Source organism: Theobroma umbraticum, unplaced genomic scaffold (genome assembly GCF_002168275.2).
Source record: "Theobroma umbraticum cultivar Fairchild unplaced genomic scaffold, ASM216827v3 scaffold_130.0, whole genome shotgun sequence".
In the NCBI taxonomy this organism is placed as follows: Eukaryota; Viridiplantae; Streptophyta; class Magnoliopsida; order Malvales; family Malvaceae; genus Theobroma; species Theobroma umbraticum.
Genome location: NW_018397264.1, coordinates 4,603,352 through 4,663,925, shown reverse-complemented (window position 1 = coordinate 4,663,925; position 60,574 = coordinate 4,603,352). Strand labels below are relative to the sequence as shown.

The 60,574-nt window shown below is 34.7% G+C and overlaps 8 protein-coding genes and 2 pseudogenes across 10 annotated transcripts; 7 read left to right on the top strand and 3 right to left on the bottom strand.

Annotated features, from left to right (window-relative positions):
- The first annotated feature begins 6,697 nt into the window (after window positions 1-6,697).
- LOC110422210 (Survival protein SurE-like phosphatase/nucleotidase) lies at window positions 6,698-10,700 on the top strand. Its single transcript, XM_021436035.2, has 10 exons — window positions 6,698-6,926; window positions 7,171-7,265; window positions 7,487-7,551; window positions 7,835-7,878; window positions 8,059-8,136; window positions 8,258-8,411; window positions 9,516-9,692; window positions 10,055-10,114; window positions 10,199-10,328; window positions 10,465-10,700. Exons 1-9 carry the CDS (start codon window positions 6,781-6,783, stop codon window positions 10,307-10,309), a joined length of 930 nt encoding a protein of 309 aa, XP_021291710.1. The 5' UTR covers window positions 6,698-6,780; the 3' UTR covers window positions 10,310-10,328; window positions 10,465-10,700.
- Window positions 10,701-11,264: 564 nt separating this feature from the next.
- On the top strand, window positions 11,265-15,255 carry LOC110421810 (uncharacterized). The gene is made up of 10 exons (XM_021435485.1): window positions 11,265-11,529; window positions 11,673-11,767; window positions 11,890-11,954; window positions 12,099-12,142; window positions 12,337-12,414; window positions 13,066-13,107; window positions 13,500-13,653; window positions 14,351-14,500; window positions 14,688-14,747; window positions 14,831-15,255. The coding sequence occupies exons 1-10, from the start codon at window positions 11,378-11,380 to the stop codon at window positions 14,939-14,941; spliced, it is 951 nt and encodes a 316-aa protein (XP_021291160.1). The 5' UTR covers window positions 11,265-11,377; the 3' UTR covers window positions 14,942-15,255.
- A 12,143-nt stretch (window positions 15,256-27,398) lies between these two features.
- LOC110421883 (Sec14p-like phosphatidylinositol transfer family protein) lies at window positions 27,399-31,224 on the top strand. The gene is made up of 7 exons (XM_021435595.1): window positions 27,399-27,674; window positions 27,915-28,032; window positions 28,338-28,426; window positions 28,531-28,577; window positions 28,681-28,769; window positions 29,364-29,497; window positions 30,056-31,224. Exons 1-7 carry the CDS (start codon window positions 27,579-27,581, stop codon window positions 30,719-30,721), a joined length of 1,239 nt encoding a protein of 412 aa, XP_021291270.1. The 5' UTR covers window positions 27,399-27,578; the 3' UTR covers window positions 30,722-31,224.
- Window positions 31,225-32,975: 1,751 nt separating this feature from the next.
- On the bottom strand, window positions 32,976-34,095 carry LOC110421472 (glucan endo-1,3-beta-glucosidase-like; annotated as a pseudogene).
- Window positions 34,096-35,219: 1,124 nt separating this feature from the next.
- On the bottom strand, window positions 35,220-38,548 carry HSP70T-2 (heat-shock protein 70T-2). Of its 3 annotated transcripts, none has more exons than XM_021435163.1 (2): window positions 38,311-38,548; window positions 35,220-37,136 (listed from the first exon to the last, which is right to left on the bottom strand). In XM_021435163.1, exon 2 carries the CDS (start codon window positions 37,128-37,130, stop codon window positions 35,415-35,417), a length of 1,716 nt encoding a protein of 571 aa, XP_021290838.1. In that variant the 5' UTR covers window positions 37,131-37,136; window positions 38,311-38,548; the 3' UTR covers window positions 35,220-35,414. The 3 variants fall into 3 exon arrangements, with proteins under 3 accessions (XP_021290838.1, XP_021290840.1, XP_021290842.1); XM_021435165.1 differs by having other exon boundaries at window positions 35,220-37,132; XM_021435167.1 differs by having other exon boundaries at window positions 35,220-37,095.
- Window positions 38,549-39,302: 754 nt separating this feature from the next.
- Window positions 39,303-42,457, top strand: LOC110421693 (homospermidine oxidase-like). Its single transcript, XM_021435340.2, has 5 exons — window positions 39,303-40,206; window positions 40,549-40,933; window positions 41,035-41,148; window positions 41,312-41,850; window positions 41,949-42,457. Exons 1-5 carry the CDS (start codon window positions 39,431-39,433, stop codon window positions 42,166-42,168), a joined length of 2,034 nt encoding a protein of 677 aa, XP_021291015.1. The 5' UTR covers window positions 39,303-39,430; the 3' UTR covers window positions 42,169-42,457.
- A 1,438-nt stretch (window positions 42,458-43,895) lies between these two features.
- Window positions 43,896-46,776, top strand: LOC110421910 (primary amine oxidase 1-like). The gene is made up of 4 exons (XM_021435640.2): window positions 43,896-45,119; window positions 45,224-45,337; window positions 45,616-46,157; window positions 46,329-46,776. Exons 1-4 carry the CDS (start codon window positions 43,995-43,997, stop codon window positions 46,480-46,482), a joined length of 1,935 nt encoding a protein of 644 aa, XP_021291315.1. The 5' UTR covers window positions 43,896-43,994; the 3' UTR covers window positions 46,483-46,776.
- A 3,363-nt stretch (window positions 46,777-50,139) lies between these two features.
- Window positions 50,140-52,541, top strand: LOC110421471 (G-type lectin S-receptor-like serine/threonine-protein kinase LECRK4; annotated as a pseudogene).
- Window positions 50,226-50,762, top strand: LOC149526867 (G-type lectin S-receptor-like serine/threonine-protein kinase LECRK3). The gene has a single exon (XM_089784421.1). It carries the CDS (start codon window positions 50,226-50,228, stop codon window positions 50,760-50,762), a length of 537 nt encoding a protein of 178 aa, XP_089640547.1.
- Window positions 52,542-54,629: 2,088 nt separating the features above from the next.
- Window positions 54,630-59,796, bottom strand: LOC110422138 (amine oxidase [copper-containing] alpha 2, peroxisomal-like). The gene is made up of 5 exons (XM_021435926.1): window positions 58,997-59,796; window positions 57,012-57,396; window positions 56,808-56,921; window positions 55,077-55,615; window positions 54,630-54,984 (listed from the first exon to the last, which is right to left on the bottom strand). The coding sequence occupies exons 1-5, from the start codon at window positions 59,770-59,772 to the stop codon at window positions 54,786-54,788; spliced, it is 2,013 nt and encodes a 670-aa protein (XP_021291601.1). The 5' UTR covers window positions 59,773-59,796; the 3' UTR covers window positions 54,630-54,785.
- Between the last annotated feature and the right edge of the window lie 778 nt (window positions 59,797-60,574).

Sequence of the window (60,574 nt, the reverse complement as noted above, 5' to 3'; positions counted from 1 at the left end):
ACATTGCAGTGTTTGTTTTGTAACAAATCACTACAATGTAAGATTGCAATGTAATCCACATTGCAGCTAATGGATGTAATGTGATTGCAGTCCAAAACCAATGCAATCACTTACATTGCACTCTGCAATGTTCTTAAAGACAATTTACCCTTCAACTTTATATCTTATTAAAATATTTTATAATATTATAATTAAAATAAATAATAATATAAGAATAAAAATTAAATAAATAAAATATAAAAAATTAATATTTATATATATTAGATAAACAAATTAAAATAAAATATATAATATAAAAAATATATTAAAGAAATGAAAAAAATATAAAATTATAAATAAATAAAAAATAAATATATGACATTAAAAATATATTTTAAAATATGATATATATAAAAAATTAATAATATAAATATAAATATATTAAAAATAAATATAAAATATTATAATAATAAATAAAATAAATATATGACATTAAAATATATTTAAGAAATGATATTATATAAAAATTAATAATATAAATATAATATATTAAAATAAAATATAAAATATTATAATAAAAATAAAAATAAAATATATGATATTAAAAATATATTAAGAAATGATATTATATAAAAATTAATAAAAAATATAATATATTAAAAATAAATATAAATATTATAATAATAATAAAAAATAAAATATATGATATTAAAAATATATTTAAGAAATGATATTATATAAAAATTATAAAAAAATATAAATATATTAAAATAAAATATAAAATATTTAATAATAAATAAAAATAAAATATATGATATTAAAAATATATTTAAAAATGATATTATATAAAAATTAATAATAAAAAATATAAATATATTAAACTTATATTTTAATAATTAGGGGTAATTTTGACAATTAGCATTACATTTCCACTAAAGTACTTGTAAACCAAACACTGCAATGTTATCTTCCCTGCATTTTAATCATTATTTTACTTACATACCAAACACTGTAATGTTATTTTCCCTGTAATCACATTGCTTGCAATCACATTACTTGTAATCACATTACCTGTAATCACATTGCATTGTAATGTACCAAACGCCACCTTAAGGTTTAAGAAAATTTACCAAAGAGAAAAAATAACCGAATTTTAAACTTCAAATTCCCTTAAAAATATAAATAATTTGTTAAATTAAATCTAAATTGTTCTATATAAATTCATTAATTCTAGAGAATAACAATAAAAAAACGTAAATTTTAGACTTAGCAACTCTTGCACTCTCCTTATTAAGAAAAAGTTAGGAAAGGCAAACATACTTTAGCCATTTTTCTCATTGAAAATTTAGAACGTTTGTACCTTGTTAACCAAAAAAAGAAGCAAAGGGGGGTTTTATTATTAATAATTGCTTTGATTTATTCGTTGCTTGTAGCTTCAATGGTACTCTTCAAATACTTTGTGGTCGGTGGATATATCTATATATGTACTTTTCTTTCATTGAACAGATTTTTGATACGGATGGAATACGGAAAAAATAATTGTGGTTTAGGTTTAATAATGAAAAATGGGCCAAAAAATCAGAAGGCTATTGATTTTGGGAAATCAAAAAGAATTTATAAGTTTTGTATGATAAAGCAACTTTATTGTTTTGGTTTTTAATAAATTCTCTGTCCCCTTCCAAATCATATATGTAGCTTTTCATTTGGTATACCAAACTTACAATCTAAGCTAACGTTCCCACTATAAGGCCTTTTAGGTAGTACATGTTGTGTTTCATTTGACAATTGGTCATCCTATAATACTATTAGACACGAGAGGGTGTTGCATCTCATTGGTTGAAGAAATATGAACCATGTAATATGTACATAATTTAAGAAATTATTAACATTTAATTCATATTTTGTACCCACTAATTCAGCAGTGTAAATAGAAATTCACGAGCTTTGTATTTAATTACTTTTAGTTTTCAAAAAAAAAAAGAATTTAATTACTATTTTAGGTATAGTAAAATTTTTACTCTTATCGGTAATCATTCTAAAGTCTTAGTTCTTTCCAACAAAATTAAAACTTAATGTACATGAGTTTAAACAAAGTAAACGAGGGACATCCAATCCTTTGAGATGGTTAGGAGGTTATTGACTTAGCATTACGCAAGAGTAAAGAGGAAAATAAAAGAGGATGGTATACAAAAATAGAGGCAGGAGCATTTCACTCTACGATGCATTTGTATACAGGTACAGCATTCCTCATATAGTCCCTTGGGGGGCATCCATTGAACGATATACAGAGAAAATTAATTTGTTACTTGATTTGTCGTGATTTATAATTAAAGTTTAGGTATGATATATATATGCATATAAATTTGAAATCATTAAAACTAAATTAAATTATGCAATTTCTTATGAATTACTTAAACCTTTCGAATGATGGATTAACTAGTTAATAGTAGCACTTTCATAAAGAGATATCAATGAAACTCCATGGGCCAATACAGGTCAAGCTTTACGTACGCCATTGATTTCTCCAACTAGCTGCTGCCTTGTATTTTTGAGTGGTGGTTGGGCAGTTAAGATATATTTCAAGTCTTCTGCTTGTACTTTTTGGCATACAAATACATGTAGGGACAAACCCAAGGGGATAGCATGAGGTGGCAACAGCCACCGTTCAATTTTTAATTTCTTTTATTATCATAGATATTAATTCTTATACATATTATTATTGTTATTTATTCAAAATTCTGAATTCGCCACTAAATACATGAATCTCAAAGAAATTTCTAAACAATTGAGTTCATATAATTATAGTCCAATTTCATGTCTGCTAATGGAACCAAGTCACGCGAAAAACGATCGAGTTTGATGCGAATGGCTTGCCCTAAATTGAGATAGAGCAATTATACTTCGTAATGGACATGTGGCATTAGCCAGCTTGGGAAAGGGGGAAAGAATAATTATGAATGATTTATGAAGGCCTGAGAGATGCAGCCCTTTTCTTATGTGTTTGCATGTTGTGTTGTTCATTCCTAACCTTCCTTAATTTGCGTCACATTTCTTCACAATGACATAGTTAAAAGCACGCATGCAGCATCATGCGTCATATCTCGTACACCAGCACAGCATTCAAGATTAGTACCTAGGAAAAATATAAAATAAAATTAATTCGAGCTCAGCAAAGCCATTGATACAGTCAAGATGGACGACTTACCATTTAAGTAAAGTTCCTGGGGGCATTAGGTGTGTAGCCTTGGTAAGAGATGCCCACAAATGAGGGTATCCATCTCCTTATGAAATTTGGTCTTATCAAAGACTCTACCTTCAAAGTCATTTATTAAAATGTTTTCTTTATATACTACTTAGCTAAAGTGTTAGGTAATTGAAGATGTAAATAAACCTATTAATTTTTTATAATTTTGTAGAGAGTGGGATTAAAGACTTCAAATCATATTAAATTTATATAACTTATGTATTAACATTTAAATACTATAAAGAAAGATATAATTTTTTTTAATAATTTAAAATTTTATTAAAAAAATCAAAACTTAAATTACTCTTCTTTTAAAAAAATTTAAATGTGACTCTTAAAACTTATAGTAACGCTTCCTCTCTTCAATCCTTTGCGTCTTTTCACCATCTTAAAACAATTCACTTAAATTTCAATTGTAAATAATTTTTAATCAAAATTAAGTTTTTAAACACTTCGTGTTTAAATATTTTTTAATTAATTTGATAGTTTGGAATTCAAACAAAATCTAGCCAATAGAAAAATAGTATTTTATGTCAAATGATATTTTGAAATTATGAGTTTTTTTATTTATTTTGTAGATAGATTGTTTGATCATTTGATTTTTGTATTTAATTTTATATGATTTATGGATGCTTATATTTGATTTTGATCAATGAATAAAAATTTATCAAATTATTAGTTGTTGAATCCGATAATTTGTTATACAAAATGATATTTTATTTAATTTTAATATTTTAATTTATGTTAATAAAAGGTGAGGAGTAATTTTTAATAGGTTTTTTGATAAATAAGTTATGAAATGATATTTTAAAATATAAAAAATTGTTTCACAAGATTCAGGTTTTGGACAATAATAACACAATCCTACTAATGATGATACTTAATAATTTTTTAAGTAAAATTGTGTTAAATTTAATCTAAATACCTTTACAGCAAATCTTAAATAAAAATTTTTAAAAAATTATTATTATTATTTTAATTATAACATCATTAAAAAAAAACTTTGAATTCATCTTTGTTTACAATCATTTTGTTACGTCTCGCCTGGCTTTTAATGCATCTGCCTGCAAGATTGGATCCAAAAATGATATGATTTTAAAGTATATGTGGTGTACATGGTCTGGAAAGATAAGAACAGAGGAACGAACTCCGACACTGCACATGAAAAGAAAATCAATGTATTCCTCACGTGCTTTGGAAGAACATGGGGGCGCTCATGGCTTTGGCCTAATTTTTTGGTCTCTAGCTACCCTCTCTCTAGACACACTCACTCTATACACAGTGGGAAAACATTTAAAATTAAATTTTTTTCTTTGTCTTGAAAGAAAAACATGATTATTTCGGAATTAAACTCTTATATAATCTTCCCTTCGTTCATTTATATAATTGTCTTGGTTTCTTCACCTTGGCTTTAGTTCAGAAGATACAACACCACTTTTGCCATGTCTTCTCCCTTTCTACGCCAGCTGAAGTCTTAGGAGGGAAATTGCGTGCAGAATTCTACTTTGAATCGATAGGGGCATATTATTCTTGAAAGGCAAGTAGCAAATATTCCGTTAACAATTTGCTCATCGAATGAGATTTTTTTTGTTCGATCCTGGAACAAGAAAAATATGCTTTTTATACCCTGAAAGTGATTGCACAAACACTTCAAATGTATTCTATTCTGGTCTAGCATGAATTCCCCATTGTTGAGTTCCACTCAAATGACGTTGCACAGTCTAATCCTAAACCATATTCTAACCAAGTTCCTTTAATTCTAGTCTTTCTCCTTCAAATTACTCCAAAACATATAATGATAATTTGATAAATATTTATGTAATATTTTTAATTTAAAACACATGAGACGTGTTTCATAATACATAAACACATGTATGAATATCTTTTTCTATGATTACAAGTTATTAGTATTTATAACTTCAAAAGTTTTTTTACTCTTCGTGTAAGGCCGTAATTACAATTAAAACTTAAGCAAGTGTTATTCTTTAAAAAAGTTGAAGTTTAAAGTTTAATTTTTCTCTTACTAATTTTATAAATAACATACTAATTTAAAAATAATTAAAATAAAAAAATTGTCTCGCAACAATGTTGCGACAGAATACTAATGTTTTTAATTAAATAAGAAAAATCTTTAATAAGAGGCTTGATTGATAGTTAATTAATTAATTAATTAATTAAGGATAAAGCTAATCAACTGACATTCTCACAGGCTAGCATCGTCTTCGAGCCTATTTCCAAACGTGAACCTCGGCAACCCTCCACAAGGAAAAACAAATTTTAATTAAAAAAAAAATTGATTTACTCAACCTAGACTCTAACCCAATAAATATTCATTAAACAGTTTGTTTAATTATATAATTAAAATACAAATCATTTCGTTTTCTTTGCTAAAACCACAATCCACACTGACACCCAGACAAACCATAGAGCAAATACAGTTACCACAATTTTCTACTGATGATTTAGACACTAATACAACTTTTGTTACTTTAATATATTATCAAATTTAACATTTGAACTTGTTAAATAGAACAGTGTATGAACTGGACCATTCACCAACCCATCTAACATACTGGACCATGGACTGGGCCTTTCAGATGAACCATCTCTGGCCCAATTGAAATCTCCAATCAAATTAATTTCAACCTAAAGATGTAAATAGGTAGAGTATTCCTTATTTTTTAAGTATCCCATATGAAACTGTTTAGCTATTAAGATATTCAAATTTTATTAAAATTAACAAAAAATTACAAAACACTATAAAAAATCAAATACTGATAGTAAAGGATCATCCATTAATTATCCAAATCATTTAAAATACTTGTTAAATTGAAAAAATTGGTAAAAACTTGAAGTGTTTTTCATTCTTTTTTGAGTTCCATGCTTATTAGTAATAAAATTTTACATATTTAAGTTTGCATCATAATCTAATTAATATAAATTAATATTTTATTTTTTAATTTATAAAAAGTAAATTGGTTTGAGATGATAAAAATTGTCTTACTCTAAAGAGTAGAAAAGTTTAAATCTCACAAAATTTAAAATTTTGTAAAATTGTGGATAATCGGGTTCTAGTTTAAAGTATCCTAAAAGTGATATTCGAAACCTCTCTAAATTTATATTTAAGTTTCTATTTCAACTCTTGATGGAGGTTTAAATTTTTAAAATTTAAAATTTAAATAAATACATAAATGGTCTTCCCAACTAAAAATAAAAAAAAATTAAAAACATAAAGAGTTTGGCATCATTTTCTCTTCAATGATCAAGGTACAAAAGATTTGTATTATTTAATTATTCTTTTTGTGTCCGTAAATACTTACTTTGAACACAAATATCTAATAAGCATATTCTTAATTTCGCACTTGTCCAAATTTTTTAATGGGGCATATCCTCCCTATCAATCTTACCTCGTGTCGCGTGCTCAAAGCGTGCGCTTTCTCTCTAAATGCCCGTCAGCTATAAATAAACAAGCATTTAGCTAACAATTTGGAACATCTTTACTTTAGTTGCCGTCTCTCACTCTGTCACTCGTTTTTTTCCCTTTTGGTACGACGGAAATGGAGAATAATACTAATAGCTACGATCAGAAGCCGACCGTGATGGTCACAAACGACGACGGAATCGACGCGCCAGGCCTCCGCTCTCTCGTCCGCGTCCTCGTCTCCTCCAATCGTTTTCGCGTCCTCGTTTGCGCTCCTGATTCGTACGTTACTACTACATTTCCTCAATATTTTCTATATGTACATAACTGTGTAAGTATGTACATGTATATACGTTATATTTGTACGTATATGCGTAGATACTTGGCTGATCGTACTTTTATTTTGAGTTCTGTTCTGTTTTTATTATCACAGTTCAAACTGTTCGATGAAAGTTAGTGGCAGTTTCTGTAAGTAGTGGGATCGTCGTGGTCATTGTTGTATAAAATTTTCCTTGTTTTTTTTCAGGGAGAAATCAGCTGTTAGTCATAGTATCACATGGCGTCACCCTGTTTCTGTAAAGCAAGTAGATATCGATGGAGCAACAGCTTATGCTGTTTCTGGTTTGCTTTTATTTATTTTATTATTGTTTTTCTTACCTTTTATTTCCTAGCAGATAATTGGCAATTTTAATTTCATAAATGTTTAGAAATTTGAGGATGATCATTCCTGAAGTGTAGAACAATGCATTACAATCTTCAGTTTCACCTTGATATTAGTACGTGATAATGAAAGATGTTAGTCAATTTTTAGACATAATTTCAATACTTTATGTTCTCTGCAGGAACTCCAGCAGATTGTACTTCTTTGGGCATCTCAGGAGCACTCTTCCCCTTAGTTCCTGATTTGGTAGTAATCTGGCTATATTGAGTTATACTGTTATAGAAATGTCGCATATTAAATTTATACTACTTTGGATCATGTTCTCCACGATATGCGTATTGACTACAATGTCAAACTCTATTTAGACCTTTCTTTTTTGAGACGATGGGGTTTAGTAACTGCTTTTTTTGAACAAAACCCTTGTATGACCATGTCACAGAAGATTGAGCCCTTTTTTTCCCCAAAAATTTGTTGTTCATCGTGTTTAGATTGTGTTGCTAGTTGTTAACTTTCCTTATTCTATACACAGGTAATCAGTGGCATAAACATGGGTAGCAACTGTGGTTATCACATGTTAGTGATCTTTTTTTTTTCTCTCTATACACCTTCTATATATTAGTTAGCTCATGATTTCATTGCCGTTAGCTGTGTCTTTGTGTCATAGTTGTAAATGCTGCGGCTTAGGTAGTGATTCTATATGGAAAGTCAGTTTTTGCTAATTGCATGACTGATTTAGCCTATTATTGGAATCAGTGTCTATTCTGGCACTGTTGCAGGTGCTCGGGAAGCCTTCTTCAATGATATACCTGCTGTCTCTGTATCATATGACTGGTATGTAGATATATGCCCATGACAATATGCTTGTATGAAAGTATCTTTAAAGTAGTGTGCAGTTTGTTCTCTAGTACCTACATGGTCTTCCTATGTGATTATTCTTGGTATGAAATTTCAGGGTTGGAGGTATCAGCAGTGTTAGTGACTATACCCTTGCTGCTGAGGCTTGCTTGCCAATCTTCAGTGTAATACTAGATGAGATTAGGAATAAAAATTATCCTCTTAGAGGCTTTCTGAATATAGATCTGCCTACAGATGTTGCCAACCACAAGGTAAATTTTATATTAGATTGCCAACATTTGCACAAAATTTCCTAAACTTTTTGTGCATCTAGTCCTGTCTATTACATACTTAACATCTAACCAATTGGCTATCAATTCTGATATGGTTAATCTGCTAGCTGTTTTATGTAGGGCTAGAGTGAAAAGCATTTGATTATTGTCAGCATTTGACAGAAATGCTGTTTGCTCAAAAAGAACTTTTGCTATTTATGCTCACTTTTATCAGTATCTGTCTTGAATTTTATACTTAAGCGTTTTTTTTAATCTCACCAGTCCAGCATTTTAGGCTGGAATTCTACATTATCTGACCATCTTTTCTCTAATGCTTCATGCTTCGTCCTTGCTCTTCACACATGGACATATATTCCTCAAATTTATTTTGCTGTGCTGTAGCTTTGTGAATTAAATTTAGGATTCTCTTTATTATGTCCGATCTCCAGGTGGTTGCAGCTTGAAAACTTGTCGGAATTGGTTAACAAAGTTGCATCTTAAATTTTCTTTTGAAAGGGCCTCACATTTAGCAGGCAAAGGCTGGCTTTGTCTTGTTTTCTTTATGGCTTTCCACTTTCTTGCTGCCACTTAGTTACTACCAAATCTGGTGTATTATCAATTTCTGACCTTGTTCATGGTTGCTGTTGTTGTTTGCTTACAGAATATATGCAAAATTTTCTCTTAGGTTTCTTTGAATTAAAATGACTTAACAAATTCTGTACCATGTACGATAGCAAATTCTTAGGTAAATGGAATCATTAAGGGTTTCATTTCCCGTTTCAATTAGGAAAGGAAGGGCACAGCTAACATATTTGCATGGCAGGCTGATTTTATATCTCAATTATTTTCCCCCTCAATCAACTGCTTGTGGCTTTGTCTGTCTAGATGTCTTAAATTTATCTGGCTCAAGTGATTTTATTTTGGTTTAATCCCCCTGTTCTGAATTTTAGTTTAGAAGATCTCTTAACAATTATTAATTTGCTTTTTGTGCAATACTGTTGTTACTAGCATCTTCTTCATCATATGAATATTAGTAATTCTACCATGCATTTATTCTGGATGTGTTTTAATGATTACTTCGGCTGTTTCTTCTCCCTCAAAAAGGGATATAAGCTGACTAGACAAGGTAAAAGTATATTCAAAATGGGGTGGAGGCAAGTTACTTCTGAAAGGCAAGGAGGAAAGATGTTATCCTCAATGGAAATGGAGACGGATTCGGCTGCAAGGACAGAAACTGATACATCAACAGAAGCAGGAGGACATCTCTTGTTTAAAAGAGAGGTGGTCTTTTATTCTCTTGGTGTATTTGTTTGTATGCATACTATTCTGCTAAGTTGGTTTTCCTCTGATTATGCAATGTTCATTGAACATTTTTGTTTTGCTCGGCTTTCTTCCACATGAAACAATGTAATAAGAAGATGGCTACCTTGAAGAAATTGTTAAAATCTTCTATTTGGATGGTCAGTATGTAGGTAAACGTTATCAAATAGGAAAGTCATTGAAAGCATGTAAATTGAAACCTGGTTCTTCATTACTTCTTGTGAATAAGTTGGGAGCGGAATGCCTCATCTGAGAGTCCGATTGGAAGGGCGTTTATCTCCCAAATCTTGCTTGATTTTGGAATTGCTTGTCAATCTTTGCAGGTAAGAGGAGCCCAAGTTGATGATGCTGATACAGATAAGCAATTTCTTCAGGAAGGATATGTGGGTATCTTTGCTCAACTTGATGCAAATTCTTTTAATTAATACAGCCTCGTAATTGATGTGATACTCAAAATTTCATTTCAGATTACTGTCACTCCTCTTGGAGCCCTCTCTCAGGCAGAGGCTGATTTCCAGTCCTACTTTAAAGAATGGCTACCAAGTGTAGTTCAACGGTTCTCTTCATCAGCGTTATAATGCAGTTGATATCCCTCTGGTGGGTGAAATAATACTGAACATGACTCATTGGTTCTATCTCTCTCGTTTTGCATGTTTGTTGCAAGAATTCCAGTAGTAGGCGATGTGTGCAATCATGCGTAATAACTTCCCTATTCGCTTTTTGGTTATTTCAGGAACTTGCTTAAGGGCCTGATTGGAGAAGGACTTTTGAACTCGACTACTCCTGAAGTGATCCTCCGGGTTCCTCTCCTCCCTTCCGTGCTCCGGATTTACATTGAAATCCTAAGAAGTTCTAATATGATTGAAATCCGAATATTGGATTTCGTTGTTGATGTATGTATCCTCCTGTTAATTGAAGAGCTGGTTTAAATCTGCTTTACCCTAAATAAAAGAAGTTCTAATTTCACCATCATTGGCTTCATTATTGTTCATATTACATCGCTGGCAGAGTCTTGCTTGTTCTCCATTTAAAAATCTATCTTAATTTGGTAATGGAAATAAATTTTAATTGGTGGAGTGCTCTCTAACCTAACTAATTAATTTCATTTAACCTAACTAACAAATGAAATCCCTAGTCCAAATGCACTTTAAGGGTGCATTCCAATCCAAAATTGAACTTTTAGGTTTGAGGCAGTGTAGACTCTTGGCTCACTCTAAAATTCTTCAGGCGGCCTTAACCATAAAACTGTAGCACTGAGACGGATCACGGATCTCACAAATTATCTAAATTTTTATGTAATAGCTGAAATTCTTTTATTTACAGTTAAATTAAGATTTATAAATATTTTAAAAAGAAAATGAAAACTCTAGAATAGGATGGTGATATTCATTCAAATTCCTTTAATGCTGCCAAACAATTTAAGAGGATTAAATATCAGAAAATTCTAAAGTTAGATTACGAACTACCAGTAGCAAAAAGAATGAAAAAAAATAACTGTGGGCGTTCACTCCAAGAAAACTTTATATAACTCATATGATCAGCATGTCTTAAACAAAGCCAACTTTGCCTATAAATTCTGTAAGAATTTAGAGGTGAAGCAGAGACAGTGAAATAACATATGAAATATTTGTCTTGCCCGTGTACTGATGGAAAAGGTTGATTCTTCTAACAGCTTTGAGCAGAGGCCAACTATCTTGATCACCAATGACGATGGAATTGAGGCACCTGGCTTGAAAGCCTTGGTTAGCGTCCTCGTTTCCACCCATCAATTCAACCTTCTTGTCTGCGCCCCTCAACGGTACGTAACGCATGCATGCTAATTTTCTTGGAAAATATTGTCAAATTTATTTATATTTTACAATCAAAATAATTTTGAGAGTAGTACAATTGTGGTGGTGCAGTAATAATTCTCTGTTAATGATGTTATTGCAACAATTGCAGGGAAATGTCAGCTGTTGGTCATAGTATTACATGGCGCCGACCTCTTTCTGTCAAGCAAGTGGATATGGATGGAGCAACAGCTTTTGTGGTTTCTGGTTTGATGCATGATCCCCATGAAATCTACTTCATGGATAAATTTATGTTTCTCTTTTGGAGTTTGAACTAACAGAGGGGACCCACGGTGTTAACACGTGAGGTGTTTGCTTGCATTCTTCAGGAACTCCAGCTGATTGTGCATCTTTGGGTGTCTCCTCAGTGCTCTTTTCTTCAGTTCCTGATTTGGTACTTCCCTGGATTTCGTATGCAGTTATGAAAGACAACGATACTTGCTAGCGTTATCAAAAACACAAATTTACTAAAACTTCATTAAAGTTAGTTCAGTAATCTTGCAAGCTGTTGTAATGCATGTCTAATTTTGCTGGGCAGGTTATCAGCGGCATTAATCAGGGCAGCAACTGTGGTTACCACATGTAAGTAATATGTTCTTTTATTGAATTTTCATGTGGTTATCTGTTATAGTTTATTGAACTAACTTTTCCCTAGTAGTAGCTGTTAAAACAGCTGTGTTCCAGATTTTGTTCTGTCAAATATGATGTTGATTTAGTTGTCTGGCAGGCTTTTCTTCATGACTATACTTACCAAGACTCAATCACTCAAATTGCAGTGTTTATTCTGGTACGGCTGCTGCTGCTCGAGAGGCCTTCCTAAATGGTGTACCAGCCGTCTCGATATCATATGATTAGTATGCAGGCATATCTTGCTTCTATATTACCAGATTAGAAAGAATATTCTGTGCAAAGTTAAAATTTAGTTCAGTGTACCAGCAGAGGCCAAGCAATGGTTGCCAATTCTCAGGATGCATTATCAATCCTGATGCAAAGACCTATTCCACTGGTTCTCTTCACAGTTGGTTTATTTATGAGTGTTAACGATTTAACATATATGGTCTTGGTTCAACCTCCATGTGATACCTTCACAATTATGCTGCCAAATTAAAGCCCAAGACTGGAAATCCTTTCCAACATGTCCTCCTATACATTCTAAGATCTAAATCATTTGCTAGTGATTATTTAAGTTCCTTGTGTCCTTTCCTATTGTAGTTATGGTGGTAAAGGCGGAGGAGAAGCAGCCAAGGTTCTGCTAGTTTCCTTTTATGTATAACCTTCTTACCTGGAATTTGGGATGAGATGAGAGATAAGATTTTCATGGATCAAGTAATTGAAAGAGGAATCATGATCGAACCCGGGGCAATGCAACTCAACCTGCTTCGGAATTATGTCACCAAATTAATCTTTACTAGTTTTCTTTTTTCATCTTTATTTTTCTACTATACACTATAATTTAATCCTTATCAGTGATGTAATCAAGATCCTTGTGTCCTTTTCTGTTGTAGTTACGGTGGGCTTAATTCAGAGCAAATGGAGAAGATGCTAAGGTTGGACTAACTTCTTTCCTTCTCTGTTAATTCTATTTACTTTTTTGAATTGAATGAGATACGAGAAATCTGATTTTTCGTGGACCAAATACTGGCCAGAGAAATCATGACCAAACTTTTGCCCCCCAAGATTAGTGATGACAAAACTGATAGGGTCGCTTGGTTCTGGTAAAAGTCTTGCCTTCTCAAACAGCCAAAGCTTCTCATAAATGTTGGTTACAGCTAACAGAGTTTAGACCACTCTACATTTTACCTAAAATTTTTTCATTAGCATTCTAACTCCCAGTCTCTTTCTATCTCAATATTACAATGAGCTAAATATGGCTATTTCCGGTAGAATTTCGTTAACTATTTCTTTTCTTCCACTAAATATTGTATTTTGGGCACTCAAGGCTTGATGCTAAAGCCAAGACTCAAGACTATGCATCTGCTGCTAAGACTTGCTTGCCAATAATCAGCGCAATACTAGTTGAGATCAAGAATCAGACTTATCCTCAAGGATTCTTTTTGAATATAGACCTGCCAAGAGATCTTGCTAATCATAAGGTAAATTTCTTATTAGTGACTGGTTTATTTCATGCCAGTATTCTTATCAAGTAGAGGTAATGTTCTCAGTATTTCAGCCCATTTGGCAACATCCTTCATCGAATTGTTTTCTGCCACGTCTTATAATCCTACATCACACTGCTTTCCTCTGAAATCCATCTTGCTTACAAGCTTGCCTTCATATATTCATCTTCTGGCCCTTCCTGGAAAGTTTCAGCAAGTTCTGAAGTTCTGTAATTTTCAGTACATGCATTTTATATATGGTTCTTTCCTTTATCAGCTTATATATGTGTGAATTGATTGGTTTTCTAAATCTCAAGCTTATGTTTTTTCCTCAAAGAATGTCTTCAGTTCTCTCCAAAGATAGTTTCAACCCATATAGGTAATAAAAATTTGTGAACTAGCCATGAGGTGAGTTAACGCTGCTGTGCCATCAGTTACCCTGCATTTCAAGTGGCTGCAGCCAGCAGGAAACTAGATGACATAGCTGGGAAGGTGATCCAATAACTTATAATTTTGATTATTGAAGTTTAATTTTCAAACCTTATCATCATAAAGGAGTTAAAAATCATGAATCTTGGATCTTTCTAATAACGAAATCAAATGATACATCTAGTTTTATTTTGAGGATGTTGCCATTCATCTTTCACAATGTCGTGATGATATTCCTTGACTTGTTTCATCTTGCCTCCAAAAGGGGTATAAACTGACTAAACAGGGTAAAAGTATGCTGAAGATAGGATGGAGGCAAATTACTTCTAATGTTCAAGGAGGAAAATCATCATCAACAGTGTTGGAAACCGATGCATCATCTTTATCGCAAGAGAACCTTTTATTCGGTAGAGAAGTGAGTTCCTTCCCATATTATTATGCAATTATAATATCTGTAAACATTGAGACCCCTAGACGCAATCAAAACTGAGAATTCAGTATGCCATCCTCTAAAGTCTTGCTTGAATGAACATTGGCTCTTTTAATATTTTTCCATGATTAAGTGTTCATCCATAACCAGTTCTCTTTTTCAATTCATACAGTTGAGGGGATTCAAAGTTGACAAGGATGAATCAGATCAAAAGTGTCTTCAGGAAGGATACGTATGTATTACTTTACTTCATAGAATTGATCAAAAACGGATAGTGCCTCCTGGTTTTTCATTGATGGTTAAATTACATTTCAGATAACCATCACTCCTCTTGGTGCCCTCACTCATCCAGACAATGATTGCCAAGCATACTTTAAAGATTGGCTCCCGAAAGTGGCTCAGCAAATGTGTTACAGGGACGATTAAGGCTTGGGGAATGAATGATAATGACTAATAACTTCAATAAGTTGGCTTTTTAAACTTCATAATGCTTCAATTCTCAATTCCATTGCTAGCTTTGTCCTGTACTTGTTTCATGTCTTAATTGTTGCCCTGATCATCGCCTTGTGAGCTTAAGAGAAAGAGAAGCGAACAGTGCTAAAGTTATTAAATCATTTCTATTCGTAATCCCATTCTGGATAGCAATAATTACATTGATACGGATAAAGTTGTACATGTTTAAAGCAAGCGTGCTACTTTGTAAAGACACTTGCGGTTGTACTTACACGTATGATAGCTTTACGAGCCAATAGGAGAAATTGACATCATTGCCTGACCAGACTTATGCCCCAAGCAATTTGGAAATCTTAGAAATTCCTTTGATTATGCAAAAAAGGAGTTGATAATGCATTACACAGGTGTGCTATGGTTTTTAATGGATAGCTGAGTTGTTTATGTCATCATTTCCAATTTTGGAGGAGAATTATAAGCAACGATGCTGCATTGTTATCTGCCTTGGTTATGGGAAAATGATAAGTTCTGCACTACTTCTAGGCTGATTGAATGAGCTTCCAGGGCTGAAACAATTGCTAAAAATGATCTCCTAGATTCCCCCTTGGCATCATGTCTTAATTAATATACTGCTGGGATTTTAGAACAATTACTCTTCTTCCCCAATTAGAACACAAAAGACAAAAGACCTTTAATGGTGCTGTAAAATTATGGGAAACCATCATTTAATCCATTAAGCATCTATGGGATCAGTTTGAAATTAGCTATTGTGCTTGTTTGGACTTATTCACATCTCCTGTTTAATGAATAGTTGTCAGTGCTCCCAAGTGTTCTTATTCTGTCAGACTTATGCTCTGAACCAGACATCAGATAAGACAGAAAATTAACATTTATTTGTAGCAAATCATTTTATTTTTGGGTGCTTATGGCTGTTGCACCCCCACTAAACAGCTGATTTATTTGCCAAATCATAACATATTTAAAGAAGCGGTCATTTAGATCAGCAATAGAACTTATTTCTCCAGTGATAACTAACAGGTCAACAACACTCATCGATCAGTCCATTTGTGAACAATTGAGGTGAAAAGAGAAATTTTCACCCGCTCTTTACTCCTCCTTAAAATAAGAAGGAGAGGTAAAAAAAAGAAAAATAAAATAAAATTTTGCTGTTGGATAACTTTGTTCATTTGTATGTTAAATCTGACCCAAGATTGATCACCTAGGGTTTCATGGGATGAAATCAAACTTGTTTTACTCCCAAGGTTTTAATTTGAAAAGGATATCTTTGATTAAATTATAATATCCTGTTACATAGATATTGTAGTCTACCAATTTACATACAAAATCAGCCCATGCTCGTACTTTACACCAATTGTTTAAGGTCAAATAAAGGCATGGAAATTCATGTAGGTTATCACATCCATTCAAAATTCTCCCAAGTCAACTTCAGAGGGATACGAAAACAAGAAATAAACTGCCATCCCCCAACTGCTGAAAAGTGACAAGGCAACAATAGGAAGCCACATTTTAAGTAAAGAAAAGAACAACCTTTTGCTTTCCCCAGAGCTTGTCAACTATAATCATTAAGTTTAACGAAATTTGTCGATAATTAAGGGGATTAAGGGCCAATTTCAGAAATTAAATTTGATTAACCTTATGTAAAAGGTGAAGTAAGAAAAAAAGGAACAAAAAAGTATGACTCATATTCTGGTATCTGATGCATTTCCAAAAGGGAAGTTGAGAATAAAAGAGACAAAGTAAAAACTGTTTCATAGAGTATAAAACATCATAAATATTTTATGTACAGGAGTGGAGTAACTCTCAGTATTGTTGCTTTAGAAAGTCGACCCCTCAGAAGGGCCTTCACTGTTTAGCGGGCAAGGAAGATGCATTCGACTCCACCAATATTGACCATAACACTTGCACATCTTCATAGGGGCAGGATTTGACATCCTCATACAAAATGTATATCCCTCTTCCTGAGAAATTCCAAACAAAAGTTTTCAGCCTAAGAAGATTGAAAAAAGAAAAAGATAAAAAGGAGAAAGTTCAATACTGATGAGCAAATGCAGAGCAGCTTAGCTGGAAAAGAATGTTGATGTATGAATGAGTAGCAAACATATTTGGTACATAGTTCAAAGTCATCTCATTCTTGAAACCATCCCAACAATGAAGAAAAGGTAAAGGCAAAGATGCATTGAAGCAGAGTTTGGTTCAATTTGGAATGCTTTTCCCAAGATTGTTAATGAAAGTGAACAGGCATTGGCGCCATTGGTGAGAAGTCTGTACTGAATTTAAAACCATGAAAAGAAAGAAAGATAAAGATAAACAGAAAACAAAAGAAAAAAAAAAAAAGGAAAGAAAGAAAAGAAGGGAAGGGAAGGGAAGGGCAGGCTGCAAACTTAGCATGCGTATGAGTTGGAAAGAAGAGAAATGATGAAAACGCAGTGAGTATAGGCAACATACTCTTCTTTTGAGCTGAATGTAAACGGAACCACAGTTTCTTCAATGGAGAGAGGAGGGATTGCAGCCACCCCATTTGGAGAAGAGGGTGTGGCTCATGTAGGTGAAAAAGTGGGAGCAAAAAATAAGACAACAGAAGAACTGTTGTCTTTGCTTAGACAAGCAGGATGAAGTCTGTGCCAACAACTTGTTTTTTCCTCTTAAAAATTGGTACCTTTTATTGAAAACATTTTTGCATTCACTTGCTTGCCAAATCATGCACATCACATTTTGCTCTTGGTGCAGTGTCATTGTCAAAACCCTTTTTCCCTTGCAGAAGAAGAAGCCACCCCACCAATCAGCTGTGATTTTCACACTTCTGCACAATTCTTTTTTGCCACATTTTTTCTTCTCACTAACTTCCCTTAACCCTCAAGCCTTTTTCCAGTTTCCTACACTAGAGCATCATTTTCAGCAAATAAGTTTTTGGACATAGGCAGCAATCCTACTCTGATGGGGTTTCTTCCTTTTTTTGGCCTTTTCTGGGCAGCTCTTGTGTTCTAAGCAAACCAAAAAAATAAATAAATAAACTTCAGATAAGAAGTCTCCTACAAGTGTCTCCCTCCCATAAGACACCTGTTCTATGGGTGCCTTCAAAGTGTCACGGCGGCATGGCTTGCTGACCCAGAAATTGGACTGATCAATCATTATTAGAAAGAACCAAGAATTGAATGCACTCTGTGCCTTTTAATTTCTTTTATTAAATACAAACTCTTGATCAAGCTTGAGGCTAAAGCTTGGTTATAGTAGCAGCAGAAATTATTATACCAGTTAGCAGTTTTATTTCTCTCTCATCTTTAATTATATAGGAATTTCTCTCATAAATTTGTAAAGGACGATCTCATGCATCATTTTTTAACGCAAAAATAATATATCTATTAACCCAAAAAAAAAACATAAATAAGACTACCTGCAATGGCAGTTTAAGCACGTGTCACCTTGTAGTATTAATGCAAAGTTTAGTTCATTTTCATAATTTATCCTTCCATAAGGTACAAGTTATTTTGTTCAACAAACCGTAGAAGCTTCTCTCTTTCAATTTGTTAATTCCTATAACTTTCATATAAAAGAATTGGGTCCAATTTTTAATTATTTCTAAATATTTTAACTAGGAAGAAGATTAATTAAATCACAACAACCAAAATGATTAATAATTTATGAAACAGCTTAGATACAAATGCCACTACTCCAATAAATTTTTTGAGCTTAAATAATGTAATGTAACTTTCTCAAAACGTAATGGAAATAATTTATTAAAGTTGAGTAATTTTAATCATGATTGGGATATAAAAATGGGATATCACAAATTAATCATTTATACAAAGGTCCAAATGGGCTGGGGAATATTTATTTTTATTTTTTACAATGGATTACTGTTAAAAGCTAGGCTTTCCTTGGGCCCAATTGCCCATGATTTACAATGGGTTTCAAATTCTAAAGTGTAGGTCTCTTTGGGCTCCCGGCTGTCGAGACAAGGGAAGGCTGGCCCAGCTCCAAAAACAGTGAAGAATTTATGAGTTTTGGTTTTTTTTTTCAAAATGCTCATTGAGAATTAAAAGTGCAATTATAATAGCACTAAAGTATTTAATTTAATAATAAATAAATAAAAATTTATTTTTCTAAAAATTTAAAAAAAAAAGGTAATGATAATATTTCAGTAGGCTCATGTCCACATTCACAGAACTACTTTGTAGCAAAGACATAAAATCTAAATATTATGATTAAAAAAATATATACAAGTACAAGATAGTTTCAACTGGGAAATCAATGGGATGGTTGAATTATTAAAGGGGGCAAAATCATAGGAGAGAGAAAAGGACAAACAAATGCGATGGGGCATCAATGAGAGCTGTTTGGAGCCATACAGTGATTAATAACAGGCAAGTAGATGGGGTTTTGTACTAATTTGACAGGCTAAAGCTCAGGTCATGATAGATGGGCTGAAGCTATTGGCCCTGACGGACCTAGGACCCAGTCACCCAGTGGTCACTGGTCAGTCAGTCCAACTGAAAAGAATACAAAAATCCTGCAGTCCATGAGAATCAGGTTTCTGAACAAACATCAGTTACACCTAACATTGTTTTTGACGCCTACTTAACCAGTATTTTTTAGGTGGTAAGTAAATTATTAACAATCATTGTTGCTATAGAATAACTTTAATGCTACCTGACGGTATGTTTATTGGCATAGAATTTTCATGAACATAGCCAAATCTAGTACATCGAGAATAAAATCAAAGGTTTATGTGGCAATTTTATCTTCTTTTTTTTTAATTTCTACAATTGCCCAAATTCCAAGAGATACCAGAGTATCTCCATCACATCATTTCGTCGTCGGAATCTTCAGCAGCAATCAAATATAACTGTCAATTTGGTCCTACGGAGTGTCGGGGATCAAATTAGGCCGTGCTATGGTACCCCAATCTAGTCGTTACACTGCTCTTTTTTTTTTTTTTTTTTTGTGGTTGTGGATCATGTTTAAAGCTCTCAGAACCATCAAATGAAGGAGCTGAAGACCTTAGCCATAGGGGTAATATTTTTTCATTAAAAGATAAAATGGTATTTTTAATTTAATCTTTATGTAATATTCTCACTCATAAATTCAACCAATTAAATGTTTTAATAGAATGCTCTTATTACATTTCATCTATCAACTAAATTACAAATAACTATTTTTTTAATTTTTATTCTCACTAAATAATTATATATTTTATTGTTTTTTTAATCTCATGAATTAAACGTGCGGTGCAGGAAACAATCAAAACATATTTAATATAAACCTTCACATGTATATAAAACAATATAAAGGGAAATATTATGATCATAATATAAAATTTGACTGATGGTGTAAGAGATGGAGCATGGAAATAGAGTCAACGCCCAAATTAAAGGGGAAGAATCCCGTGATTGATTTCTTTGTTGGGAAATCTCGTGATTGATTAATCCTAGCTAGCTCTTAGGGTCCTTTTACACCAAACTATATATATATATATATATATAATTAAGAAAAGATAATACTTAACCAACGAGGATAAGTTCAAGTAGATTGTTCATCTCAACAATAAGGTCACTAAAAGATATAGTAGCAGCTAATGTACCCCAGATTTGGGTGATCTTACAATATGTCAAGCTATTAATGATTTGATTTTTAGACAATAACAACATAGCTAAAACACATGCATGCACTACACACAGTGTCACTCGTACATGTGCATGCATGCATGCACAAGAATTAAAAATAAATAAATTAACATTCAGCACTAGATGTCTAATCACTTGCTATAATGGAACCAATTCCTGGTCTAATCATGTCATCATTTCAATATATTATCTTCACAAAAAAAGGTTAAAGCTTAAAAGATAAAGTATATGATTATTAGCACTGCTTTTACTTGAATTGTCATCTCATTGGATTGGCCGCAAAGATTTGCTTAATTATAAACCACAATCATTCTTCCTTACTTGCTTTTATTACTTTAATTAATCATGCCATTAGTTTAAAGCACAGTCAACCACCACTCTACTTTTCCATTTCTAGTCCCTGCATGTTTTATAGTTGGGCTGCTTCTCAACGTTAACACCTTCCAAAAAGGTCCACTGAATATAGGAAAATTAATTTAAAGCTTTGGTTTAACAAAAATGAAGCCGAACAAAGGGATTCAAGATGCATGCATTTGCATCGTAATTAACTCGCAAAATAATACACTAACTGAAAGAACTTTTGGCTTCGTGGGCTAACTTGCATATCTTCACCTGTCTCTTCTTTCGCTGTTGAGATTTCTCTTTCTTCTGTTCAGATTTCTTTGCTGCGCTACTTTTTCCTTTCCCTTGCCACATTTGGTAAATATTTTGCTAATTATTAATTTTAGACAAACAAGAAATTTGACCTACACGAAATGAATTTTGGATATTTAAACTATATTTTCGATTATTATTCTATACATTAGTTTATGAATAAGTTGTATATCATGTGTATGTAATATTGTGGATGTAACAAAATGCAAAATTATTCGATTAAATAAACATATAAAGATAGTAGGTATTCAATTTTCATATATTTAATAACAGATTATTTGCAAATATCAGTAATTAGAGGTGTCGTTAGTGGATTAAAATAATAAATTTTATCTTAATTTAGATTAAATATAGCCTATGTATATAAGTTTGAAAATTCAAAATTGCATGTGTCAATGAGAATTATAGTACCTTGGATAGTGATGGTGAAAGCTATAACTCAGCAGTCATCACCTCGTATGCTTGTGGATTTTCTTTTTTATCTTTTCTTTTTGTAAGGGTATAAATGCTTCTATTGAGGCTTTGTCTAGTGAAAAGGTCTTCCAAAGATGTATGATTTTGATCCCAAAAGAGGTGAGTGAGTGAGAGCATGGCTGGTGATCAGGGCCAGGCGCAACCAACTTTTGTTCAATGGCGGGGCCATGGGTGCAGCCACAAAGCCATGGGTCCCCTACACCATGCGAGAATTGTTCGTGAGCTGTGTGGTCAACACATTACTAGCCCACAATGGGAAGTGTGTTATTCATCATGAAAAACATAAAAGCTGTATCTAACCCTGTCTTTCCTTTTTAACTGTTCCTCACAAGGAACGATGAAATGCTCCCCCCTGGCTACACCCTTTGTCTTTGGCAACTTGATAGTTGACACCTCACGATCGTGCTTTTTTCCAACGTTAACAAATTTTCAACATCATGATCTCTCACTTTCACTTTTCTTCATGCATTTAGGTGGAGAAAAACTATATATTTTGTAAGGAAAAAAATTCATAATATTATATTTCTCTTTCTATTTGAAAAAATTGCAAAAAAGAACTTTTTTCTTAAACTCAAATTAAAAATATCATTCATTATAATTTTAATTATTTTTATTTAATTTTTGACATGATTCGACAATAATATCTTTTAAATAATTTCAGATAAATTAAAATAGTTTTAATTTTCTCTATCTCCGTCATCTAACTAAAAATTTTAAAATTAAATCTCAATTTCTCTCTCTTGTTAATACTATCTATCTCGACATCCAGCTCTTTCTCGTCATTTCAAAAAATAAAGATAACATCAAGATATATATTTTAAGTTCTTGAATTTATTGGTTTATTCATACAATCTTAAAATTGCAGGATCGAAATTAATCAGACATATTTGTAAATTAAAATACTGTATAACTTTGACAACTTAAACCGGACTACGAGCAAGCAAATCAATTAGTTATTAGGTATTGCATTATTGATTTTTAGGAATTATGTCATTGGTTTTTAGATATTGTGAGATTGGTTTTTAGGCATTGCATGATTTAATCATTGCGTCTCTAATTTTTAGATATTACGTGACTGGTTTTAGGTATTACATAGACTAATTTTTAAATATTACGTGACTAATTTTTAGATAATCCCTAAGTCACACAATGCCTAAAAACTAGTTACACAATGGCTTACTAACCAATCACGTAATGCTTATCAATCAGTTACGTAATGCATATCAAGCAGTCATATAATATCTAAAAATTAATCATATGATACTTAAAAACTAGTCACGTAATACTCACAAATTTATTACACAATTCCTAAAAACCATCAAAACTATTGAATACTATTTAACAAAATCAACAACTTTAAACAATGCACAATATTCCATTTAACAACATATGCTTACTTGGCAAAGAATGCTCAAATGGTTTTTTCATGTATCAAAAAGCACTCCAAAGTACTTAAAAATGCTCAAAAGTTTTTTTTCGTATATCAAAAACTACTCAAAAATGTTTAAACTGTTTAAAAGTTTTTTTTTCTGATAATGAATACTTTAGAGATGAATGGTCTGACAAGAAAAGTTCAAGTATATGAGTTAGTTTGAGGTGTATATCTAAATATATGGATTAGTTTTATTAAAGATAATTTTGTTCAAAATTAATTTTTTTGGTTAAAAATAGTTAAAATTATAAAGAGTATTATTTTCAAAAACAATTTGTGTATGAGGAGTATTTTTTAAAAGAATCCTTTGTCTTTCATTAAATAGATACTATTTATTAGTTAGTGAAGGTTATGAAAATTGTTGAGATATGTATATATAGTTTAAATTTCTGAAGTATATCTTTGGCTTGTTCCTTGTGTTTTGAATATGTGATCATTGGATGGTGTAAGGTGAAACAACAATTATCAACTTTTTCCAGCTGACTGATTGCTTCCCTGCGAGGATTAATCAGCAGCCATTTTCCAAAGAGTTTGGTATGAAGATTAAAAAAATACTACTAATTGTTTTAACATTTGAATGAGGTTAAGAGTTGTTCAAATGTGATAAAATGCATAAGGTCAGGCTAGGTAAGCCATTTTTTTAACATATTTTTAACTTACTCCAAAATGAGCATTGGCATTTGGGCATGTTAACTGGAAACTATATTGTTAGTCAAAGCATAGATTCATTAGTAGGTATATATGCATCTTCCCCCCCTCTCCAAGTTTCACGTATTCATATGTGAGCTAGCATTGCAATGGATTCTCAAAACCCTAGAAAACCCGTACCAAATTAAAAAAGGAACACTTGTTTCGTTGCTGCAAACTTGTTACTTATTAGGGCCTAGTTTTGAAAAGAGACAAGATCCCTTAACCTAGTTTTGTCCAAAACAAGCGTCATCAAAACAAGACAGGCAGCCCGGCCGCATCTTAGTCAATTTGCCAACTTGAAAGGAAAAAAAAAAAGAAAAAGAAATTAAACCCAATACCCTTCATTTATCAGCTTAATTTGTTTTTATTAAATTAGAGAAAGAGAAAGAGAGAATATACGCCAGAGAGGAAGGCACTATGATCACTATTTTGAATTTAAAAAGCAATGATTAAGACATGATAAAAATGTTTTATGGGTTAGAAAGGGATTGATGGTTTTGTGGGGTGTGAACAGCATAATGTAGAAGAAGAGCTAAGAAGGAGGGAGGATGGTGTGTTCAAAATTTGAAATCAAAATCAAAATCCACATACCAAAAGGGAGTGGGGTTTTCTGTTCTTTTCTTTTCTTTTTTTTTTTTTTATAAGGGTAGGTGAACTAAGGAAAAACAACTTTAGGACACTTGGGCCACATGGGGGGGATTGGATGTTAGCCAGCAATAAAAGAAAAGAAATTGATATCCGAAAAGTCATCATCTTATGCCCCCAATTATCCAATCTGACACACAGTTGGCAAATATCAAACAAATCTCTACTTTAATTTAGAGGAAGAGAGAGATTGAGGAGAACAAAGGAAGGGGGTTGGAAATAAAGAAATATAGTGCTTGTGCTTGGATAAAGAGGGGAATCTACCACATATTTGAATGGGGACAAATGAAACAAATCTTTCACTAAATACCATCTTTTCTATTGTTATTTAATAAGAACGATAAAGCTTACTCCCACTTTAACTTTGGGAAACCCAATTTACCACCCTGTACTTGGGTTTGGGCCATGTTTAACCTTTATTTACCCAAACCCCCAAAAAACCTTCCCCTTTATTTTTACCTTTTATGCATTTTTTTAATGGGTTAAGACGAGTATTTCCTTTTCCTTATTTCGCTATACTCCAACGCGCTATGCAGCCATTTGCATTGCTGAGTTAGATTATCCAGCCATCCATCAATTTTTCTTAAAGCTGTTTATGCATACATAAAGTATATATGTATAGTACTGTAATTTATGTTTAATAATTTGCTTGAGTCATTTTGAGTATGTGGAGAATTATCGGGTGAATAAATACGAAAAATATGCAAAAGATTATTAGGGTATAAACTGGGCATGTCAGGCATTATTCATTCAGTTCAGATTGTTGCAGAAACTTGATTGTCATAGGAAAATAACAACGTACTACCATTAATTGGACCAATATGAAAAAGGCCAACATAGCATTAATGCAAAGGATATTGTTTGTCACCTCCTCTGAACCAGAATGGGATTTGCTCAGATGATTTGAGCTCCTATTCGAGTTTTGACTTTGGCTTTCGAAATTAGGCAAACCTCTTTTCCACTATTTTATTATTGAACAGAGGGCAATAAAAAAAGAAAACCGTTGAAATGGAGTAGTAATAAATTCATGTACTATGGGAGATTAATTTATTTTTCATTTAAAAAAACTTTACACGTGGAGAATGTTGGGACATTTTGGTCCTTTCTAACTGTGGAAAAGTCTCCGGCGTAACAACAACGGACTTAGGACTTTCCTTTTTTTATTTTTCTCTTTCATTTTTGGTATTTGGGGACGACAAATATCAATGTTTTGACTTTGTGGGACTATGTGTTTGCGTTATAATATGCAGTGTTTTATGCCACTTCAAACATTAGAAATGCAATGACATTGATCTTCAAGTTTTTTTTCTTTTATTTTTTTAATAATTAAATTTGCTGCATTGAATTATATGGCTTGCATGCATGGGTCAGTGCTTAATTACGTACAACTTGTAAGATAAAATATATTATACTACATAACTTAGTTTGATCTTGATATTATCTATAAAAGGAGTGAGGGACTAAGGGATGAGAATCTCACGATGCACATAAAAGGGTTTTGTATTGTTCATAGTAACATTTTGCATGTCATATAAAGCAAAACAAGGGATGAGAAGAAAATTGTGGTGAGAATCTCGGCATATGGAAGCAAAGATTTAGTACAAGCCCAACAAGGGAAAAGAGGAAAATGAAAGAAAAAACCAAAAAAAAAAAATGAAGGAAAAAAATATTGGGGTTTCAACCTTCACGGCATGATAAAATACGTATACAGTAATATGTAGACAAAATTTGCTGTTTCACGGCAAAAAGGGGGAAAAGACACAGTTTTCTGGCAACAAGAAGCAGAGTGAAGTAAGTAAACTCCAACCCAAAGTACACGAAAATAGTGTTTTAGTGTTGCTTCCCCATTTTCCAAGTGTTATTATATCCCGAAATATCCGTTCGCGGGTCTCCACTTCCCCTTGGACTCTTCAGCATACCTAATTATGTCTTTGGTCTGCAGAGGTTAAAATGACTTCATACGTATCCCTGCAATATTGTCTTCACAATTATGAAGATGCCTTAAAACAGTATCTCTCTGTTCCTTCCGATTCTTTTATTTTGAGTAAGTTTTAAATCATGGATTGCTATAGTTTCATGTATGAATCTTTGGCCTTTGGTAAATGTTAATCTCGTAAGGCAGTAGTTTTCAATATTACCATATACATTAAAATCATTCGTAAAACTTGCAAGGGCTGAATGCCACTGTCCTAGTTTAAGAATTTTACTCAAAGTACACTTCGGTGGGCACCTTTGACCACCTTTTTTTGCTGAAAATTCACTCTGCTGTACTGTGATCAACCAAGCGATGTAAATTATAATGAAAAGGAAATAAAATTGAAGGAGAAGTTATATTTGATTGACCGTGAGGTAATAAGCATGTAAACATAAGACATAGTTAAACAAATTAACGTGATGATCAGATTTAAGATTAGGATCAGACAGCCACACAGTACGACTTTCTTTGGTTTTCATGCAATTATATGTGGTTATGCTTTCTTACATTTGCAGTGGCAGCCTTTCACATTAGAGTCCAGTTCCCATAAATGAGCTTTGTACAACAGTAATGGCTCTTGGAGGTACCTGAAATGAAGCTATTTTGGAAGTGTAGTAGTGAAATTAAATGCAAGTCTCTACTAGTCTTTAAAAGCTTAAAGAAAAGGGGGAGCGGAATAATGACAACATAACGATTGGTTGGCCATGGGGTGGGGGGCACGGCGTATTCCGTTAGGAATCGCAATCCCACTCGACAAAATAATGCGTTTTGGCATTGACTAATAAAAAGCACTGTTGACGTTGAACATACGTTTGAAAAATATTTTCTTTGGTACGGGTCCATATAACGGCGTTATTAGCCGTCACTTCGCTATATATAGGAGTCTCTGTGCTCTATACTCCCATTATTCGACGTTTCTAGTTTTGAACACCTCTTCCCTCTCTCTCTTTCTCCTTTTATATATTCTTCTCTTTTGTGTAAGTTTTTAATGGTTGCGTGAAGGACAAGTTTGGAATATTGGTGTTTCTTTGTTATTACAGAGAGAGAGAGAGATCAGTTATCGGTGAGTTTTGAGTTAAATTTCTTTTTCGGTTTCTCGAAATGGGGAAGAAAGAGTTGAGAGATCAGAAAGTGGACGAAAGAGTTGAAGCTGTTCTTCAACTTGTTAGGAAACAGTCTCCATTGACAGTGAAACAGGTAGGTTTTTTCAGCTTACAGATCTCTCTGTCACAAACAAAACAATTATGACGGAGGGTTTTTCTTTTAAGTTTTACTTATTTCTTGTGCATGTTGTGCTTCAACTGCTAAGACCAGTCATCAATGCTTTCATAAGAGAGAAAAAAAAAAAAGGCTAATCATTTTCTCGTACTTGTGAAATAAGATTCCTAGCTGGGGGCTTTTCAATTCTGATGTGATTATTTTGTTTCTTCCCAACAGGAGAAGTTCTGCAACTATGCTTGCGTTGAGAGGTTTTTGAGAGCAAAAGGTGATAATGTGAAGAAGGCTGCTAAGCACTTACGAGCTTGTCTTTCTTGGAGAGAGAGTATCGGCACTGGTGAGTAGTTATTGGTACCAATGTGTTCTTCTTGTTCCTGATAGTTTCTAGCTTTAGCTTCTTCTTCTCCAAAAGCTTTGCCTAGCTTCTATAAATTCTTCTCTTTTTATGCGCTTCTTCTTTTTCTTTTTGTTTCTTATATATGAAAGAATCTTGCTTTTTCATTTCAATTTGAACGTTAAAAGTATATACTCTCTAATGATTAAAGCCACTTACTCAAAGGGTTCTTTGTTTCTTTTTCTTGGATTTTTTTCTTTTTGTTTTTGTATGACATTAATTTCCCTTCTTCTTTTGGACATGTGCAGAAAATTTGATAGCAGATGAGTTCTCAGCTGAACTAGCTGAGGGAGTTGCTTATGTAGCTGGACATGACGAAGAGTCCAGACCTGTCATGGTAAATCTCATCTCAAGTTTCAACTCCCATTTTTTTTCCCTCTAAGCTTTTCTCGAGAGTTGAAGCATGGGGAACTCAGTTATCGTATATTGTCCTTATTACAGATTTTCAGGATCAAACAAGATTACCAAAAGTTCCACTCTCAGAAACTGTGAGTAATTAAACACAAATCCTTGTCCTGTTTCGCTTGTTAACTAACGGAAACAAGATCTGAACTTTTTATTATCTTGTTTTTTTCTTTGTCATATTTTTAGGTTTACTCGTTTGCTGGTTTTCACATTGGAGGTTGCTATAGGAACCATGCCCAAAAACGTCGAACAATTTGTTCTACTCTTCGATGCGAGTAAGTTTCACAGTCCAAATGACTCCATTACCCTTCCAAACTCCAATGAAAAACTCCACAAAGCTTTGAACATCGTGTTATTTTTGAGTCATTTTGAGTTCTGCGACATTGCACGCTGCGAAAAGCGGGCAGCTGCCTAGAGTCATAAATGGGAGCGGAAATAAAAAAACCCAAGGATAGGCAGATATGTCGAATCACCGGCAGGTTCTGAGACAACCTTCAGATAATGTCCGGAGTGCCCCTTTAAGTGTCAAAATCAATCTTCATTGTTCGTAGGGATATGCAGGGGTATTATCGGGAATTGGAGTTGTTTAAAATTATTACTAATCTTTCTCCAGAATTGGTCAATTTCTAGCAGTGGAGACTGGGACTTCCTTAAATCCTCTTTTGTGTTTTTTTAAACGATCATCAAAGCCAGAAGTACCCAAGATTCTACTTTTTAGAGCTTTATCTCATAATCCTCTGCAAATGTCAGGCTTTAATGTTTTAATTATAATAATAACAATAATAAGAAAAAGAGATCAAAAGAAATTTGAATTAATTTATTTAATTTCTCCTAGGGGGATCATTTTCACAATGGGTTTTGTTTGACAGGCTTTTTCAGATCAGCATCGGCTTTTATGAACTCATTGCTGGCAGCACTGAAAATTGTGGCCGAGTACTACCCCGGACGACTTTACAAGGCTTTTGTCATCGACCCACCTTCCCTCTTTTCTTACATTTGGAAGGTGATTTTAAAACTCTCTCTGCTCCTTACTTGCTAGTCCTTGTTGTGTACAACACTTTTTGATCTTCAAACCGGAACAGGAAAAAATGAACCTGCAATGCTTCTGTTTCCATCATCAAGCTTTAGTCAAATCTTGTGCACTTCTTTTCTCTGGGTGGGCCTTCTATGCCATCTCGGACGTGGATGATTTTGAAATTATGTGACTATTAGCAAATTGTAGAGTTCAGTAAGTTAGGCCTTCATGCCTTTGAAAAACTTGACAAGTCTAGAATAATTAGGTCCAAGTCTAGTGTAAAATTAAACATTATCTTCTTTTAATGGTTTCATTATGCGATAAAGAGAGTGATTATGATTTTGTTTTACATACTAATTGAAATGTATTAAAGGTTGAATGATTGTGGCAATCATAACTATATATATGGGTCAAATCATGTTATAAGGTCTAATTAGCCGTTAACCATTACGGTAATATAATATTTATTCAAATTCTATTATTATTCGGGTTAAATTAAATGAGGTTATGATTTAACATCGTGTATTGCTGATGTGATTTTTATAGGGTGTTCGTCCGTTTGTGGAGTTATCAACTGCTACGATGGTGGTATCATCACTAGATTTTGAAGAATCGTTAGAGTTTAACGACTTTGCATCGTACCCAAGAGCTTCGTCTCTCCGGTTTGACCCCTCGTCAATCAAATCGACGGCCAAGATTGGTTCATGCTCTTCCTCCAGATTCTCCTTCACCGTATCACATCATTTCGACTCCCTCAAGCCTTGGTATCTCACCTTGACTGACACGTCAGTATCCAAAGTTGGACCAACGAGCCCCTCCCCCTTTGGCCCGGCATTGATCTCCCCGCTCAACGCCAGGTCCCTCTCGTTCGCATCGCCGGCTGCCAGGACGCCGCGTGGCAACATCAGCATGAGGAAGAGCTTGTTCCCATCTACACCTCTACCGCAGCGCAGCAAAGCCAGCGAGTCCCTCCAAGCCAACCATCCCCGGACACCACGGCCATCTTTCCTCCAATCACCTGCCATGTTTTTCCGAAGGGATTGCAACGTGAGCACCAAGACAGAAAAGTCTCGAGAATCGTTCTTGCCCTTTTTGAAGTTCTACAGGAGGCCGTACGATGAGATGATCTACAGGTCAATGATGCGGCCCCCATTAGGCGGCCTCATTTCCATCGTCAAACGTCGCCACATGTCAGCATCGCAACGGTTCTAGACGCAGATAACAAAATCCCAAAAAACAAAAGAGAGAGGAAGAGTACATAGAGCTGCTATATTTACATTGACTTCAAGTGTTAAAGAACACTACTAAATTACTAATAATAATTTGATTAATTATTTGTTTATCTCATGTTCATGCTGCCACTCGTATGATTATTAATTTAATGAACACGAGGAGGAGAAAGTGAATTTATTGAGGGAGACTACGTGCGAGGTGGGATGTGAAATATCGTGCACCATGTCAAAGATTTTGAGGATTGTGGCCTGGGAAAGTGTTTAAAGTCGGCGGTTTCGTGTATTTGGAGGAGAAGCAAAGCATGGGAAGAAGACAGCGTGGTCGAAACGTCGAACATTGCATTGGAAATCATTGTACCAAGAAGAGAACCAAAGTGTTGAAAAGAAGCACTATATTTTGTTTTTGAGTTTTGGGAAGGTGGAGAATCTATGACTTTGTTTATGTATGGACTTTTGGCTTTGGGATGAATAAATAAAATAAGGAAAAACCATTTGATTTTTGAATCTTCTATTTGGATCGTTATAAACCTGTTCACATCTCATATTATTTGTTTAAGCATTGGTTTCAACGTTAGCAGAGTTGGGTCGGAATATGTGTCGTTTTATGCTGTTATGAGAAGTCAAACTCAAAAACAAAGGGCTTCTGATTCTTTACTTGTGCAGATGAAGGAAGAGAAAAAAATTTGACAAGGGTTTCTTTGCATTGGCCATTGGGAACTGTAAAAAATGAAAAAGCAGAAGAGAGACTTGATGTTATGGTGCGAGATGTGAATGGGGGGAGATGGGAGCTTTGTCGTGTAAGAGATGTCGTTAAGGACTCAAGGTCATGTGCTACCGAGGTGACGTAGGGAGAAACTCATTTTGCGTTTGGAATCTGAAAAATTTTTTGGGAGGGGGGCTGTAATTCGTAAATTTACCCTGACAAATGGGCTATGGAAGTGGACGACAAATGGGTCACTGCGTGTTTGGAGTTTATTCGTTGTTGTTTGCGAGTTTGAAAGTGTCCCTTTCGTTTGGCTTTTAGGGGCATTTCCTGGGAATGGGATTGTCATGGATTTTATTTACTGAGCAGTGTGATGCTCCCTCTGTTTAGTCTCTGCTCCTAAAAAGGACTGTTTCCAGATTCAGAGAGATTTGAGATTTCACATTCTCTGTTTTCTCATTGTTAGGTGGATTTATCTTTTTCAACTTCACACTCATTCGTTCTTCTGTTTTTATTTCAATGCCTGAATTGCCATTGTTCTTAACCAGCATTCATGTCGTTTCCCTGTTCTTGTTGGCACCTTGCTTTGTATTTCCATTATTTTTTTTTTCAGATCAAATAGCCAGAGACAAAAACAATAATTCATTGACAAATGAAGCCATTGATGTGCTTCTTGATTTTCTTGCTTGATCCTGCACTGTCCTCCCATCTTGATTTCTTTTCCATATAAGTGAAGCTAAAGAATCACTATGCTGAAAAAGTTAAAGACATTCACAAAAATACAAATTCATTAAATTTCGAAGTCAAGCTAGCACCCACATTGAATAATTACTATAAAAATGTTCTACGACTGAATACTTCAAAAGGATTTAGATACCATCTTAGTAAACCTATCTAACTTGAAAATCTGAACTTAATAAGTAGGTGAAGAACTCTGTACTAGTATCAGGGTTTATGTGGGTTAAAAATTTCAACATTCCTCTTAGGCTATGGCGGTGAAGCAGCCCAATCCTTATGGGTCTGAAGCAAATCCAGCATTTTCCTACATCCAGAACTGCAGCCCATTAATTCATATATAAAAAATATTTTAATGCTAGCAGGCCAAAATAATTTCGTTGTCTTTTTCTTATTTATGGAATTTCTTGCATACAAAGTAAATTTCCTTTTCCATAGACCAGGTTTCAGATTTGGCCATTGAACTGGCAAAGGCCTGATGCGCTTGCTAGCTATCTCATTTCTTGTAATGTAAAAATAAACTTAATTAATTAGAAAGTCTTGTTAAAATATAGGTATTACCATGTATATATTTAGATTTGTTTGTTTTGATTAAATGTGTATTTTGAGCCTAATGTAATGCTACGAACATTTATAGGCCTAATTCAGTCTAGTTTTGTATTTTTGTATACAAATGATTTGTAACTATAATAATAAAAATTATTCAGATTTCTACTCCAAAAGTTTAGCAAGTCAAATTCAAGAACTACATATTATATGTAGTCGGTGAATTCAGAGCCCATTCATCAAGTTACAATCAATGCCACAATGGATATACTTCTCCGAAGTCAGGATAAAAGGACCCAAAATTTCTCTTCACTCCCTCAGCCACGAGGTTCTCATTGAACATTTCAAAGATGTAAACCTCCATATTCATGTCAGCCTTTCTTGGTGTTCTCCCTACTCTAATAACATGTTCCCTCAGTTTGCTGTTGTAAATTCTTGCGTTTTCTATGCTTGACTAGGGAGCAAGACCTGCTGTTGGCCAGCCCGTCTCGGACACAACAACTTTGACATCCTCCCTTCCAACTGCCCTCACCATTGCTGCTAAAAAGGGGTCAACCATGGCATCAAATAGATTATAGTACGCTAAGTTCCCGTCGATGATGACAGGCGTTTGAGACTGGAACAAAGCATAGTCTAACGGAATATGGTTGGGCTCCGAGGCAAGGGCAAAGAAAGGGTACACATTGATCAGAAGTGGTGAGCCGATGCTATGTAGAAAGCAAGTCAGATGGGTCATTATCTGGGCTACCGCAGGAGCAAATTGGCCCTGGGAAGGAGGGTATGAGGCTCCTAAGACACTGCTTCCAACAGCAGTCGTGACAAATATGTAATCTATCCTTTCCTTCCTAATTGACTCATGGAGATTTGTTATGGCTCCCAGGACATAAGATGCAACAACAGTACTTGGGATGGCTTCGTTGCCTACGCAGAGATGACGGAACCTAACACCTTTTCGGATGTATGTGACAATGTGGTCTTGGAACCACTTATCTGCAGCTTCTTGGCTCGATGCTACATAGGCAATTGCCTTATTTGGGACCCCTATGGTCACCACCAGATTTGTTCCACTCAATGCCTCTAAGATTTCCAGGTTGGCATCGTGAACACGTATCAATGAGATTTTGTTGTTCATTTCTCTAGAGATGAAATCAATTTACCCGCCTTGGAGAAGGCAGATTGTCTCCATTTCTTCCGTAGTTGATGCCAGTATCACCACCTGAAAAAGAAAAACGAAGATATCTCAGTGGAATGTAGGAAGAAAATATAATACCACAGAGAATAACGAGAAAACTTACTCACCAAAGACTGTTAAAAGGGTGAAAAGCAAGAATTGCAAAGATCATGAAACGCATTGCAAATGCGGGGGCCATCTTCTCCAGATTGTCTAATCAACATAAACAGAATATAAAAAAAGTAAGATATGGAAGAAACATAAAAGAAATATAATGTGGTGTAGTCTGAACCCAAAAAATCCCTTTATATGTAAGCTGAGGGGTTGAAAAGGAAGAAAAAAAAAATGAAAATCCGATGAATGATAATGAACTGAAACCGCAAAATCAAAATGCCATGTCATTTTCAACAATCAAACAGCAGCTTCTATGAAGCTAACATAAAAAACCAAAGTGAAGGTATCAAAATGTAAACTCTCCTAAATGTCTAATAATAAAAAAATCTGCATCCCAAATTCAGAAAGATGAGGGCCACCCTTGAGAATAAATTACCATCATTGGCAACAAAAAAAAAAAAAAGAAAGAAAAAAAAGAAAGGAACTCAGGAAGAAAACTACTCACTTAGCTGTTGTGTTTGAATTGACAAGCACTTGTTCCTAGCTCCTTTTGAGTTACTAGAACGTAAAAGAACTGTGTATCTAAATGGATTGTATCCCATGCAATGTACACATGCAGGGTTGAGCTGTTACGTCCAGATGGCGAAACTTTTTCAAAAGTTGAACAGAAAAAAGGTTTCTGCCACCTCAGCTCATTGCATTTCCTTTCCTTTTTCTAGCCAAATCATCCACTGCATTGGTAGCCCATTAAATTCTTGAAAGGTTGAAATGAGTGAACAGGAAAATGTTAGGTCCGAAACCATGGTCCTTTTAGTGCAATGTTAAGAAAAGTAGTAAGTCTGGAGTGAAGATTTCTAATATTCATTGGGGTTTATCAGATACACCTGGCAAGGTTAAAGATGAAACATGTTCCAGCATAAAGTATTGATTCCTTTTTGGAAGAAATAGTCACGATTATTCCTTAATTAGATTGGAGGATGATTTTGGAGAATCCAGCTGCTCTGTTTTTTTGAAAGTGATTACTAATACTCTTCAAGCAGCATTTCTGAGCCGCTCTGTGTTTTTTTTTTTTGCTCAATAAAGAGAGACCATTCTCTTGATATTGCTTGTTAACTTCTGTTCATGAGAATGATACTCTCAGTATCCTCGCACAAGAGTGAATCAGAAAAGTTGATTTCTACTCCCTGGCCACACATTCCTATCAATTTCAAGACACAACTTTGATTTTATGAAACATAGCACCAAAGTAGCTTTTAGTTGCTTTATTTCATTACAACAGTCGACATTAATGCAAGTATGAAAAACACATTATACAACTGTTGTTGCAGACACTGATTTTCTCTGGGCGAAAAAACATAACATTCAAATCAAACAAGCAACAAGAGCTGGCATTTAAGCCTCATATTATACCTTCTTCTGTACTGTCACTAAGTCTAGAGTAGAGCCGTATGATCTATGCAGAGCTTCAGCACACCAACCATGCCCATCGTCAACAGTTGGCATCCTTACTTCCATTACAGGAACTGCAGGTTGTTGAGAACCTGGCAGTATGACCCCAGCCAAAACTCTCAGCACATTTGATGCATCAATGTCCATGCAAACATTTATCTCTGGAACTCCTTTAGGTGCTGGAGGAATTCCCATTATCTTGAAATAGCCCAGCAGATGATTCTCTTCTGCCTTCTCCGTTTCACCTTCATAGACAACAATCAATACCTCAGTCTGGTTATCATTAACAGTTGTGAAGATCAGTTCTTTCCGAGCTGGCATTGTTGTGTTTCCAGGTATAATAGGCACAAATCTATCCCCATTAGCTCGTATCCCGATTCCAAGAGGTGTGGCTTGAATGGTTAACAAGTCCAGGCTGCCAAAAGGATCACTGATACCTGATGCCACTGCTGCTTCTAGCGCTGCCCCACAGACTGCTGCTTCTAGAGGGTTCATACCTTTGTAAACTTCTATTTTACATACATGCTTGACAAGATCTCTTATTTTTGGAATATATGAACAGCCACCCACAACTATTACATCAGTCAAATCATCTACCTCTACCTTTGCATCATGTAAGCACTGGATTATGAGACTCTCACACTTCTCAAATATGTTCCTGTTTACTTCTTCAAATTCCTCCCGGTTCACCACCCTACATATTCTTGACCCATTACCCAAATCTACATCAATTTGGACATTGTCTTGGGAAGAGAGCTTGTGGATGGCATCCTGAGTTGCAACACGAAGTAATCCCATTAATTTGATCTCATTAATTCCGTGCCCTAAGAAGAGGTTCTCTGAATCCGGCAAGAGATGGCGCATCATGTTCTGAAGAAGGTCTTCTCCTCCAGTTGCACTTCCAGCTAAAGCTTTTATCTGTGAAACTCCTCCAGCTGTAGCTGTTACAGCAACATCACAATACCCTGCACCCATATTGAAAATGAGAGCAATCTTTTCACTTCCACTGCCCATGTTGTCATGTATCATCTGTTGCTGCTGCTGTGCATAGAGTAATGCCACAGCAGTTGGTTCAGGCATCAATCTAAGAACATGAAGACCAGCCATTGCACAAGCTCGATAAATTCGAGTCAATTGGAAACGACTGAATGAAACTGGGATGGACAAAACAACATTTCTTATGGGCCACTTCAATTGACCTTCAGCCATGACTCTTAATTCCACCAGAAATATTGCAAGGACTTCTTCAGGTGTGGTGGATCTCCAAACATTGTTCACCAAGGCTGCGATTAATGGACGAACACCAATGTCCAAAGTCTGAACTAGAAAAGGAAGGTTTTTGCTTGCATGAACAACTGGATCAGTGTCAACTCGTCCAATTAGACGTTTCATGTTAAAGATAGCAGCCCCGGATAGTAATTCATGTTCATGGGAAAGTTGATTGCTCACTCCACCTGAAGGAATCTCATCTTTGAAAGTGACATATGACCGCATCAACTTCTGGTTCCTAGTATTCTTGAGAAGCTCCACTTGTGAACCATTCCAGATAGCGACACTGCATTGTGATGTTCCAATATCAACTCCAATTGCAATTTCTGGAAAGGCAGATGAAGATTTCTCCTCCCCTGTTGTTTCACTGTCAGATGCCACAGTGTATGCTGGTTCAGCCATTCCTGCCTTTCGACAAAACAATTAAACAACAATGGAAATTTATCGATATACTTATGATCAAACAAAAAAGAGCTTGACAATTGTACACAACTTGTAAAATACAAAAATGAGAAGTTGAAATTAGAATTTGAGCATTTTTCTCTGATCTGAAAGATAATTCCTCAAGAACTTAAAAAAAAATAAAAATTGAGACTTCTTTTCAGTCCTTTTGCATGTTTAACTACAATGCCACCACTATATCTTTCATTTCAATTTATAAAAACTCAATTTGGCAGATTGATGAACCATAGATGGCCTCAAAACAGTTTTGTCAAATTAACTATTATAAGTGTTCTACCCAGTTTAAAAACATAACCATTAACTTTCATTAAAAATGAAAAACAATTTAACCCCCAAAATTAAAAAGATCATTGAATAACCCTAGCAACTCACAAAATGAGAAGGTAATATCCAATCTCAGTGTCTAGTAAACATCAAGCCTATTTCAAGAACAATTAGAATACCATTTTAGCCTCAAAATATGCCGGATATCTAGACTATGGAATTAGACAAGCAATCATCCATGTAGGTCTTTTCAAAAACACTTCAAATGAACTAATATTCCAAACTAACAGACAACATTTAGCAAGCCTGAGATTTCTAAACTAAAAACACAAAAATACACCACGAACACAAAACATAAATTCACCCAAAAAGGTAGAAAAAGAAAAAGAACGGCTGCGTCTCTCCTTACCAAACGGTTGTATCTTTCTTTACCAATTCACAGGGTTAACTTCTACACTTTCAGACTAATCGTTGAAATTAAAGAAACCCAACAGTCAAATTGCCTAAATAGTTAATAACCATCTAAATATGATCATAAAACTGAAAGCTTCAGCCATCAAGAACAAACTGATGGACAACCTAGTTCTCAAATTTCCAATGCAAAACCATAAGTGGACACTAAAAGATCGTCAACTTTAGCAACATAATATTAAAACCAAAACCAACCCAGTTCAAGAAACTACATTATTTCTTCGTGGACATTCAAAGTAACAGAAATCAAGAAGCCAAGAACTGATAATCCCAATGCTGCATTGAAATAGAAAATGAAAGACAAAATGTAAAAAAGAAAAGAAAAAACAGAGGGAGTTTTATATAATCGATAATGCGAGAAGAGTGAGTAAAGAGAAATGCAAACCTGTCGAAAGCCACCGCAAAACAGTAGTACAAGCAAAATTTGGCCTTTGGAGAATGCTTCTTTTTGAGTTCTTGGTAGAGAGAAAGGAGAGGATGGCAAAGAATGCAGAAAGTGGAAGAGGGGAGAAGAGTTGAGAGAGAGATGGGCAAGACACCCTCCGCTTACGCACCAAGCATAATACAAAAGAAGCTTGCCTTACGTTTCTAGAGCTTCCTAGAGAGTGGCAGTCCTTTCGAGAGTCGAGTTTTCTACTAACCAATTCTTTTTGGACCCATAGTTTAATCAGTTTTTATACTTGTTTAATTTCATCTTAATTTTTTATCAAAAAAGATAAAGTAATTTATCTATTAATGGTTAACAAAAAATAAATTGAGACATAATATAGTTTAAAGAAAAAATGGAACAAAGGAAATATTATGTGTTAAATTGGTTTTTTTTTTATTCAATATCAGTTAATTTATCTTGGCACTTATATTTTCTTTTTTACAACATAGTGGTTAAGACTTCAGAGAAGGCTCCAGAAAAAAGAAAAAAAAGGCCTGGCTCTCTTTTGGGCCCTAGGCTCCTATTTGGGCTCTTTAATTTACATGGGCTTGATCTTGTAATTACCGGAAGATAAACTACAAAAATCAGGTCAACGCACATTTTGGGGTTTTTTTTATTTTTAAAAAATAAAATGAAAATTAGGGATGGGTGTATTTAAGCACAATTTGTAGTAGCACCGGTCCTAGAGCTGGTCATAAATGGTTCTGGACAAATTACTGGTCCTATCTGCCATAGAAAATAGTAGTCTTTCCATGATTTAAGTATGGAATAAACTATTTCAAATTATTAAACTATTTCCACTTTCTCTCTATCCAATTACAATCTCAACATTATTTTTGTCAGTTAAGGTCATTGCTGCATTTAAAATTAAGTTCCCTAATGCAAAGTATATCATTAAATAGTAATGGATATTACGTGGCCCGTACCAAACAAAATAATGTCTTATCTAACTCCAAAAGTGCACAAAAAATATAATGATATAAGCGGAATCTAGAGAATGACCTTTCGTTCTTGGTAAAACTCATTGGATATAAAGATCACTAGGCATTAGGTATCCAGCACCGGGGAAAAACTAATGGCTCATTCCTTCAAAATCTTGCTCTTCTTTCCCTTCCTCACCCTCTCCATTATTCCCTTGTCCCACCAACTTCAACACCCTCTAGACTCTTTGACTCCAAACGAGTTCATCCAGGTTCAATCCATTGTTAACCGATCGTACCCCAGCTCCAGCCACAACTTAACCTTTCAATACGTAGGCTTAGAAGAGCCAAATAAACAGGTTGTCATCTCATGGCTAGAAAACTCTTCCACCACACCCCCGCCTCGCCAAGCCTTGGTCATTGCGCGTATAAACCATCAGACTCATGAAATCATCGTTGATTTATCAAGTTTCGGAATCATTTCTGATCGAATTTACGATGGTTATGGATACCCTTTACTCACTTTTGAAGAACAAACAGCTGCAAACCAGCTGCCGTTTAAGTCTGCACCGTTTTTGGAGTCCATAAGTAAGAGAGGGCTCAAGATTGAGGAGGTCGTGTGCGGAAGTTTTACTGTAGGATGGTTTGGGGAGGAGAAAAAGAATAGAAGGATAGTTAAGGTGATGTGTTATTATCTGGATGGGACAGTTAATTTGTACATGAGGCCGATAGAGGCCATCACCGTGACAGTCGATCTCGAAGAAATGAAGATTATACACTTTCAGGATAGATTCATGATCCCTGTGCCAAAGGCTGCTGGGACGGATTACAGAGAATCGGAGCAAAGGGCCCCTTTCGGACCACAGTTGAAAGGAATCACGGTTGTGCAGCCAGACGGGCCTAGTTTCACCATTGCTGGGAACAGAGTTAGGTAAGTACAGTAATGAGGGCCGCCATTACTATTTATTTCTCTGTTCCTGTCTTTATCGTCGTTGGAAATTAGCCAAGTAGAAATGCGGTCTGACCTCATTACTGAATAGACGCAAATATTAATAATAAGGATAATAGTAGTATCAAAAAATAGGAAGGAAATAAAATATCTTATAAACACACTCTTGGAATGACTGGTGGACTTCTAGACTAGGAATGACTGGTGGACTTTCTGTCTGCGTGTTCAGCTATCAATTTTCTTTAACTTTTACCTAGTAAGTTTGTATAAGTTTCCTTGGTTTGATTTCATTTAACATTATTGTCCATTTGTGATATTAATCAGGTGGGCTACTTGGGATTTTCATCTGAGTTTCGATGCTCGGGTAGGTCCAATCATATCTCTAGCATCGATATATGACATTGAGAGGCAAAACTTTCGTAGGGTGATGTATAGAGGATATCTATCAGAGCTCTTTGTTCCGTACATGGATTTAACTGAAGAATGGTACTTTAGAACATTTTTTGATGCCGGGGAATATGGATATGGTCTATGTGCAGTGCCTCTCGAACCGCTTAGAGACTGCCCGGCCAATGCAGTTTTCATGGGAGCATTTGTTGCTGGGCAGGATGGGATGCCGATTGAGATGCCTAATGTTTTCTGCATCTTTGAACGAAATGCTGGAGATGTAATGTGGCGACACACTGAGACTATGATTCCGGAAGCATTGGTAGGCCAACTTTTCATTAAGGTCTTGCTGGTTTGTAATGTAACTTTAGGTGAAGATTTGGAAGGTTTATTGGAGTGGACATTTAATGGTTTTGTTTGCAGATAACAGAGGTTAGACCAGAAGTGAGCCTGGTAGTTAGGATGGTATCAACTGTGGGCAACTATGACTACATAAATGACTGGGAATTCAAGCGGATTGGATCCATCAAAGTCACGGTAAAGTCACCTTAATTAGTTACTTTACTCCTCACAAATGCCATGAAGCATTTTTTTTTTTGAATAAACCATGAAGCATTTTTAGGTGCATTAATTCTATTAATTTTTTTTTTGAAAAGCAATTAATACTATTGATTTTCTCTGAAATGATCATTCTTAACAGGTTGGACTAACTGGATTACTAGAAGTAAGGGGATCAAAATACACCCACAAAGACCAAATAAATGAGGAAGTCTATGGCAAATTATTGGCAGAAAACACATTGGGTGCACACCATGATCATTTCCTCACCTACTACCTTGATCTTGATGTGGATGGTGATTCCAATTCCTTTGTCAAGTCCAAATTGAAAACAACCAGAGTGACTGACCAAAGCTCACCAAGAAAAAGTTATTGGAAGGTTGTCAGTGAGACAGCTAAGACTGAGTCAGATGCAAAAATTAAACTTGGCTTGGAGTCGGCTGATCTCTTAGTTGTGAATCCTAACAAGAAAACTAAAATGGGTAACCTTGTTGGCTACCGTCTGATCCCAGGATCAGTTACTGGTTCCCTTTTAACAGACGACGATTATTCACAGATACGGGCAGCCTTCACCAAGTACAATGTGTGGGTTACACCATATAACAGATCTGAAAAATGGGCAGGGGGATTATATACTGATCAAAGCAGAGGCGATGACACTTTAGCTACATGGAGCAGCAGGTATAATCTTATTAAAAGTTATTTTTATTGTGGTTCGAGGCCTTATTTTACCCTTATTCCTTGTTATAATGTTGATTATTGTTTTAATTGTTTTACAGGAATAGGAAAATAGAGAACAAGGACATTGTATTATGGTACACACTGGGTTTTCATCATGTACCTTACCAAGAAGATTTCCCTTTGATGCCAACATTAAGCAGCGGATTTGAGCTCCGGCCAGCCAACTTTTTCGAGTACAATCCGGTGCTTAAAGTGAAGGTTCCTAACAATGTCAAGTGGCCTAATTGCTCCGTGTCAGTCATGGGTCGAAAACTTTGAATTTGGTGGATTAATTCTGTATTTGAAGAACACTAACGATCATTAACAATGGCTTTCTTTGCCTAATTTTTCACTCTTTAGTTTGAAAGAGACAATCTGGATTTTCTTCTATTATAGCAAAGCAAGGAAATGGAAGTTGTGGAGTTTTACCATTGAAACCAACTCAACAGTGGTTCGTAACTCAATGCAGTGCAAATTATTGAAACCAAATTACCAACGGAGTACAGCTTCATAATTCAACTCAGCTCTGCCGGCCCAATAGAATAAATTCACTTTGGACCAAAGAAAATGGGGCTTTTAGAACCCACCATCACTAAAAGCATAAAAATCAGTTGATTATTAGATTGATAAATCAAAATGGTATAATCAATTCCAACGCGTGTATCTGTTTTGTAATGCTGGTTATCAATGTAGGAGCAGGGGAATAGTATTTCTACACGTTATGTTTTACTGCTTTCAATTAGCCGCAGCTTACAACTTTGGATTTGGTTGAATTCTGCTTGAAGAACTCATTGAAGGGAGTAGCTTAATTTTAAGCTGATCAATTCAAAGCTTTACATTTCAAATTTGACAACTTGTTTGCACTTTACAGTTGTTTTGATTGGGATAGCTTCACTGGTTTCAATTGAGTAAAGTCTCAACAGTTAATATTAGTGGAAACGCCAACAATTTGGCTTTAAGACTTTTGACTAATTAATTGTTGAAATTCTGCATCATAACTTTGACTGGAATATTCAAATGATGAATTTTGATATTCATATGAAATCAATTGTCCATAGTTTTTGAAAGTTTGAGATGTTAATAATCAATTAAATAGTAGTCTCAAAATTTGGATTGAAATTATGCTAAGGACATTATTGTATTTATTCCTCTATTAGTAAACAAATGGATGTTTCGAGTAATTGACCTTCTAAAGTGAGATATAACAAGATTGAGTATGAAGAAGAGGAATTTGATTGTGTACTTGTTGCATACATAAGATTCTCAAAAAACCATTCTGTTCTCCTTCAACATATGGTCAGGTTAAGACCCGTTTCGTTGGAAGAAAGGAAGAGAAAAGCAAGGAGGGAAATAGTGAAACTTGAAAGAAAGGAAAGGAGAAGCGGAGAAGGGAAGCAAAGGAAAAACATGTTTGAGAGGAAAGAAATGAGTTGAGAGTTGTTAACAAGTAAATCATTATACAACTTAATACAATATATATACTAGGTTTCTTTTTCCAAGTGAAAAAAAGAACTTATATCTTCTTGAAAAGTAAAGATGCTAAAAAAAGAAAAAGAAAAAAACGCATTTTCTCTTCCTATTCCCTGGATACCAAACCACTTGTTCACCAAAATTTCTTCGTCCTCCTTTACCCTTTTTGTAACAAACTAATGTTTGAAAGTCAGTTGCTGAATAGTACATTACCTTTTTAATCTTAACAAGTCCAGGATTATAGGGTGAGCAACTTCTGGAACTTATACAGCACGTCGTATACTCGCCAAGTCTGAGTTTATAAAAAAGGGAGCACGTTCAGGGATGATATCCCCTCATTTAATATCTAAAAGCAAAGCAAGTCAATTATTCTTGCTCTTAGTGCAAGTAACGGACCTAGAACCATTTCAGCAATGTGCAATGTCCGCTTAGAAAGGAAGATTTATACATTATAATTTAATACAACATTAAAAACAACTTGATCCCTTTACAATATTATACGATGTCATCATGCAAGGGACGCGATGGATGCAATAAATAATAAAGTTTCTTATATATAATCCAAAACAGTGAGTTGTCTAAAAGCATGACAACTTGGTCAATTTTTTTGTTTGGAGAAAACAAAATCGGAATCCATGACTATTCCATTGTTTGTTCTAGCTTTTCTGCTCCAATGTTGCTTAAGTCTTACCCTTTATCATCCCTTAGATCCTCTCAGCCCAGCTGAAATCAACCAGGCAAAGCTCATAATTGATAAGTCTAGGCTTGGTTCTCTTCCAAACCTGACATTTCACTTCGTGGATCTCGAGGAACCCGATAAAAAAGATGTTCTTAATTGGATATCTTCGAACAAGCAAACGAGGAATGCTCTTTCTAGACAGGCCAAGGTGGTTGTTCGAGCGGGAGGTGAGACTCGGGAGCTTGTTGTTGACCTGGCCTCTGGTTCAATCAAATCGAACCACGTCTACACTGGTCAGGGTTACCCTCCATTCACTTTTAACGAGTTTTTCCAAGCTAGCAGATTGCCTCTGCAATACCCCAAGTTCAAGAATTCAATTCTGAAGAGGGGTTTAAACTTGTCTGAAGTTTCTTGTGTGCCACTCACTGTTGGTTGGTATGGGGAAAAGGTCACAAAAAGAGCTCTTAGAGTTACATGTTACTATAGAGGAGGCTCGGTTAATGTCTACGCAAGGCCCGTTGAAGGAATTAGTATTTTTGTTGATGTTGACTCAATGCAAATCACAATGTACGTTGATAGATTCAGAGTCCCTTTGCCTAAAGCTGAGGGAACTGATTTTCGATCAAACCAGAAGACTGACTGTGTCACCTGTAATCTGAGAGGAGATGGGTTCAAAATCGAAGGAAACAATGTCAACTGGGCTAACTGGAAATTCCATGTCGGATTTGATCCTCGGGCAGGGATCGTGATATCAACAGCTTCTATTTTCGACGCAAAAACAAAGAAGACCCGTCAGGTTCTATATAGAGGTCATGTGTCTGAAACCTTTGTCCCGTACATGGATCCTGAAAGTGAATGGTATTTCAGGACGTTTATGGATATCGGCGAATTCGGGTTCGGACGATCAGCCAGCAGTCTCCAGCCATTGATTGATTGTCCACAGAATGCTGTGTATTTAGACGGGTATTGGGCTGCGGCAGACGGACAGGCACAGAAAATGCAAAGGGTTATCTGTATTTTCGAAAGGTACTCCGGTGACATTGGCTGGAGACATGCTGAAATCAATGTTCCTGGAAAAGTGGTAAGGTACTCGACAAGGTTACAGTTAGGATTATTAATTTTGGAGTTAATTGGTACCTTTTTTGTATTAATTTTGGTTTGAGTTGACTTGTCATTGTGTGGTAGATAAGGAGTGGGCAGACGGAAAAGAGTTTGGTTGTTAGAATGGTGGCTACCGTGGGAAATTATGATTACGTACTTGACTGGGAGTTCAAGAACAGTGGCGCCATCAAAGTTGGGGTAAGATTAGCTTAACATTTTTAACATCTTTTAATAGGTAAATTATCATTTGATAATCATTAGGTACAGATTTCAATTTTTAATATTAGTGTTTATTCTTGTATAAAAAAGATTTTATATTTAAGTAATGAAATAATATAAATTATGCCTCTCAGGAGTTAAATATAATTAATCAATGCTACTATTTTGGTATTGTTAAACTTACATAACAATTTGATGAAACGATTTGGCAAAAAATATTAATTTGTAATTATATATATATGGGTTTTGCTTCCCAGGTGGGTTTAACCGGAATACTGTTGATGAAAGGAACTCCCTACATAAATAACGACCAGATAAAGTCAAACGTTTACGGCACGTTAGTGGCAGACAACACCGTCGCCGTTAATCACGACCATTTCCTCACATATTACTTGGATCTTGATGTTGACGGTGAAAGCAACTCCTTTGTCAAGGCCAAACTACGAACGGCAAGAGTAACGGATTTTAACGCTTCTCCAAGAAAAAGTTACTGGAAGGTCGTTAGGGAGACCGCCAAAAAGGAAGCAGAGGCTCGTGTTCGACTCGATTCGGAGCCGGCTGACTTGTTGATTGTGAATCCGAACAAGGAAACAAAGCTTGGGAATCAAGTGGGTTACCGGCTAATACCTGGACAGCCGGTGACTTCTCTATTGGCTGATGGTGATTATCCTCAAATAAGGGCAGCTTATACGAAGTACCAAGTCTGGGTGACTGCCTATAATAAGTCAGAGAGGTGGGCTGGTGGGTTTTACGCTGATAGAAGCCATGGAGATGATGGCTTAGCCGTATGGAGCCAGAGGTAACAAATATTTACTCGGTCACGAGTGTTGTGTTTATTTCTTTGGATATTTTCTTTCTTTATCTTCTTTTTTTTTTTCAAGAATCAATTAAAATTTAGAAATTGTTGTTACAAAGCTCAAACATGTTAGCAACACAGGCATTAATTCTCATGTGGTAAATGTTCTTGCAGGAATAGAGTGATTGAAAACAAAGATTTAGTTCTGTGGTACACCGTAGGCTTCCATCACATTCCATATCAAGAAGATTTCCCAGTGATGCCGACCTTCCGCGGTGGATTTGAGCTCCGGCCTGCAAACTTTTTCGAAAGCAATCCATTGCTTTAATAGGACTCTTCTCTAACATGTCGTGTAAGCTATTATTAAGAGCAAAAAAAAAGTTTAACTCAATCACAGCAGATAATTTCTTTCATCTCCAGATTAACATGCATCCTTTGCACGTGGCGTACTTTTATTCTTTTACGACTAAATAAATTTGAGTATATCTTAAATTCTTAATCATAGCCTTACTACTGTATTGAACTAATGTGTCATTTATTAGTCCATGAACATTGCTTCTGTGATTGATTTGTCTTTGAAGAAATCTTTTGAAGGCAGTTTCATTAACCGAAAATTCATGCTAATCAAGGGCCAAAGTTAGCACGCTTTGCTTTTAATATAGATCCACTTGGAATGCTGCAACTACATTTCTTCTGCTAAAAGTGAGGGAGTCCTAGGCACCTAGGTGGAAGACATTATTTTAAGCATTTTAATTTGAGTTTTAGTTGTTTAACATATTCTTAACGTTTGTAGTTGGTGAGTTTATGCTAATGTTCTTAGCAGTACTGGATTTTCTGATTACTATTGCTTTTTGTAGTTTCTGAGCTAATCTAATAATGTTATTAATTCTTTTTCTGGTTGTTGTTTTGTTCTTTTGGGTATTAATAAGCAGCCTCTTCTGTATGTACCTGTTGTTTTGGATCAATAAAGTATGATATTTTTTTACAGAAATAAATTAACAGAAAAACAATATAAACTAGTAGGGAAACAACAGACTATGGCATGGTTCTGGTTGATCTAGTGTTAGATCTTTATGTGAAGCCAATATCATAATTTGTTGATGTCTGATGCCCAGTAGCAGGGGCCTACACAAACTTGACTCAACAGCCTTTTTTTATTGGACGTCTTGATTGCATAATTCTTTTATCAATTTCCGGTTGTTCAAGCTTTTGATTTTTCACTACCCTTTCCCTGCTGCTTATTTTGACCTGGATACAAATTTAGTAATGATATTATAATAATTGTATGGATTATGGAGTAAATCAGTCTGGTTCTACTAATATATGATATTATTATATACATTATGATCACAATCTATTAACTTGATTCTATCTTAAATTATTAATCTCTTTGTAAAACACACGTTGCAATTCTACAATTGTCATAACCTGTTTGTAAACAACTTTCACAAAAAATCACATTAATTTAACTTATAATCAGTACAATGTTATAATTATGTTAACAAAAGCCTAAAGAAAATTTCACACATTTTTGTAGAGATTTTGAGAGATATCACAGGAAAAACACTTAGAAAAAATTTTCAGAGAGAAAGAATGAAAAATAGGGCAAAAGAAGAAAAAATTCTGGAGAATCAGCTTGTTCATATTTCCAACACTTTTCAATATATATACCTTTTATAAATATGGAAAATATTTCTAGACTTAGATGTACCAAAATGACAAAAACCAAATCCGTATAAGGTAAGAAGACCAGGGTACTTGCTAAACAACACTTTAGACAACCATTTCACACTTCAAAATAATATACAAAATATAAAACTATATCATTTTGCCACCTGTTAGCTGCTTTGTTCGAATACATTTTTTTTCTAACAAAGCTTTAATCAGTTAACCATATTGCTTAACTGATTAAAGAGCTTTTGTTTTCCACCACTTCAGATCATTTTTTAACAAGTTTTTCGATTAGTTGTGCCATATTCACATACACGTTGGTACAAAAAATATTTCTTGAAGAAAATTGTGAGAAATAGTTATCCTAATAAGCTTATTTTAAAAATAATTTTTAATATAAATTAATTTTTTATTTAATTTAAATCATTAAATAACAAAAATACCTTTAAAATCATTTTAGATAAATTAAATACTTTCAATTTTTTTCTCCCACCATTCATTTGTTATGTTCTCCATTTTTCTCTCTCGTCATTCAACTTTCTATAGTTTTACCACAATCATCATCTCTCTATCTATTTTTTGTCATTTCATTATATTGCCATCGATTTATAGACAAAAGAATATGATATGGAAAGTAAAAACATATTTTTGAATTTATTAGTTTACGTTTTGCCTATTTCTTGTTATCTTGTCATTGATCCGCACATAAAGTATGACATGAAGAGTAATAACATATTTTTGAATTTATTAGTGTTTAGTTTTTTAGTAATTCAAGTTAGGTAGAACGTATCTTAGTGTATAACAAAGTTATTCATATATTAGCATGTAACATCAGTAAGAAGAAGGAAGTTTTGGCGTACAATATCTGGTGCTAACATCTGATATGTAAAGCTTTGACCTTGACGTATAATATTTGTGATTCATGTCTTGACGTGTAATATTAATAAAAAAAAAAGATTTAGCGTATAATATCTAGTGATAACATCTGAGGTATAAAGCTTTGGCGTTAACGTGTGATATCTGGTGTTGAAGTTTTGATCTTGACATGTAACATCTAGTGCTTAAACCTTGACCTTGACGTATAACATCTATTACAAAAATTTTAGTATGTAACATTTTCTGTTGAAATATGTAACATTTGCTTAGGCTTACAATATTGTTCTATTTTTCTTTTTTGTTAACTTGTTCGTTTATTTTACTACGATATAAACTCTTAAAGTTAAAACGTGTAACAATATTTTTTTCAACTCTAACAATATTTTTTGAACAGAATATGTAATAATAAGATTTTTAAACATAGCTTGTAACTTATTTATTTTGAAACACACAGCTTGTAACTTATTTTTTATCTTTATATTTTAGTGAGACATAAAATCTTTGAGTTAAATAGAGATAAAGTTCAAATAAAAAAAATTGACATGAAAATAATATATATTAAAAAATTATTCAAATTATTGTTAGAATGAAATGAATTTAGATAAAAAATATTATTTAAAATCTTTTAATTTAAATAATTAATTTTTAAATTGCTTTATTTGTTATATTTCATATAATCATGAAAAAAATAGACGTCTGGTGACTAACGACCAACGGCCAACGGCGACATTCGGTGATTGCCAACCAGTCTTATATGGGGAGGTAATAGGAAAGGAAGAAAGAAATAAAAAACGTAAAAAAAATGAAAGAAAAGAAGAAATAAAAAATAAAAGCAATAACTATAACATATTTAAAAAGATGCCTTAATGAGGCTTTCAAAGTTGACCACGTGGAGGCCAAAGAGAGTGAAAGAGAAGGATAGGTGTGCGGAGAGGTCAGAGTTTACTACGTGGAGAACAGAGGGAGAAAGAGAACAGATGTTGAAGCAAAGAGGGGGAGTGCAAAGCGGCCCATGTGTTGCACACGGGTCATACTCTTGTATAAATAAAGGCAAGGGCTTGGGGTAACTGGTAAGGAATTTGTTGTGCAATTTCGAAACTCAGCAAGCTTAGGTATTTTGCAAAAAAAAAATTGCCGTCCCTCTCAGTTCTGTATAGGGGCTGCTGAGATATTTTGACAAAAAAAATTGGCTTCATCGTGTCGTGCAATATCAAGTCATCAACTCAGTACAGGACTGTTGACGTATTTTGATAAAAAAAATTTGTCCCTATTTCTAGTCCTCTGTCTTTATCGTGTAGTGCAATTTCAAGAAAATGACTATTTGGCTGTAGAAGTCCAGCAACCAGTAGTTGCTTGCCTTCTGTTCTAGCAAAAATCATCTAAATTCCCTTTTGGGACATTTTTGCTCTTGAGGAAGGTGGTGGGTTGATTTCCCAATAATATATGCACTCTTGCATCTGTCAGGAAACTTTAAAGCTCTTTAGACAGTGCTTTATAGTTTTGTAGTTCTTATAAAAGTTTGTGATGTCTGCTACAATCGTTCTTCCTTGGTTTCTAATATTCTCTGTCAATTTCTGTGGCTTACATGCCCAGAATTCTTCAACCATAACCTTGGGATCTAGCATCACTGCAGGAACAAATGCATCCTGGCACTCCCCTTCTGGCGACTTTGCATTCGGCTTCTACTCAATCTCCGGAGGACTCTACGTTGTTGGCGTCTGGTTAGATAAAATCCCTGAGAGGACACTAGTCTGGTCTGCTAACCTAGACTCTCCAGCAGAAGCGGAATCCACTGTCCAACTAACAGCTGGCCAGGTTTTGCTGACATACTTTAATGGTACTCAACAGTCAATAAATAGTGGAGGAGCTCCCGCAAGTTTAGGCTTAATGCAGGATGACGGTAATTTTGTCCTGAGAGATGTGAATTCATCAACTGTCTGGAGGAGCTTTAGTTTCCCAACAGACACACTCTTGCCAGGACAAGCTCTATTAAGTCTCCAAGCGCTCTATTCAAACGCCAAAGGAACAACAGACTATTCAACAGGAAATTTCAGGTTGTAAATGCAATATGATGGAAATCTGGTCCTCTCAACCTAACGCTTCTCGGAACCTGGTTACTGGTGGGCCGGAACTACAGACATCGGATCTACAGAGAAAAATGTGAGCCTGGTATTCAATCAGACTGCTTTCATATACCTTGTCAATAGCACCAGTCAAATCATTTTTTCTTTGACAAGAATCATCCCAAACCCTGTCGAAGACTACTACAATCGAGCAATAATCGATGACCATGGCAATTTCCAGTAATATGTTTACAATAAAAGAAATGATAGCAGATGGAGAAGGGTGTGGAGAGCACTCGAAGACCCATGTCTTGTGACTTCTCTTTGTGGTGTCAATGGCATGTGCACTTCAGTTGATAATGAAACCATAAGTTGTGGTTGCATTCCAGGTCATACTAATTTAGATCCAAGTGATCTAAATTTGGGTTGCCGCCCAGAAACTCCAGTAAACTATTGTATAGATTCCTCCATGAGGAACTTTACCGTAGAGGTAATTGATAATGCTGATTTTCCTAGTGAAGATAACGGAGAGTTGGTTAAAATAGAAAATGTTGATCTATAGGGCTGCAAGAATGCTGTCATGGAAGATTGCTACACCTTGGCTGCTTCCCTGGAGGGTTCAACATGCTACAAAAAGAGGATGCCTTTGTTGAAAGCTAGAAAAAGTGCTTCTAGCATCGGAATTAAGGCACTAATGAAGGTGCCAATGAAGTTAACAAATGCAGGTATTCCAAAAGGAGAAACGAAAAGGAATTTTAACATTCGGCTTTTCCTTAAGATTGGCCTTATAATTAATGCCGTACTTGCTTTCTTGTTGGGAGCTTCTGCCATTTATAATCTTCCTATATTTAGAAGATTACTAAGAAGGAAAAGTTATTTAAGTTTAGATGCCATTGGAGTTGGTTTTAGACAATTCACATTTCAAGAGCTTTACGGAGCAACAAATGGGTTTAGTAAAATCCTTGGTCGAGGATCTTCTGCCAAAGTATACAGAGGACTTCTAAGTTTAAAGGGTGCCCATATTGAGATTGCAGTAAAGAAGCTGGAGAAAGGGACAGGCAAAAGTCAGAATGAATTCATGACAGAGCCCAAGATAATTGGCCGGACACATCACAAGAATCTAGTAAGACTGCTGGGATTTTGCATTGAGAATGATCAACAGCTTTTAGTTTATGAGCTAATGGCAAATGGGCCCTTGTCAAGGTCTCTATTTGGAGAAGAAGATAAAAGACCTAGTTGGTTTCAAAGAGCTGAGATGGCACTTCAAATAGCAAGAGGCTTACTCTACTTGCACGAAGAATGTGAGACTCAAATCATCCATTGTGACATAAAGCCTCAGAATGTGCTACTGGATGAAAATTATTCTGCTAAGATTGCTGATTTTGGGCTTTCCAAGCTTTTGAATAAGGACCAAACTAGAACTGACACCAATGTAAGGGGAACGATGGGGTATTTGGCACCTGAATGGCTAAAGCATGCACCAATAACTGCTAAAGTAGATGTTTTCAGTTATGGTGTGATGTTACTTGAGATTATATGCTGCAGAAGGCACATAGAAGTGAGCAGGGTTGAGGAAGAGAGTGAGGTGGATGACCTTCTTCTCTCAGAGTGGATTATAAGTTGTATAATATCTGGAAACAGAAACCAGGTTACAATCATCAACACCTTACACAAAAATCACTCAAAATTCAAATCCTATATCACTCGTCCAAAGAAAATCAGAAAAAACACAATAACCCCACCAGTCAGCAACAAGGATCCCAACATTAACCCCTAGACATAATGGACAAAAACACCATGGGCGCATGAATCATTAGAGATTTGAAAAACTACAAAATTATCTCTAAAGAATTATTCAAGATTTTACCTTATCAATAGAATTAAAAAAAAATCAAGCACTCACAAGAACACAAATATTTATGTGATTTGATCTTTTGATGTGTCTACGTCTACGAACACAATAACAAAAAAAAAATTCATTAAAAGAAAAATTATAAAATTATAAAAATAATCTCAAACTCACACCCTTTTATCTCACGTATACCTAAATCATTATCTCTAAGTGATAATTATTTTTTAACTTTATAAAATCTTCTTATAGTATCAAATATAATAATTTTATCTTAAGATATATTATACTAATCTAATTAGATTTAAAAACTATTTCAAAAAAAATATATTAGTTTACTTATTATAATTCAAGATTATCTTAACATCTGGGATACATTTCCTCATATAACCAGCAACCTGTCCCAAGCAGCATGGACCAGAGCATCCGTTTCCCAGCTTGCTTGTCCCCCTGCATACGATACCAAACGATCACCTACCATTCCCTTGAACCTGCATATGGCACAGAACAACCGCTTTCAAAACAAGACCATTTAGTCAAGGATACAAATAAAGTCTTCATGTCTTGTAACTCCCTCTTTGGTCAAGCTATCAGCAAATTGATTGACTTGTCTAAAGCCACGTTTGATTTCCCATCCAATGCCCACGTTCTTCAACATGTCGACGTAGAGAATCCACTTTCTCACTCTCGAAGACACCCCATTAGGCTCAATAGTCCATTTCACAGCACTGCAAGAATCACTTTGAACGATAAGTCATAGTTGAGTCACCAATCCCGATGGAGTTGGAGAACTTTATTTTTACCAGCCTATCAAATTTTGATGTGGCCATCAATAAAGGCCATTTATCTTTATCTTTGAAAGGGTTCCCTTGAGGTTGAAATCTACAGCTTGGCATGGGCCAAAAACTTTTGCAGTGGGTGTTTCACATGTCTATGGAAAACAACAAAATCCTGGTACTCGTAATCTGACACGCCGAAGAAACAATATCGGTATTAATAATTTAGACATGCATATGCATGCCAACGTGTGAGCATTACATTTTGCCCAACTTTAACAAAAGCGGAACACACCCTTTGTTTTCTTTTTCTCAATAATTGATCGGAGGCTGTTGACCGAGCAATAAAGTTTTGGGGTATAATAATGAATCCCGAACAGAGACAACTCTTTTTGCCCATATTGATCACCTGGGCTGATGAAAAAAATATTTACATCCCCATGGAAAATCATTTTATCAAGAAACATGTGCTGGATTGAAAACTTAACTTCAAATATGGAAATATTTGTTTGTCCCCTCCTAATTGATCCTAAACAAGTGGAATTTTTGTTTTTAATGAGAATATGTAATTTCAAAGCAGGAATTTAGTACTGTTTAAATTAAAATAAATAATCAAATAAAATTCATAATTAAAATTTATTAATATTTTTAATAAATTATTTGAAATAAATATTTTAAATTAAAAATTAAAAATTATAAAAATGAGATCTTTTGTCTTTTTATTATCTGTTATTTTATTATGTCAAAATTATTTTTATCAATCAAATATTAAAATAATATCATAATGTCAATTTCATTTCATAAACCAAATTACATAATAGTTATTTATATCTTAAACTATTCTCATAAAATAGTTATGTTATTATCTTTTTATTCCAATCCCCGAACTAAACATGTCCTTAAGAGACTAATTACTCCATTACTTTGTCCTTCCACAGCTTTTGTATGAGTTTAATTTTTCCAACATCAATTGTTGGATTTGGTATGCATATAGAATTTTTGTATATTATTTCTAATATAATATTCCGGTGATATATTTATATAGATTAATTTTAAAATTCTTTTAAATACAAAAATTCCTTTAAAATTTGATATGCATCGTATTAATAATGTATAAGTATGAATAACTACTAAGCCAAACAATTAATTTTATCAAACAATTTTAACTGAATTTTAAAAATTATTATTTTTTATAAAAATTTCATAATAACCAAATCAAATAAGCTTTTAGACACCAACGTAGCTAAAAGAAAATTTCGATTACACTAAATAGACTTTCAACCATAATTTATTACAAAGATCGACATACTTTATTACACCAAAAGGACAGACTTCTAATATTGGAACATTTATATTCCGTTAGACTCATGTTTCTGACATGGACCCAGACAGAGGATCATGCAGTGCAATTAGGCCAACTTAAATGCTGAGGAGGTTTGGTTTTGAGCACCGGACTATACTCAAAGAAATTAGTTGGTCTCAGCTCAAATCCGCCGCTCAATGTTGGCATCATTGGAAAATCTTCCTGGCAAGGGACATGGTGAAAGCCCATTGTATACCATAGGACTATATCCTTGTTCTCAATGCCCCTATTCCTGCAAACACATCGAAATTTTCATTTCAATGAAAATTATAATAATGCTTCTTTGCTATAGAGAACCGATAGATGTATCATCTGAAATAGTACCTGTTGCTCCAGACAGCTAAGGTATCATCTCCTCGGCTTTGATCAACATATCGTCCGCCGGCCCATTTTTCAGATTTGTTATATGGGGTTACCCATACATTATAATTTGTGAAGGCAGCCCTGATTTGTGGATAGTCATCTGCTGCTAGAAGTGGCCCTGCTGCAGATCCTGGAATCAAACGATACCCAACTTTGTTTCCAGGTTTAGTTCTCTTGTTCGGGTTCACTACCACCAGCTCTTCTGGTTTCAAGCCAAGTTTAATCCTTGCATCAGCTTCAGTCTTAGCTGTTTCATGTTGAACTGTCCAATAACTTTTTCTTGGTATGCTCTTGTCAGTGACTCGTTTGGTAACCAAATTAGTCTTGACAAGAGAATTGGCATCCCCGTCAATATCAACGTCCAGATGGTAGGTTAGAAAGTGATCGTGGTGTACACCAATGGTATTGTCTGCTACGAGTGTACCATAGACTTCCTCTTTTATTTGATCTGTGTGGTTGTATGGTACAGCCTTCACTTCTAGCACTCCTGTTAGCCCAACCTGAGGAAGAGAGCAAGAGAAATATTTTAGAAAATTTAAGTAACCATTAATTATTTAGGAGAGGGATTCGAATTTTAGATTAGGAACAAGAAGAAAGCTTAGAGCTCTGGAGAAGGATAAGCAATTTGTTTGCTATAGGTCGTACAGTCAAACAGGAGCTGGTCGAGTCTAGAGGGGAATCCCGAAATTGGTTGGCCGGTTTTACTTGCTTCCTTGGAGATTGTTCAATTGAACTTGTTGAACTTTGGGGAATTAACCATGGAATTAAAATGGACAAGAGCATAAAACCTAGATAGAGTGGAACTTGAGACTGACTCATTAATCTCAGTGCTCCTGATCAAACAATCACCCCTACTCAACCCCCTATCTCATATCATCAAACCCGTCAAAAGCCACCAACTTGACTTGGAGACTTTCCCACATCCCTAGGAAAAGAATTTCATTGCCGATTGGCTTGCCATTGAAACTCAACACCCAGGAATCCAGAGTCACCAACAAGCTCCAGAATGATCCGACGCCTCTCTTACTTGCGGACATGATGGGAGTTCAATATCCTAGACTTGTTTTAATTGTTTTCGTTCAGGGCCATTGATTCTCCTTTGCATCCAAAAACAAAAAGACAAACACCTGTTTGTCCTTGTGTGCAAGCATTAGTAGAGGACCAAAGTCAGTAGAGTGAAACACGTGTCTATCCTTGTGCAGTATATATAGAGGCATCAAGGAGGAAGAGATACAATATGGATTCTTTCTTCTCAGTAATGCCCTAATTTTGTATACGAGGCAGAGATAGAGATCGACTAAATCTATCCATTGCTGATTGCTCCTGGTGGACAAGGAAGCCTGAGCACATATTTATCATGGACCACTGGACCACTGACCTCTGGACTTTTCTTATCGTGTAGGCCCAAAATCTAACCCACATTGCTGGCAGTCATCAATCAGCTTCATTGTTTTTTCTTTTTCATTTTTCATTGCCCAGGCAGAGCAGATCAAAACGGGATTTGTTTTTCAAAATTTATCAATATTTTATCAACTAGATCGTATGAATAGGGTGATCCCGAGATCCTGACTGCTGCACTAAGCCAATTGTCAGAACACTAGCATAGACATGGAAGTTTTAGCAACGTTAAGCATTCATCGTATTAAGGGAAAAAAAAGTGAAAAAGCTAAGTAGTTGATATTATTACTATACCCCAAATTTGATGGATCCACTTGGCTTGAATTCCCAATCAAGTATATAATCATAGTTGCCCACAGTCGCTACCATTCTCACCACAAGACTAACCTCTGGTCTCACCTCCCTGACCTGCACACATCATAATTATTTATAATAGCATCAAGATCAATGACAAGTCAATTTTCAATGGAAAAAAAAAAAGTAACCATTATTGCAAACCTCTTGATCTCGAAGCTCAGCCTCCGTATGTCGCCACATTACATCCCCTGAATGTCTTTCAAATATGCACATTACATCGGATACTTTGACAGGATTGCCATCTTGGCCTGCATAGTAACCATCAACGAAAACTGCGTTGGCTGGACAATCGTTGAGGGGTTCCAATGGAACTGCATAAATACCGAACCCGAATTCGCCACAGTCGAAAAATGTTACGTGGTACCACTCCTCGGTTGGATCCTGGTATGGAACGAAGAGCTCGGAGATGAATGATCTATACAACACCTGACGGTATGTTCTCTTCTCAGCATCGTAGATGGAGGCTAGAGAGATAACTGGACCAACTCGACCATCAAATCCTAGGTGGAACTTCCAGTTTGCCCAACTGGTGTCGAATAGAAAATTTTAATCTTTTAAACAATGTCAATGGAAAAAAAAAATTTCCCGAAGATAAGGATGGACAAGACTTTGGTGTCTATGATAAAATTGGCAATTGGCCAGGAATTAATAGATAAATAAATAGTATATGTTTGTTTATTTGATGGACAGATTTAATATAAGTATGATCAGTACGTAGAATGAAACTTGAAATAAAATGCATCCCCTTGCATTAACAAAATAAGGTTATTCTTCATCTACAATCTTTGCTGACAATTAATAATATTCAAGATTATTATTATTTTTTATATCATATGGATAATTCATATAATGTTTACTATTGAAGAAAAATTTTACACCAATTCATATGAAAAGGATAATATTAGACCATCCTTTAATTATTAAAAAAAAAGGTGAAAACCTATTCAGTATATTGACAACTAGATTTAGAAATATAGCCAGCCAATCCTCAGTCATCCAATAAATAAATAATTCTAACAACTAATTAGATCTACCATATTATTCACTAGAACGTTATCTTGTTTCCACAAGTGTTTAAATCAGTACCTAAACAAAAGTTACAAAAGTCCTTCCTGTTACATTATATCTTCTAACCAAATTAAATTAGTAAAAAAACCTTGCTGAGTCTAATAAATCTGTCTAGTACTCTCTAAGTAATTTCATGGACAATAAGAGTATGTTTGGTTCGAATCAAATAAAGTGAGATTTAAATAACTATTTCAAGAGAATAGAATAAGAGAGAGATAGTTATTATATAATTTGGTTCATAAAATAGAATAAAACAAAAATTGTTATATGATTTATTATAACACTTAATTGGTAGAAATAGTTTTAAAAATAGAAAAAAAAAAGTGATATATGAGAAAAATATTTTTTATTATAATATATAATTATTTTTATTTTTATTTTTAAAAATTAAAATATTTAAAATTTATAATTAAAATTTTAAAATATTCCTTTTTATAATTAAAATTTTAATTTAATTTTAAAAAATAAAGTATTAATTTTTAGTTTTCCCTTTTTTTTCTATTCTAATATTTTGTTTTTGTTTTTTCTTTCTTTTCACCGGACAATCACCAAAGATATGGTCGAAGTGCCAGTCTAGCATTGCCTGTGGTAGAATCTAGCTGCTGGAGCACCAGATCGGCACTTCTTGTTCTAGATCTAACCATGTGTCACTAGATCGGCATTTCTTACGACCGAATATGATGAGGGAACATCAATCAACATTTATCGCAATCGACATGATGCCACCGTCGCCCTCTATTGAAGGACTTCAAAGAAAAAAGGAAAGAAGTAGAAGATGGGTAGAGAGAGAAAGAAAGTGAAAATTGAAGAAAATATTTTATCTAATAAAAGTTTTGACTTATTCCTCATTTGTTAAATAGCTATTATTTAAGTTTTTTTATTTTAAGTTATTTTAAGAATGACTATTTCAAAAAATGACAATTTCTGTTGAGCAAACAAGTTAATAGAGGTTTAGGAATTAGGGGAACGGCTACTCCATACCCCAGCCCAACCAATCACGCTTTAACCGTATAATTTTGTAGCATATCGAATAAAAGTTTTGATCTAGCTAGTCTCACCTGACAATATTTCCATCAATGTTGAACCCCGTTTGGCCCGGTGGTGTTGGGGGAGCACCATTGAAACGTGGACCAAGAGGCGGTGTTAGCTTGGAAGCTCGGTACTCAGTTCCCTCGGCTTTTGGCATTGGAGGAACAGCTCTGTCAATGTACTGAGATATCTTCATTTCTTCGAGGTCGACAGCCAGGGTTATCCCTTCTATTGGTCTCAAATACATATTAACCGTTCCATCCAAATAGTAACATACGACTTTCAGCTCTCTTTTGGTCTTCTCTTCTCCGTACCAGCCAATTGTTTGAGTAGAGCAAATAACTTCAGATATATTTAGCCCTCTTTTGCCAAGTGATGCTAAAAATGGTTCATGTTTTAGTGCTAAATCGGCTGCGGCTTCTTGTTCCTCAATGGTAAGTAGAGGGTACCCAAATCCATTGTAGATTTTATCAGAGATGACGGAACGTTTTGACAAATCTACTATGATTTCATGAGTTTGTTCATTGAGCCGGATAACGACCAAAGCTTGGCGAGGTGGGGGTTTGGTGGTGGGTTTTGATAGCCATGATTTGACAAGTTGTTTCTCTGGCTCATCTAACCCAACATACTGGAAGGTTAGTTTGTGGTTCGAGCTAGGGTAGGACTGGTTCACAACGGCTCGAACCAGGAGGAGCTCGGCTGCAGTGAGGGAATCTAGTGGATGGGGCTTAGAGCTTGTGATTGGTGATACAAGGAAGATGCAGAAGATGGAGATAAACAGTGCTATTTTCAATGTTGAAGCCATTGTTCTGTGTGGACAACCTAGAGCTTCTTTGCCCTTAAATAGCCAAATAAGCAATTAATTATGCAACATGGACCAAGTTAAGATAAAATTAAAGAAATAAGTAGATTTACTCCTCCGGAAATTGTTTTACATTACAAAGATTACCGTCTCTCATGGTGAATGAACTTATTTTTTTCTATCACGGTGAATAATTTTTTTTCACTAAAAATGAAAAATGAGTGACGTTTTCAATTTGCACGTGACCTACTAAATATAAACTTTAAATTTTGTTTTAATATCGAGAAGATAAGATAATAGGTTCGGTGGAGAGTGAGGCACACACTAATGAAGATTGAGGGGCTCAAATTAGAGGTTGCAAGCTGGAGTCTGAGGAAAAGTCTACCTTTCCGCGAATGAGGTGGCTGACGACCTCGCAAGGACAGGCATAGGCAGGCACAGTGAGTTGATGTGGTATATTGGAGCTGGTGATTAGTCAAATTTAGACGTGATAATTTGTATTTTTATGATCAAATATGATAAGACTAAAGTCGAACATGACTCGAATAATTACTATATTAATATCTGAAAATACATATACAAATATATTTAATAATAGTGTAATATGATATGACTAACATATTTATTAAACGTGTTAAGATTTTTTATACAACACGACATGATTACATTTAAACATAATTTGTTCTTAATACATTTAACATTTTTAATATAATTAAATTAAAATATTTATAATTAAATATAATTTTATTTTTAAATTTAAAATCAATAATTATAAAAATAATAATAATAAAATAATAATAACATC

What these genes read in the sequence shown, in the direction of transcription:
- LOC110422210 (XM_021436035.2), top strand. Translation starts at nt 6,781, where the DNA reads ATGGAGAATAATACTAATAGCTACGATCAGAAGCCGACCGTGATGGTC. An exon ending in AACAGCTTATGCTGTTTCTG is followed by an intron (nt 7,266 to 7,486) that starts GTTTGCTTTTAT and finishes TGTTCTCTGCAG; the next exon opens with GAACTCCAGCAGATTGTACT. An exon ending in GTCTCTGTATCATATGACTG is followed by an intron (nt 8,137 to 8,257) that starts GTATGTAGATAT and finishes ATGAAATTTCAG; the next exon opens with GGTTGGAGGTATCAGCAGTG.
- LOC110421810 (XM_021435485.1), top strand. Translation starts at nt 11,378, where the DNA reads ATGGAAAAGGTTGATTCTTCTAACAGCTTTGAGCAGAGGCCAACTATC. An exon ending in TTTCTTCAGTTCCTGATTTG is followed by an intron (nt 11,955 to 12,098) that starts GTACTTCCCTGG and finishes TTTGCTGGGCAG; the next exon opens with GTTATCAGCGGCATTAATCA. An exon ending in AGCAACTGTGGTTACCACAT is followed by an intron (nt 12,143 to 12,336) that starts GTAAGTAATATG and finishes CTCAAATTGCAG; the next exon opens with TGTTTATTCTGGTACGGCTG.
- LOC110421883 (XM_021435595.1), top strand. Translation starts at nt 27,579, where the DNA reads ATGGGGAAGAAAGAGTTGAGAGATCAGAAAGTGGACGAAAGAGTTGAA. An exon ending in AAGAGTCCAGACCTGTCATG is followed by an intron (nt 28,427 to 28,530) that starts GTAAATCTCATC and finishes TCCTTATTACAG; the next exon opens with ATTTTCAGGATCAAACAAGA. An exon ending in AAGTTCCACTCTCAGAAACT is followed by an intron (nt 28,578 to 28,680) that starts GTGAGTAATTAA and finishes TCATATTTTTAG; the next exon opens with GTTTACTCGTTTGCTGGTTT.
- HSP70T-2 (XM_021435163.1), bottom strand. Translation starts at nt 37,130, where the DNA reads ATGGCTGAACCAGCATACACTGTGGCATCTGACAGTGAAACAACAGGG.
- LOC110421693 (XM_021435340.2), top strand. Translation starts at nt 39,431, where the DNA reads ATGGCTCATTCCTTCAAAATCTTGCTCTTCTTTCCCTTCCTCACCCTC. An exon ending in CTATGATTCCGGAAGCATTG is followed by an intron (nt 40,934 to 41,034) that starts GTAGGCCAACTT and finishes TTTTGTTTGCAG; the next exon opens with ATAACAGAGGTTAGACCAGA. An exon ending in TTGGATCCATCAAAGTCACG is followed by an intron (nt 41,149 to 41,311) that starts GTAAAGTCACCT and finishes CATTCTTAACAG; the next exon opens with GTTGGACTAACTGGATTACT.
- LOC110421910 (XM_021435640.2), top strand. Translation starts at nt 43,995, where the DNA reads ATGACTATTCCATTGTTTGTTCTAGCTTTTCTGCTCCAATGTTGCTTA. An exon ending in TCAATGTTCCTGGAAAAGTG is followed by an intron (nt 45,120 to 45,223) that starts GTAAGGTACTCG and finishes ATTGTGTGGTAG; the next exon opens with ATAAGGAGTGGGCAGACGGA. An exon ending in TTAGCCGTATGGAGCCAGAG is followed by an intron (nt 46,158 to 46,328) that starts GTAACAAATATT and finishes ATGTTCTTGCAG; the next exon opens with GAATAGAGTGATTGAAAACA.
- LOC149526867 (XM_089784421.1), top strand. Translation starts at nt 50,226, where the DNA reads ATGTCTGCTACAATCGTTCTTCCTTGGTTTCTAATATTCTCTGTCAAT.
- LOC110422138 (XM_021435926.1), bottom strand. Translation starts at nt 59,772, where the DNA reads ATGGCTTCAACATTGAAAATAGCACTGTTTATCTCCATCTTCTGCATC. An exon ending in ATTGATGGAAATATTGTCAG is followed by an intron (nt 57,397 to 58,996) that starts GTGAGACTAGCT and finishes ATTCGACACCAG; the next exon opens with TTGGGCAAACTGGAAGTTCC. An exon ending in TTAGCTGTCTGGAGCAACAG is followed by an intron (nt 54,985 to 55,076) that starts GTACTATTTCAG and finishes ATGTGTTTGCAG; the next exon opens with GAATAGGGGCATTGAGAACA.